At 40.6% G+C, this 71,295-nt stretch overlaps 3 protein-coding genes across 3 annotated transcripts; 2 read left to right on the plus strand and 1 right to left on the minus strand.

Moving 5' to 3' along the window:
• The first annotated feature begins 3,456 nt into the window (after window positions 1–3,456).
• SNRPF (small nuclear ribonucleoprotein polypeptide F) lies at window positions 3,457–9,774 on the plus strand. Its single transcript, XM_028105528.2, has 4 exons — window positions 3,457–3,588; window positions 5,448–5,573; window positions 8,996–9,060; window positions 9,647–9,774. The coding sequence occupies exons 1-4, from the start codon at window positions 3,586–3,588 to the stop codon at window positions 9,711–9,713; spliced, it is 261 nt and encodes an 86-aa protein (XP_027961329.1). The 5' UTR covers window positions 3,457–3,585; the 3' UTR covers window positions 9,714–9,774.
• A 646-nt stretch (window positions 9,775–10,420) lies between these two features.
• Window positions 10,421–45,013, minus strand: CCDC38 (coiled-coil domain containing 38). The gene is made up of 16 exons (XM_088025287.1): window positions 44,971–45,013; window positions 41,140–41,240; window positions 39,359–39,524; window positions 34,551–34,615; window positions 32,689–32,852; window positions 32,496–32,576; window positions 30,192–30,352; window positions 28,615–28,704; window positions 27,861–27,918; window positions 23,934–24,003; window positions 22,174–22,325; window positions 20,751–20,886; window positions 16,447–16,632; window positions 15,276–15,481; window positions 13,191–13,284; window positions 10,421–10,926 (listed from the first exon to the last, which is right to left on the minus strand). Exons 1-16 carry the CDS (start codon window positions 45,005–45,007, stop codon window positions 10,813–10,815), a joined length of 1,881 nt encoding a protein of 626 aa, XP_087881413.1. The 5' UTR covers window positions 45,008–45,013; the 3' UTR covers window positions 10,421–10,812.
• Window positions 45,014–51,168: 6,155 nt separating this feature from the next.
• AMDHD1 (amidohydrolase domain containing 1) lies at window positions 51,169–67,996 on the plus strand. The gene is made up of 9 exons (XM_028105520.2): window positions 51,169–51,354; window positions 52,618–52,724; window positions 54,181–54,245; window positions 56,550–56,827; window positions 59,460–59,685; window positions 62,030–62,154; window positions 65,299–65,392; window positions 65,944–66,104; window positions 66,980–67,996. The coding sequence occupies exons 1-9, from the start codon at window positions 51,218–51,220 to the stop codon at window positions 67,065–67,067; spliced, it is 1,281 nt and encodes a 426-aa protein (XP_027961321.2). The 5' UTR covers window positions 51,169–51,217; the 3' UTR covers window positions 67,068–67,996.
• The last annotated feature ends 3,299 nt before the right edge of the window (window positions 67,997–71,295 follow it).

Below are 71,295 nucleotides of genomic sequence, written 5' to 3' on the forward strand. Positions count from 1 at the left end.
GGTCATGATCCCAGAGTCCTGGGATCGAGGCCCACGTCGGGCTCCCTGCTTAACGGGGAGCCTGCTTCTGCCTCTGCCTCTGCTTCTGCTCTTTCCCCCGCTTGTGCTCTCTCTCTTTCTCTCTCAAATAAATAAAATCTTTAAGAAAAAATAAATTTAAAATTCAATGATTCATTAATACCAACTTAAGAATTGGAGCACCCTTGACTCCTAACCACAATACCAGGCTTCCCTTGAAGTATGATTCTCTCTCTCTGATGGTAGAAAGAATATGGGCTTTGCACCACCAAAAAGGCTTGGATTCTAATCTAAGTTTAGTAGTTATATGACCAAGGAAGTGAATATATTTTGAATTTTAATTTCTTCTCTAGGCAAAACACATCTTCCAAGTTTGACATAGTATGTGTAAAGCTTCTGAGGCACTCAGATCTTGCCTCCCTCCCTTCCCTCCCACTCTTTTCCCCTCACCCCTTTAAATCTACTTTGGCCATAACTGATTCTGACCATAATCATGGGAAAATAAAATGCTGAGATTATGGGAATAAAGAAAACAAAAGGAAGAGCTCATCGATTTCAAAACTAACTTTCTAAACCATCCCACTTCAGCTTGCATTTATGTTTATATTTCTATGTTTTCTATATATTTGATATATATATTTCTATGTATTTGATATAAATTGTACATATCTATAGTATTTGTACTCTACTCAAACACATTTTAGGGACAGGCAGCATTGTGTAAAGGAAAAATCTTAGGCTTTGTAGACATTTCACCTTCTATACAGCCTTTAGCAAAATACATAACCTTCCTGAATCCGTCTCCTCATCTCTAAAATGGGGCTAATACTACCTACCTGGAAGTGTTGTATTAAATAAATTATATGAAATATCCTAGCATAACATAGCAGGCACTAAATATGTATTGGTTCCCTTCTTCTCAAAGAGGTTTTCAAGTTCCGTGAGGGCAGAGATCACATGTTGATTTTATTCACCTCAATAAATATTTCCTGGTCATTTAACAAATTACTTTTTAGATGTTTGTTTACCACTGGAATTTCTGGGTTATATGCTGAGCAGTAAAACCCAGGCCTTACCAAACTGTTCACCCTAATTAATAATTAGGGACCGTTTGCTCAGGATGTGCTCAAAATGTATTCTAGCTCATCTCAAAAAATATAAACCTCGTGTTTCCATCATATTAGAGCCAATTATTCTGATGGGTATTCTGTTGAGCCATATGCTAACCTGGCAAATACATACTTTTAAAATAATTATGCCTTTTAGCCCAGAAAATTTACTTCTAAGGATTTACTGTAAAGAATTAGAGATATACTCAAAGACTCATGTTCAAAAGTATGTCCAAAACACATTGTTTATAATGGGGGAAATGGGAACAATAAAATGATTAATAAACTAGCACATATATATAATTCCAATTATGCAAAATAGACATTACACTACATTTTAGAAGAATATTTATATGAGAATTTGCTCAATATAAAGTGAAGAAAACAAGTTAAGAACTATATGTAGATATCTTTTTTTTTTTTTAAGTGCGTATGTTACAATAAATAGTACACCAAAAAAGTAAAGTCATTTTCTTTGGTGATACTAGTAATTTTTGTTTTAGAATTTCCTATATTTCCAAATTCTCACAAAATGTACATATGGTTTTTAAAATTTGAAAAACACCAATGACCTTATGCCCACTTTATTTTAAAAAAAGGTAAGATTAATATTTAACGCGAGGATAAAAACCAACTTTAGGGACGCCTGGGTGGCTCAGGCAGCTAAGTAAGCATCTGACTCTTGATCTTGGCTCAGGTCATGATCTCAGGGTTGTGAGTTCAAGTCCTGTATTGGGCGTGGAGCCTACTTAAAAAAAAAACTTTAAACACAGCTATGTTTACAAAGATTATGGTAATACTTTTTTTCACCTCATTGAGAAAACAATTTTTTTAAAAATCAGACTTTTAAAGCATATATTGAGCTTTTGAAAGGTAACTTTATGAAGTACAAAAAGCAAAGAGTTTTCAGAGTGAAAGCCAGCTGGGTAGCCCTGGTCAAGTTACCTGCTGAGCCATTTTCCTCATCTCTAAAACGGGAGCATAACACCCAAATCACGGGCTGTATAGTAAGATTTCCATTATAGCAATTGTGAAGGAGCCTGGCACATAGTAGGAACTCAGAGTCTATACAAAGTCTCAATGTTCATTAAATGATGGTCAGACTATAGGAAAACCCATTGAACTTCGGGGTAAATAATTCCAACTGTTCGGCATAAACTACACCAAAAATTACTGTATTTTGTCAGTATTCTCCACCATTTTCACGGACATTAAAATAACAGTAAACATTCACTGAACCCTTAAATCCCAACCTCTTTCACATTATTTAATTCTCGCAAACCCTAAGGATAGTACTGTTTTTTTTTTTATTTTTATCCTTTCTTTTTTTAAATTTTATTATGTTAGGCCATTTATAGCTGAGTAAACAAAGGTCTTTAGGAGGAGACAAAGGCCTTACGGGGTTAAGGAACTACCCACACCATCCCTAAGTGATGGACAAGAGGTTCTGAACTCAAGCTGCCTCCAAAGTCTTAGCCACTACCCACTAACCTACTACTCCATATGCAACATTCAAACTTCAATTCCAAATCCATTTTCTTAGGGCCGCAAAAACGAAACGGAAACAAAACCAAAATCCAGCACTTCCCAAAGTGCTTATTCTCCAAGAACTGCATTTAGCATTTCAGATCCAAGAGAGCTGAAAGTCTGCCCCCCCGGGGGGGGGGGGACGCGGAAATCAGTGAGATTCTGATCAATACCGTTACATCAGAAAGATTAAAGACTGCGCCGGGTCTCTGGTGGCAAAGCAAAAGCAACAGAGAAACAGGGAGACCACCACACCATATTCTAGAATCCATCTGACCTCATCTAACCATATTCTGTACTTGACTTTCTTTGGTAAGTTTCACCTCTTTTGTCTAGTCCTGCTTCTCCCACTTCCTTTAAAGTGGGCTGAAATAAGCGTTACAGAATAGAGAAGGGGACTGTGGTATAAAAGCCCCCAAATCACAGAATCTGTGGGAAAGTGAGTAAGAAACTCAAGAGCCAGTAATCCGTCCTCACAGGTGTAAAATGGCAAGAAACCTCCATTAGCCATGCTGGCGAGAAATCGTGTCCGATCTATAGGGTACACAGCCGAACCCTCGAGGCAGGTGAGCAAACGAGAAACCCGGACCCGCCTCCCTGCCTTTGCAGCCTCTCCCGGACCCTCTCGGGCCAGCGGCCCTAGTGAAGTTTCCCACAGGGCTGTGCGCCGCGCGGAAGTCTAGATCGCTCGCGGCACCGCTGGTTGCCAGGAGACACTGCCCAGCCACCTTCTCCAATCAGGACGCGTCTCTCTGTGCCCAATCACAGAAGCTGAGAGAGCTGCAGTCGGAGGTGAAAGGTCACGCTGCTGTTTGGCGGCCATTTCTCTGGAAGCTCCGCGATTCGCGCCCGCGGGAGTTACGCCAGTCACGAGGGACGGACTACACCTGGGTCGGCGGCGAGTTTCCTGCATCATTTGCTTGTAGTCGCGATGGTAAGGAGGAGGAAGGGAGAGCAAGGGAGAGCGGTCACCAGCCTCGCCGGGCTTGGTGGTTGATTCGCGCGTTTCCCATTCATCCGCGTGAGGAGCCGCGCACCGGGTCGCCAGCCCCTTTCTCCCTGCTTTGGGGATCTGAGGCGCGTGCTGTCCTTCCGATGCCTTTCCCTCCCCAGCAGTGCCCGGACCCCTTCCCCTCTTCGTGTGATTGTGAGCCTGAGTCATCCTTGCTGGCTGGGACCACAGGGTCGGGGTAAAGATGAAGCGGTTTTTATGTCTCACTTATCACGCCCAGAATCGGTTTTCTTTCATCATGTTGCGATTCTTAGCCCCGTGGCCCTCTAGAATACAGAGCCTAGGCATTGGAGCATTGATTTGTTCGTTGACCAAATATTTTTTGAGCTCATGCTACCTACCAGATGCTGTTCTAGGCGCCAGAATATAAGGTGAAAAGTACTAACGCGGACCCTGCTCGAGATTTACTCAGTCGGGTATGAGAGGCAGATTATATTAAATAACATCAACATGTAATTGCAAATAATGTGCAGTGCTAAAAAGAGAACAAACAAGATGCTATGAGGATGCGCGGTGGTACATTAGAAGAGTGGTCAGGGATGGCATCCCTGGTGGGAGGATTTAACCAGAAATCTAAATGATATGAAATAGGAAAGCCAGCCCCTTAAAGAGCAAGGGGAAGGGTGTACAAAGCACAGGGAACATGAGCATAGGCCGCAAGGCCGGAAAGAAAGCTTGACCAGTTGGAGGAATTTACAGAAAGCCACACAGCTTGCAAGAACAGTGGTTATGATACAAGGTCGGGAAGATCTCTTAGGTCATGTTAGGAGGTCTGGATTTTACTTAAAAGTGCAGTTGCAAGCCATCGAGGCATTTTAAGCAGAGATATCCCATGATAAATATACTTGCCCTGTGGTGAGTTGGAGAAAAGAGTAAAAACTGGAGACCCATTAGGAGGTTATTGCAGTAGCCCCTCTGTTCTTTGACATCACTCTGAATATGCTAATTATCTTAGAGAGCTTTAGTAGTCAAGTTTCTTGGTTATTTTCTTTGGACTGATGGGTGAGCAGATGAGGGAAGGAAAAGTGTGAATTCACTGGGGGTTACTACTACTGGCTTACTGAATAAACAAACATTAAGTGATTGCCCATTATGTATAGGCAGCTTTGCTAAATCAAGTAAGACCCACAAGACCTAGCTCCTGGAATTCAAGTGAAAGACTGTCAAATGCCATCTCTCCCTTCCTTCCTTCTGTATCTTGGTATTGGACTCTGACATCTCTGAATTGTGTGTCCTGAGATCGCCTTGTTGCTTTACTCTTCCCTCCTTTCCTCTACCTAGAACAGCCCCTTTTCCTTCTGGAAATACCTTTCGTCCTTTAAAATGGAGGCATTTCTTATTTTGGGCCACCTTTCCTTTTGACTCTGGATTGATTTGGTACCCTTATACAAAGCATATCTCCTCTTACAGTATAATGTCTATTTGTATGTGTTTTGCCTCTCTTCCTCCTACTTTGAGCTTGAGGACAAGGAGTGTAATCTGCTTTTTTTTTTTTCCCCACTGCTTTTACCTTGTTTCTTTGTAGCCTGGTACAATGGTAATGTACAGTAGGTGTTCATTGTGTAAGTGAATACTGAATGAAATTGCCTAACTGGGTATTTAAATTTCTCTTATGCTTTTCAACAAATAGAAGTGAAAATTATGTAGTAAAGTGAGAGTGAGTCAAGAACTTGCTTTATTTGGATACGATAAAATATTGGTGATTTGGTAGAGGGGAGTAGTAGGTAATGGAAACTGAGCTAAGGAAAAATAATTGAGTCCTGTTTTTGTTCTTTGTGCAGAGTTTGCCTCTCAATCCCAAACCTTTCCTGAATGGATTAACAGGAAAGCCAGTAATGGTGAAACTTAAGTGGGGAATGGAGTACAAAGGGTACCTGGTATCTGTAGATGGTTATATGAACATGCAGGTAAGCTAAAGAGATAAGAATCATTAAATTCTATTTATTTTGCTCTACCTTAACTCCTCAAAGGTTTAACTGTGATTTATAAGAATGAAATCAACCAAATTGACAAACATAAAACAAAATTCACAAATAAAGTCAAGTCAGGAAGGATATTGTAACTGTGATAAACTGTTATAAACCTGTAAAACCAAAATTCAGCCACAGAATGGACTTCTAGTGGTTAAAGTAAAAAGAACTCCGATATTTGAGTCATAGTGGCATAAGGAAAACACAAATGAGGTTTTTGTTTTTTTTTTTGTAGAAAAGGCAAAACTCTGCCAACATTTAGCTCTGAAAGAAATTTTTCTTTTTTTTTTTCCTGAAAGAAATTGTCAAGTGAATTTCTTAAGTCTTTTAATGAATGCTAAAGGCATAAAATCAAAGTAATTCAATAAAAGCATTTCTTGAGGGAGAAGACAGGCCAAACCAAAGGAACTGATGAACTGTGACTGAATGTTATGCTAGCTTCTGTAAATGTTTAGGACCAGGTGTTTTTAAAGATTTATTTATTTTAGAGAGAGAGTACCGGTGAGGGGGGGGAGGGATGGGAGAGAGAATCTTAAGCAGACTCCCCACTGAGCTTGGAGCCCAACACGCAGCTCCATCTCATGACCCTAAGATCATGACCTGAGCTGAAATCAAGAGTCAGATGCTTAACTGACTGAGCCACCCAGGCACCCCTTGTTTTGTTTTTGTAATTGTGGTAAAATGTATCTAACATAAAATTTACCACTTTGACCATTTTCCAGTGTAGAACTCAGTGGCATTAAGTGCATTCATGTTATTGTGCATCTATCACCATTACCCATTTCTGAAACTCTTATATCGTCCCCAACTGAAACTATACCCATTAAAAAATAACTCCCCTTTCCCTTGTCCCTTGGTAAATGTAATTCTTTCTGTCTCTGTTCTAGCTCATGTAAGTGGAATCCTATAGTATTTGTCCTTGTGTGTCTGGCTCATTTCATTTAGCATAATGTTTTTAAAATTCATCCATGTTGTGGCATGTATCAGAATTTCATTCCTTTTAATGACTGAAATAATATTCCATTGTATGTATATACCACATTTTAATCCATTTTTCTGTTGGTGTACATTTCAATTGTTTTCCACCTTCCAGCTGTTGTGAATAACACAATGACCATGGGTGTACAAATATCTGTTAGAGGTTCTCCTTTCACTTCTTTTGGATATATATCCGGAAGTGGAATTGCTGGAATTTTTTGAGGAACTGCCATACTGTTTTCTATAGCAGCCGTATCATTTTACTTTCCACCAGCAAAGCCTAAAGGTTCCAGTTTCCTCACATCCTCACCAATACTTGTTATTTTCAGTTTCTTTGATAATAGCCATCCTCATGAGTGTAAAATACCTCATGGTTTTGATTCGCATTTCCCCAGTGTTGAGTGATACTGCAATCTTTATGTGCTTATTGGCCATTTATGTATCTTTTTTGGAGAAATGCCTGTTCACGTCCTTTGCTCCTTTAAAAACTGGGGTGTTTTATTTCTTTGTTGCTTAATTGTAGTAGTTTCCAGCCAGGTTTTTGACGAAAGAGTTTGAAGTTATATTTTCCTGAAGTATAGGTATTTATGTGACTGATGAATGGCAGATGGATTTTAAAGGTTACTTAGATGGGTGGTCAGTCCAAGTATGAATCCCAAGTATTCCATACTGCTAGTACTTGTAGGAAGAGTACTAACAGGGGCACTTGTAGGCAAAAAGCTGAGATTTTCCTTAATTTAAGAGGTTACCACTTAAACAGATGATGCTTAGGTCCCCAAAGTTCTTATAGAGCATGGTTTTGGCCTGGAAAATTGCTCAAGCAGGAATCATTTACCAAGGCCATAGAAAAATCTGAAGAGTATACCATTCTGCTGAAAATGTTCTAGACTTTGATAGTGGTGGTGATTATACAATTTTATGAATATATTAAAAACCGCTGACTTGTACACTGTAAAAGTGAATTTTATGCTTTGGGAATTATATTGCAATAAACGAAAGAAATAAAGAATACCCACGGAATATTTGGTTTTAGAAATAATGTAGTTCCTGGTGAGCCTGCCAGAGTTGTGAAATGTATCTGAGTAGCCACATTAATGATGTTTTTTAATTTATTTATTCAGCAAATGTTTGTTAAGAGCCCATTATGTGCCTGGCTCTGTGTATACACCAATGAATAAAACTAAGTCACTACTTTCAAGGAGTTTGTGTTGTAGTGGGAGATGGTAATATAATGTGATATCAGGTAATGATAGATACTATGGAGAAAAAGAAAGCAGAAACGGGGTAGTGACAGCAGTTTGCAGTGTTAGATAGGATAGCCAGCGAAAGGTTCTCTGAGGAAGTAAATTGAAGCAGAGAAAAGATTGAGTGAGCAACTGAAGAGTGTATCAAAGAAGGAAGAGCATCTCAGTTTGAGGGAACAGAAGTACGTAGGCCTTGTGGCAGAAACTTGCTTGGTGTGTTGAAGGCACGGCAAGAAGGCCAAAGCAGAGGCACCTGGGTGGCTCAGTTGGTTAAGTGTCTGCTTTCAGATGAGGTTCAGATCATAATCCCAGGGATCTGGGATTGAGCCCTGTGCCCCGGGCTCCCTGCTCAGCGGGGAGCCGGCTTCTCCCTCTCCTCCCAGCTTTGTGCTCTGTTGCTATCTCTGTCTTTCTTAAATAAATAAAAATTTTTTAAAAAGGCCCAAAGCAGAATGATGTAGGGGAAGAATGATAAAAAGGTTGGAGTGGTAGTCATAGAGAGCCTTTTAAGTGATTGTGGTTTCTAAAAAGTAATAAAGTTTATTACCGTATGTGGAAGGAAACCTAAACATTTTCATGTAAAATTAGAGTTTCCTGAAATAACTATAAAGGTCACTCTGAATTGTTTAACTTTCTCTTAGGAACTTATTTTGCTCTCTTTGTTAGCACATAATTAAAAAAATTACTATTCAGTTCTTTGGTTTGGGTGTTCTAATATAAAAGTATTTGATAATTTAGCCATAGATTTTGTACTCTGAATTTTGTAACTTTTTTATAACTGAATTTTTGGAAAACTTTAAAATCACAACTTATTCACAAGTTAGAGACTGTTTTCCTCAACATATTGTTTTAATGTCTAATAGAAATGTTACATGACTAAGAGATTTAAAAAATTATGTTGAAACAAGCTTTATTACATACTCTACATCCATCAATGTTAACTTTACAGAATGTTTATATGAAACCCAAAAGTACTACAGTAGTAAAAGAAAGCTAATCTATTAATTATAGGTAATTGTTGGTATAGAAAGGTCTCAGTTAATAAGTTCTCTGACCAATATTACCTAATATTTTAGGTAGTGTTACACTATTTTCCTCCTGTGTTACTATACTAATATATTTTCTTTTGATTTAAAGCTTGCAAACACAGAAGAATACATAGATGGAGCATTGTCTGGACATTTGGGTGAAGTTTTAATAAGGTAACAAAACAGCAGTAGTATATATAAGGAGTGACTGGAGAGCATTAGAAATACCTGTTTAAACAGACTAGTGCCTCAATTTCAGAATCACTTTAAATCACAATTAGTTTAACATATTCTACAGTTAAAGAATTTTGAAATCCTTAAACTTGTCCAAGAAGATGGAAATTTTTTGGTTATTCATCCTTAAGATTTTTCTAGTGATGATAGTAAACTTTCTAGCTCGTAGCTGTAACCTTTTTCAGAGGTTTTAGTTGCAAGAGCTTGGTTTTGAATTTCAGTTGGATCTGGCTGCTGTTATGGATTTTTGTTCTATTCATTTTCTTGAACTAGAGTCACACTCAAATTTGAGTCATTCCTTTTGGAAGATCATAAAGATACTATTTTATAACATCCACTGGGTGGATAAGTGCCGTGTGCTTTTTAACAAACCAATGGTGAAAACATTTTTTAAAAAAGAAAGAAATGATACATTGTAAATTTAGCATTCAGTATTTTTATAATCAAAAATATCTAGCAATAGTAATTCAGATTTTAATGTGGTTTCCGGTTGGAACAACAAAATGGATTGTTTTTCTATTTACAGGTGTAATAATGTCCTTTATATCAGGGGTGTTGAAGAAGAAGAAGAAGATGGGGAAATGAGAGAATAGCATCTTTTGTGGGGAATCTTTTTTATATATATTTCTAGACAATAAACATTTTTTTTTTCAACTTGACTCATGAACTCTTCCTATTCAGATATTTAAATGTAGAGCTCAAATGTTGAAACAGTTGAAAGATTATTCGGAATTAATACTTTAAGAGCCATTCAGCTTCATTCAAGTTGGTTTTCTTTTGTAAGCTCAGTAATCTTTTTTTCTACGGGGGAAAATTATATGCTTCATAAACATTTATGAAAGTGAATTTCAGCCCTTGTAATTCTCTATTAACTGAGACCTTTTAAAAACAACTGTTTCTTTTAAAGTTATTTTTGAACAACTTTTGACATGTATTAAGTTAAATATTTTCTTAGAATTAACATATACTGTTTTATTTTACTTAGTAGCTAACAAATTACATGTTAATTCTCTGTCAGTGTAAGCTAAGTAATGTACATGTTATAGCTAAAATTGAAACATCACCTGAAAATTAAAATGATTGTGGATATAGAGCACAACAGAAATTATAAACTGATATTTAGGTTAAAAGCATTTGGTTTGTTCACTTAAGAGAATTAAGTGTTCTGAACAGAACTCCTTAATGTGAATTAAAAACCATCTCACAGTTAAATTCTGAGGATAGTACTAGTGGTTTTCATTTATGTTTTAAACTCCTCAAAACCATTTAGAGTTATACATTGTTAAAATGTATACTCCACAGTGATAAAATATATACTATGAACTGTGAACTGGTTGAAAACAAATGAGATCATTTAAAGTCCCATGTTGTCAGAGAATGCCATTATTGCACTTTAATGGTCATTCACCACACAGTTACACCAATAAAGTAGACTTTGGATGTGTATCCCCAACTGGGACAACTCAAAGATAAAAATGTTTAGCTGTATGGAATTTTACTTGGTATATGATAATAAAAGGCTTCAACAAAAGAAAAGAACTCCCATTCCCAATCCTATAACCACTAGAATAAGTGCTGTCTTCCTCAAATTACTCAGACCAGCATACGGGGCAGAATACTGCCGTTAATGGAAACCAGAATCTACAAAATACGCCTAAAAAATTCTGGTAATAAATGTCTTACTGCTTCTATTCAAGTGAAAAAATATTCATCCTCTAGTGATTTTGTTCTTGTATCCTTGACTAAAAGTAGTTCATGTTTGTTACCAGATGGCGGTTTTGAGCGATAGACAAGTCGTCTTCCCAGCTGAAACAAAAGAAGAATACTTAATATTTTTTAGCATAACTATGTTCTGTTGAAACATAAGTAAAATAATAACATTAACTTGATTTTTCCAAGGAATAACATGAGTCAAAATAGTAAATAATAAAGGGATTGATAACCTAATGGGTGTCCAACATGCTAGGCAGAGTTAAGTAACAAAGAGAGCACCATAGAATGCAGGAGACCGAGTGGTTAGGTTTTATGGGAAAGTCGGGAGATTCAGGTAGTCCTCGAAAAGCCTGTGTTTCAGATACAGTCGGCCTAGAAAAGCGCCATGTTTGAGGCCAACATTTCATTTCTCAGGGCCGTAGCAAGGTTCTCTTCCATTGGTTAGAAGAGATGAATTTCCTATGCTGAACACCAATGGACTGGCATTTAAAAATTCTATTAGATAAAAACTTGAGGAAACCACGTACATCATCTTAAACACTAGTAATCCTATTGGCTCTTAGATGTGTTCCCACCAGGAGAGGCTTAGGGAAAGCCCTTGATTTGTACCTATTCATTCTCTGGGGCATATACTCAAGTATATTATACTACTCATTATTTTTCTCTTTTAGTCTTTTTTCTCCTTACTTTATGTATTTATTTGATTTTGCTTCTGTATCTGAATTTGTATAAATGAAATGGATGAGAAAGCTGTTCTGTTGAAAATGAGATTTGATGGAATATCTCCACTGTGTCTCAGAAGAGGCACTATCACTATGTGAGACTGTCCCCTGCATTGCAGAATTTGACATTCCTGGCCCATGGGAATTAACAATGGCAGTCCTTCCCATCATTTTATCAACAAAAATGTCCTTAGGGACTGGAATCCCCAAATTCCTTTCTTAATATCATTTTTTTTTCTCTGTCAATGATCTTTTTCTAACCTTCGTTATCAATACTGTCTGAAAAAGTTGCCAGTGATGAAGTGCCTTGACTAGATAAGAACTTCTGTCAGAGGTCTTTGTACATTGTCAACTGATCAAATGGGCATTATTTTTTTTTTTCATTTTTCTTCCCATTTTAGTTTTCACTCTTAATTTTTAGTCTGCTAATTCAATAAGCATTGAGCATCCACTGTGTGCCAGGCACTGGGGACACAAAGTCATAAAAACTCAACTCATGGTCTAGAAGGAAAGATGGATCTATTAAAAATAATCATTTCGACTTGGTGAGCTTAGTGAATAGTAGTATGTATACGTGGAAGGGTGATGAATGGTTAATTCGCCTTTGGGAGAAAGAGGACAAGTCCAGTCTTCATAGGAAGAGCTGAACTAGACAAGTCAGACCCTTTTTAAGGTGAAATGCTTATTTAAATGAAATTAAGATAATCAACACTTTTTGACATACATATTAACAGTTACTGCATTTCAGAAGCTTTTTCAAGTACTTACCTCAAAAGGCTGGTTGTGAGGCACACAAGAGGCATTCACTGTAGGTTAGCTATTACTGTGGTAAGAATCACTGTCCATAGTAGCTTTGCAGATAACCATGAAATTAGCTTCCCCAAGTATATTTCAGACCTTAACCCAGAGGAAGGAGAGCGGCATATAGAAACACAAGGCCCTCCGTACCCAGTGGGAAGTCATGGACCACGTACTCAGTGACTGCCCAATCCCATACTTATTATTGGATAGGTAATCTTGCAATATAAAGAACCTTGACTTCTGGTCCTGGACCTGCTGCTAAATCTGAAGTGACTCTGGGTAAATCATTTTAACATCAACTATTAATCTCATTATATTTTATAAGGTGAGGATTGGAAGACCCTTCCAATTATATGTAGTTCTTTGGATTTGCTGTGTCCATTGTTGACTGAAAATAGCAAGGCTCATGTCTGTTATTTGTGAGAAGAAGATATACATAAAGACATAGACTATTTCCAGAAGGATGCAGATGAAACTTTAAGAGATTGCATCCAGGGAAGGGAACTAAGGATGACTTAATTTTCACTAAATACTCTTGTATCTTTTGAACTTTGAGCCGTATGCTTGTTATTATGTATTCAAAAAATTAAAGAAAAAATTACCTGGTTTCATGAACCTGGAGCTAAAGAAAAAGAGAGGGGAAAGGTTTCTTTTACTAAAAAGTGCGTCTAATGGAGAACTGTAGACCCAGAAATTTGAATTATCCTCAAAGTTAACAGGGAATGAGAGACCAATCAAAGCTGGATAAATTATATGAATTAGGTATTTTGTTTTTATACCACAGAAGCACTCACATATTGATGTAGCTGGACCTATTGGTAACAAAACACAAACCTTTTTCTTTGGTTGTGCTACTGCTCTTTCCAGAGCAGCTCTTAGCCTTTCCTCCTGGTGTTTTTGTTTTTCTTTCATTTTCTCTTCACGTAACCTGTCAAAAAAGGAAAACATTCTTGTAACTGTAAATCACAGAAAGTAAAAAAAGACCTACATTACTTTTGGGTAATAAACTGCCTAAATATTATAAGATCTCCCTAAGAGTTAAATTAAAATAATAATTCACCTCTCCCCATACTATGGCTTTTGAATATTCAGGTGGAATCTCAACAACAGATCCCTTTTGTGTTAAGATGGGAGAAAACTGCTTGTCACCATTTTGGAAGAATTAAAATCTACCCAGATCTTGGTCTAAAACAAGCACCTCAGCAAAGCCTTCTTGTCACTCTAATTACATTTTAGCACTTCACAGTTAATGTGTACAAGGCCTCTTGAATTAACAGCCAGACCCCCAGTAGCCTTTTTACTACAGTATAATGTGCAGAAAACGCACAAACCACAGTTTTTTATATATATATATATAACAACTATATACATATACATAGTTCATTGAGTTACCACAAAAGCGTACTTTTCCAGTTAACCTTTCTGAATGGTATCCTGAAATTAAGACCAAGAAATGCTATTTGTCTTGTTCTCTTTAGGGTTGTTGTGAGGATAAAATTAAATGAAATGACCTATGTAAACTGTCTAGGCCAATGCCTGGTGCAGAATAGACTCTCAATAAGTGATAGCTATTTTATGGACTTAAACAGTTATAATATTTACTGAACATTTTTTATGCAAAATTAGGTGTTAGGTACCTGGGAAAAAACAAAATTCTCTTTTTGATAAGAAGGATAAGCAATTGGAACTAGGTTCATACATCACTATTGAAAATAAGTTTCAATGAGAATATATTTCCGACTGTAGAAAAGATCCAAGTGCTGTTAATGTAATCAGTCATAGGTCATCGTACAGAAGGAGTGATTTTTTTTTTTTATAATTTAAAAAAAATTTTGCTTTAATGAAATCCCATCAGGATCACCTTAATGTATTCTGGACTTTGTTTTGATATGGAGGAAACTGTATCCCCCATATACCAGTAAGCCATAATAAAATATCTAACATTAACGCCTAATGTTTGAATACTTACTATGTGCCAAGCACAAACCCTATGAGATAAGTATCATCATTACTGCCATTTTACAGATAAACTGAGACTTAGGAGAGGTTATGTGCCCTACCTAAGGTCACAGAGATTGTAAATGGCAGAACCTGCATTGAAGCCAAGCAAATCAGCCATAGTGCTAGTCTCCCTCTTAACTTTTTTTGTTATTGTTATGACATGAACAGCATTCCACCTATGGGCATTCTCTACATGCCACATTATACTAGGGGTCATATATTTATAATCATTGCCTCAAAAGTAGTTATCCTTATTTAACTCGGTATGGAAGTTTGTAAATCAGTGCATTCTCCTGGAAAGGCAGGCAGGCAAGGATGTGGGTATGTCAGGGTGGGGAGGGGGTGCTGTTCCAGGGATGCTAATCCTCATGAAGTTGTCTTGAGGAATCAATGAGTTAATGTGTAGATGCTGTGTGTGTAAGTGTTGCCAGTTATGCACTAAGAAGAACCCTCATTGCATGGCTCTGACTTTCAAACAATTCCTTCATATATAGTCTCCTTGCAGTGAAGGGGTCCTAATTCTATGCCTTGGGCTTTCCACTACAAGTGCAACCTTTTCCACAAGATAGCTCTTAAAAAATAATAAGTAGTGAATATTCATTCTGAAAATCCATTTTTTTAGACTAAAATGACCCTTTACCCATCTCAAACTAGATCAGTTGTTGCCTCAGTGAACTCTTTCCTTCACAGTGCTCATTGCTTGGTAATGACACATTATTTCATAAGAATATTTGATGAATGTGTCTTCACATTAAATAATAGCTCTGAGAAGGGTAGGTCTGGGTTTGGGTCTACTACATCTTTATTGCAATCCTTGCCATGTAATAGGGGCTTGCTCAGGGTTTGTGGAATCCCAGCAAGAACAGTTTATCTCATTAAGTCATTCACTACACTTCTATCATAAGACATTGACTGTACTTTTGTCGCCGTTCTTTCTGTTTTATCCTCTCAATTGCCTCCACATTTTCTTTGGGAATGGATTCAATGAGATCACTCAATTCTACCAGGCGAGACTCTACTTTTACCAGCTTTTGAACTGGGTTGAGGCTGCCAACATCAGCATCTCCAATGCAGACTTTGTATACTTGATTAATTTTTTTACTAAGAGAGTCTATCAGTTTTTCCTGAGATTGAAAAGAAAAGGGGAGCAGAAAACATAACATCACTATTTTCTTGTTCATTCAATAAATCCATTTTACTACATTATAATGAAAAGGCTCTTATATGATACTACATATTTTTAAAAGAAAAACTTTAGGGGCGCCTGGGTGGCTTAGTCGGTTAAGTGCCTGACTTTGGCTCAGGTCATAATCTCAAGAGTCCTGGGATTGAGCCCGCATGCTGCTCAGCAAGGAGTCTATTGTCCCTCTCCTCCCTTTGCCCCTTCCCCCCCCCCCCCCGCTCATGCTTTCTCTCTCTCTAATAAATAATCTTTAAAATAAAAGAAAAACTTTAATATAACATAGAACGGTGAGAAAATGCAACAGTGATATATCATAATTTATAGTTAGATTATTACTCTAGTAACACCTTGGACTATTTCAAAAATAATTGCATTCTTATAAAAAGCAATTTTAATATGACAGTATCTTTTCTTGAGTGTTTTTGTGTACCTGATTCCCTGAGTATTCAAGTAGAGGCAATGTATATATACATTTTAAATCCCTTTTTTTTTTTGCCACCCCAGTGCATTTACTTGCAACACAGCTTGTGAGCTCCGTTTTTTTGTTTTGTTTGCACTTAACTACTTTTCATTGCTGACTACAATCATTCTGTATGAAAGCTATTTGCGTACATGCCTTATTTCCCCTTCTAGACTGTAAGCACCTGGAGGGCAGGAGTTATTTCTTATGTTTACACTTAACTAAAATATAAAATAGCACCTTGCACATAACTATGCACTTAATAAATGTTTGCTGAATAAATGACTGAATGCATTCTCTCAGAGGAAAAAAAAGTTAAAAGCAAACAGATTGCCAGGCTGACCTACAGTCTTTTAAGGAGTTTAATTTTCACTCTTGCAATTGGAAGCCATTGGAGTATTCTGGTCTAAGCAGAGACTTAGGCCAAACCTTGCTGATCCCTGTACCTGGCCACTGCGCCGTCTTAACTGTTGGTAGATATGCTCGAGCTTGTAGGTAACGTATTTCGGGACCAAATAACTCTCAGCCTCTTTCTCCACCGTGAACCTGGCATTCGCAGTTAAGAGGATCTCAATAAACTGCTGGGCAAAGTAAATCGTTCTCCAGGTAGCATCCTGCCCAAATTCCTGCTTCTGCTCAAGAAGATGAGAATCATCATGAAGCCAAGGACAAATAACACTCAAGACCGATGTGGTGCCAGGAACCATGGGAAACCCCTCCTGGAATCACAGACTCCTTACAGAGCCACCAACACTTAATTACAAGTCAAGATCTGTTACCAATAGTTAACTTCCAACAGCCTGTCTCTCCCACCTCCTGGTTTAACCACCTTTCTGATGTCCTGTTTACCACTAAGCACCCCTTTTTTTCTCTCACGCTTACTGTATTTCCTGTTATATTAAAAACATGCTCCTTTTTACACCTGAAACCTGATATAACTTTGTTTACTGGAATTAAAATTCACAACTTTTAAAAAAAATCCTCCTTTTAGAAAACTTGGAAAAGCACACAGAAATTAATATTAAAAAAGTAAAAGAAAAAAGCAAAAGGCCTATTTGCCATAAAGCTCTTTTTTGCTTTCCCTTTCTACATAACATTTATTATATTTCCTATTTATATCAGTGTATTCCTTTTAGAAAACTTTAGAAATACAGAAAGCTATAAAAGGGAAAATAAAAGCAATCCACCCATCAAGAAGTATATATTGGGTATGTAAAAACAATCTTGCTGCAGTGGGAGTCCTATTTTTAAAAAATATTTTGAACTCTGGTTCTGAGAAAAAGCAACTTTAATATGAGAATGGTTAGTAGTTGATGAAAATTTCTGAAGGAGAGCTCTCGAACACTTAAGAGTTTTAGAGGTGATAGGCAGTGGCCTTTCAGGATGTCTTTTCCAGAATGCCTTTTCTTTAAGTTCTCCTTGTCAAACAGGAAAGGTTAAGACAAGGAGAGATGTTTCCTTAAGATAAGATAAGAACAGCCTAAGAAATAGGATTAGGGAATGAGGTTAAGGAATAAATACTCCTGTATGAGAAAAAGATTAAGGGCCCGGCCCAACAGAGCAGAAGGGCGAAGGAAAAAGGGAGATCAAGGTCCAGGCCTACTGATGGTGGAGAAGTGAAGTGTCCAATCTCTGGAGCTGCCACCAGATGGCAGACCCAGCCCAGAGTCCTTCAGAGGAGGGGCTGCCCAGGAGGCTGCAAGGGATGGGAGGAGCTGTTGCTCTGAGAGGTAGAGTCGGCCAGAATTGTGGAAGACCAAAACTGTGATAAGTAAGGACTGGATGCCTTTCAACAGTGAATGAGAAGTGATCTGACCAGAGTAATGTTGAGGAGTAATTATATCAACATTGGATAGGGGAGCAGGAGATGTCTCGATGTCATTTAAAGGATTCTGTAATTCTAATCCATGTCACATTCTGCTGGGTGCTGACTGCAAGCAACTCCCAATTGAACTAGATCAGTCCCCTGTTTGAAAGAGTAAAACAAGAGATGAATACATCCTGCCGATTGCACAGTAGCTTACATTCCATTTCATGTTCAAGGAAAACAGGTAACTGCTACACAAAATAACGTGGATGAATCTCACAAACATAATTTTGAGAAAAAGAAGCCAGATAAGCCAGACACTACATGATTCCATTTATATAAAGTTCAAAACATGAAAGCTAATTGATGGTAAGAGAAGTCAGGATTGTGGTCACCTTTGAAGGATTGTAGAGACTGGAAAGGGGGTGTGAGGGAGGCTTCTCAGGGGGGTTATAATGGTCTATTCCCTAATCTGGGGGGGGGTCGTTTACATGGGTATGTTCACTTTGAGGAAATTTCATAAGAGAATTTATAATTACCTTATCATTTGTGTGCTTTTCAATATTACATTATACTTGAATTTTAAATTTTATTTTAAAAGTAAAATAGGGTATCTGGGGTGGCTCAGTCGGTTAAGTGTCTGCCTTTGGCTCGGCATGGTACCGGAGTCCCAGGATCAGAGTCCTACATCTGGATCCCGGCTCAGCGGGAGTCCACTTCTCCCTCTGACCCTCCCCTGTCTTGCGCTTTCTCTCTCACTCAGATAAATAAAATCTTTAAAAAAAAAAAATATTGAATCAGTAAGAAATGTTTTTAGGGATTAGATAGTGTGGAAGTTTAGAATAAAATACTGATTTTATAGTGACAAATCCAAAGTGATGATTTTTGAATATCAAAATTAGATAAAACTGTTTACTCATAAAGGATTATGTTTTGCCCATTTTGGGATCTGGAAGAATGGGAGTGATTCTAAGAATACTTTTCCCCTGTCAATTTTCCTGCTTTGTCCCCCCTTTTCACACTAGCCTTTCACATCTCTGGGAGTCACTATGAATTATTAGGCCCATTTACCCAGAGTGTGCAATATACTTGAATGCCAAAATTATACTTGTGACCAAAATTTATCTTTCAGATCAATTCTGCCTACTCTGTTTAGGGATCTGGTTGCCTCAAAATTTAAGAGTATTGAAAATGTTACTGTTGTAGGGCGCCTGGGTGGCTCAGTCGTTAAGCGTCTGCCTTCGGCTCAGGTCATGATCCCAGGGTCCTGGGATAGAGTCCCACATCAGGCTCCCTGCTCAGCAGGAGACCTGCTTCTCCCTCTCCCACTCCCCCTGCTTGTGTTCCTGCTCTCGCTGTGTCTCTGTCAAATAAATAAATAAAATCTTAAAAAAAAAAAAAAGAAAATGTTACTGTTTTATATAGCTGTCCTAAACCTGGATGAAAGGGGTTTGGTTGGGGGTGGGTGAAATATCGCTGATATTTATTTGACATTTTTTATGTCCGTCAGCTTCAGAATTATTTAAAACAATGAAGGGTGGAAGCACCCCAAATGTTCATCAACGGACAAATGGATAAACAGAATGTGGAATATAAATGCAATAGAATATTATTCAGCCATAAAAGGAATTAAATTCTGACACATGCTACAACGTGGATGAACCTTGAAAACATTATGCTAAGTGAAAGAAGCCAAAACGAAAGGATGATTATTGTATGATTCCATTTATGTGAAGTGCCTAAAAATAGGCAAATTTATGGTGACAGAAAGTAGGATAAAAGTTACCAGAGGCCAGGAAGATGGAGGAATGGAGAATTATTGTTGAATGGGTACAGAGTTTCTATTTGGGATGATGAAAAATTCTGTAAATAGATGGTTGTGATGGTTACACAATACTGCAAATATACCTAATGTCCCTTAATTGTACACTTAGAAAGGTTAAATGGTAAATTTTGTTACATATATTTTAACACACACACACACAAGGTTTATAAAAAGCCAACAAGGAAGAACTGAAAGGTGGCTGTCATCACACTTCCTGCTCTAACAGGGTATGACCCCATTCCCTCCTAACTCAGGACACTATAGCACCCTAGGAAATGTGTGTGTGTAAACGAGTCATAAATAACTTTTGCTTTTGTAACCTTGCCCATCCTATGGTTAGGGAGGACAGTCTTCTGAATGAGTTCCCCCAGATCTACCTCTGTTTGAAAATCAAGTTCATAACCATAAATGTGTTATTAGCCTCACATATGAGATTTGAGTTTTTATTTCATTTGAGATTTTTTACAAGGAAATCAATGCTAGTTGGAGTTTGTTGTGGGTCTAGAAACTAATCATTCATTCAACAAACATTTATTGAGCACCTACTTTATAGGGACACTTAACATATCTAACTAGGAAAGCTCATACAATCCCTGCCCTGGAGGGGTCTGCACCCAGCTGGGAGAGATGCGCAGGTAAATAGATAGTACATTAGTGTGTGTCACCAGGGGCTCCAATAATGGATCTATATATGCAAGAGAGGCCAAAATCTATTAGAGGCTCAGTGCTGGGCAGGTATTCCATTCAGTTTTGATTCAGTGCTTCCCCTGTTAATTACTTGCTCTTCAAATTACTACCAAATGATCATAAGTAATGAACTACTTCATGTATATACACTCTAAAAGAAATGTATCTATAGGGGGAAAAAAATCTCAGCATCACACCTTGTAATAATTAGAGCAACATTTTAAGAAAACCCCAATACTAATTTGAATACTTTCTACTATGTAAATTGACTATTGCATACTGACGTGATAATTCTAAGCTGGTTTTCTGCCTCTATCATCAACCCAGGATTTGTGTGCTTTAACTCCCCATTCCAATGCTTAGTGGACAGGGAATGCACATTATTATTAACATGAGACAAAATAAAATTACCAAAGGCAAAGCAGGATTACCTGAGTGTCGGATTTAAATTCTCCAAAACTAAATAGCCTGGACCTTAATTCCAGTTCTGCTGCTTTTTCCTCTTCTCTTACACAGCTAGCCTTAAGCATTTCCTTGTGCTCCAGAAGAAACTCTATGTTGCTATTTCTATTGCAAAAGAAGAAAGAGACCCTTGTCTGTAATTTGTGGTTTGGAAATAAATCATCAGTCAGGAATTTCAACACTTTCCATATCATGTGTCAACATCCTATATCTAGCAAGCCAAATACGAGTTTATAGTTTAAGACATTGTAAAGTACATTCAACTTTTCAGGTAAAATGAGAAGAGTAAATGCATAGATGCTGCTTTTAACTTGCACCAGGAAGCATGTTCTTCCTGTGGTTCCCCCAGAGTCCCCAAATAACAGCAGAGTTGATGTGTCAGGAAGCCAGGTTGTGGTGTGATCTAGAGATAGATTTTGTTCTGACATAGATCCCCTTTTCCTGCCCAACCATACTCACCTCGTCCCCAAAACTCATACTGTAGGGTTGGGGCACCATATGCTGTAAGGATTGTGAGAGAGGAGACAAGGATGAAAAGGGTACATTAGTGGTCCTGGGTGGCTGTGACATTGTGATTTGTAGGGTCTTAACTTTTGAGTAAGTTAATTTGTTCAAAGTTCAGTGTAGTTTGACCTACTGTGTGAAAAGATTGCCATCTTTTGGCCCAGAAAACTCTTCCCAAAAAGACTTTACACATTTTTATAATGGGTAGATAAACAGATTTATCCTCTGCAGTTTGACGCTATTTGCCAATAGCGTCCAATATTACTTCCAATTATATAAAATTTTACAGAAGGAATTTTGTGAGTCATCAAATCCGGCCTCCTTCCCCTTACAGAAATTCCTTTTATGAGAGCCCTGCTATATCTACATATGTATGTTATAAAATGCTCTAATATTTAAGTCACATAACTTTGCTGAAAGTCACGGCCAAGGAAAATGCATTGATTAGCATTATCATCCAAAGCCTGATTTGATTAGCCGGATGGTAGAGTGAAAACTGCACCAGACAAAACTTAATGAGTTGTGGAATCACTATGCTGTATACCTGAAACTAATGTAACACATATGTCAACTATACTTCAATAAAAAAAAAATTAAGGCAGTACATTTAATTCTTTATAATCTTTCAAACTGCCTTTTATTATTGCTAGCTAGGAAAATATTCTGACAAATGTAAGGAAGTAGAAACTAAAACTAAAGTCAGTCTACTCTGTGTAAATATAACTTCTACATTTTACACCCTACAATGTCAATTATTATTAATAATAATCCCACCCTAAAACCAGAGAGACCCTGACCCTGAGGAAGGTTCACACAGGCATAAGTTGGATTCTGTCTCTGGTCAGAGACTGCTTAAGAGAATAAATCTACTTGTTCTTAATAACTTACATCTTATCCTGTATAAGTTTTTCTCTTTTATTTACATCTTCAAGATTTTCATCTACATCTTGGGAATACTGTACCAAAGTTAGATTCTGCTCTTCCAGCTCTGTGAGGACTTGAAGTAACTCTTCTGGTTCTTTGAAATAAAGCTCTGGTTCCTAATCAATCAGTAATGAATATAATTCACTTAAAAATATGCTACTTTTGCACATATGACTTATCTAGAAAAATACACTGGGGGAAAAGGAATGCCATTCTGATTATGAGGAGCATGGGCAGAGAATGGCAAAGGAGCCTATTTCCATAAGAGCTGGCCTTCAGGAAGAGGACATTTATGGTCCTTGGGGAGATGAAAGGTATTATAGAAGGGGAAAGGAAGGTAAGGAAAACAGAAGGGATGGAGCAGAAGAGGAGGCCAAGGCAGGAAAAAAGGAAAGATGGTTCTAGGGAAAGGCAGGAAAGGGAATAGAAGAAAGAAAAAGGAGGCTAAGTGAAGGTCATTTTCTCTCCCCATTTTACTTTATATTTTTCAAAAACTTCATAAATATATGTATTACTTTAACTAAATTTAATTTTTAAAAAGATGACTTGAGTATTTGCACACCATGTTCATCATATTTACTAGAGCCAAAAGGTGGAAGCAACCTAAAGGTCCATTGATGGATGCATGGATAAAGAAAATGTGGTATATCCATACAATGGGATATTATTCAGCCTTAAAAAGGAAGGAAATCCTGGCATACACTACCACATGAGTGAACCTGGAGGACATTAGGTTCTGTGAAATAAGCCAAGTTACAGAGAGAAAAAACTGCATGAGTCCACTTTTATGAGGTATCTAAAGTAATCAAACTCTTAGAAAGTAGAACCGTGGTTGCCTGGGCTACAGAGAGGGAGAATAGGGGAGTTCGGTGGGTGCAGGTTTCCATTTTGCAAGATGAAAATTTCTAGAGATCTGTTGCACAACAAGTGCATATAGTTAACTATACTGTACATTTAAATTTAAAAACGGTTAGGACGGGGCGCCTGGGTGGCTCAGTCGTTAAGCGTCTGCCTTTGGCTCAGGTCATGATCCCAGGGTCCTGGGATCAGGCCCCACATCGGGCTCCCTGCTCCGCGGGAAGCCTGCTTCTCCCTCTCCCACTCCCCCTGCTTGTGGTCCCTCTCTCGCTGCATCTCTCTCTGTCAAATAAATAAATAAATAAATAAATAAATAAATAAATAAATAATCTTAAAAAAATAAAAATGGTTAGGACGATAGAGTCTATGTTACTTTTTTTACTATAATTAAAAAAAGATCACTTGTATAAGATGTGTTATATGTAATAATGGATGGTGTTTTGAAATGTTTTTTGTTCCTTGTGAGTTTCAGTGGTTATATTCACGATGGGGTTAGCTCAAAGTCAGTCTTGTAAAATAGAGGGCTGTTTTGCTGAAGGTTGATTTATCTTACAGTACAGCTACACAGCATATCTCAAGCTCCAGTAAAATGACAAGCAATCAGGAAGTGACTATTTTATTCTCAGCAGGATGACTGTAGAGAATATATGTATCTCCTAAATTATTACCTTCTTATAAACATTTTTCATAAAATGATGACAAAGATGAACTATAGATGCAACTGGGAAACAGTGTCAAAGTCATAGTTTCTTCTGGAAAGTTGTGGAATATTTGGAATAGGAAATTTTAATTTTAAAAGAAAAAAATGAGCATTTATACTTTTCATCAAACACAATATTTAAATCTAAAAAAGATAATCTGGTTACCAGATCATAGTTCGTATCGTTGTCTAAAAAGAATTCCAAGCTGTCTTCTGAACTGATACTCTCAGCGTGGCTGTAAAAGAAAGAAAATGTCTGATTTCTAAGCCATTTTCAGTCAACAGATTTGCTTCATTTCTAAATTGTCTTTGGAACCTAACTATAACATAGTCCTTTTCAATAGCCTTTTTAGCCTTTTAGGGAACTGCTGTTTGCAGGAATCAGGATTCCACACATATGCAAAAGAAAATCAGATTCCATCCGGACAAGGGTGAAACAAGTGAGACCACAAGGAAAGGCCAAACCATATGGTACCAATTATTTGAGGTGCATTTATAAGAAATCTTTTTAAAGAAACACATGACAAGCTACATTGCTGCATCTGTTTTGTTCCTTTTAACGCAGGCTTGACAAACTAAAGATGTGCTCTAGTGTTCAACACAAAGCTTGTTCCCGGAGTAATACAATATTTGTCTTCTGAAGAGCGGATTTTACTTTTTTAAAATATCTTCTGATCAGGTTGGTTGCGGGGATGGGGGAACGAGGTACACTCAAAGAATAATTATGTGGTTTGCGTAGCAGCTCTGGAAAAATCCTTTAAGAAGGATAAATTGAAAATGATTGGAAAATTGAAGAGGCAGAGACTAGGGAAAGTAAGGTGGCTGTTGGTGTGATCTAGGTAATTAACACGTTCAAGTAGAGGGTAGTGATGAAGGGAAGAGTGAGTAAATAGGTTGGGGAAGGGAGGAGAATCTAGAGATACATGAAAGAACGAAATCATGGGAACCAAGAGTAGAAAGAGCTACTGGAGCCAAAAGAGAAGAGACAAAGATGATTCTAACATCTGTAGTCTGTGAGCCTGGAATAATGGAAGTAGTCCTAACAAGATGGAGGACAGTTTAAGGATGAGCTAAGAAAAAAGTTAATATTTGTGTTGAGTTTGAGGGAACAAAATACCTATATGGAGCTGCCCTTTAAGCCATGGGAAATAAGGTGTGGGAACATGGAGAAAGAGCCGTAAAAGTAAGTGAGTATTTAGGAAACATTCCCTGAGAAAGCATTTGATAACTACTGTCCACCCCGCTCTTCTCTCGATCCAGTGGTAGCACTTTCTAATCAGTCTTCTCCCACCTCTCTGACATTCTTGTTACCTTTTTGGTTTCCTTTTTGACATAAATGTCTGTGGTTCCTCAGCCTTCTTCCCCTTTAATTGTACCCACTCTTTGGGGGTTATTTCATCCTCTTTCATAGATTCTATCACAGCTAATATACTAATGGCTCCCACATATCTATCTCTTTCTCTTGAGCTCTAGACTTCAATGTCCAATTTCCACCTGGACATCAATGTCTACTTGGCTGTCCTACAAGGAGCTAAAAGTAGATCCAAAATCACACTCCTTATTTTCCTCTTCAGGCCTGCTCCCCTTACAGTGTTCCCGGTATTATTGAATGCCAATGCCATACAGCCAGTTACCCACACAGAAATTTGGGAGATATCTTTGATGAAATTTGTGAGTTATTTTTGACCACTCTCTTTTCCTCACACTTCCCCCAATCTTTATGTCAGCCTTTCAAAGCCTATCAATGCCACTTCTCTGAGGTGTCTCACAGCCTTTCCTTCTTTGTTCCCACTGTCACTCTGTAGTTGAGACAGTTCATTATCTCTCCCCTGACTTGTGACAGCAGGCTCCTAACTGGCCCCTCTTACCTCTAGATTTGTCTCCCTCCATTTCATTCCCTAAAATACTCCCACGTCCAATTTTCTAAAATGTAAATCTGATTGAGTCTCTGTTACACTCTTGCTTAAAACCCTCCGTGGCTCCCCAGGGCCCTTGGGACAAAGCACAGACTCCTTAGGATGGCACCACTGCTTACCTGCTCACGATACAATAACTATTCACCCCTTAAGCTTCTCACTCTCACCTTGTGGCCCAGCCATTTTGAGGGGGTGGGGGATGGGCACAATGTGAAGGGGAGTGGGAGATACAGGGTTCCAGTTATGGAATGAATAAGTCACAAGAATAAAAGGCACAGCATAAGGAATATAGTCAATGATGTCATAATAGTGTTGCATGGTAGCTACACTTGTGATGAGCATAGCGTTGTATCACAATGTTGTACACCCCAAACTAATGTAACATTGTATGTCCACTATACTCAAATAAAAAAATAAAAAATAAAGTAGCCAGAATAAACTTTTTTTAAAAAAAAGCACAATACGATATATACATCTATCAGAAGAGCTAAAATTAAAACAAATAATGAAAACAGTAAATGCTGATGAGAATGTAGAGAAACTGGATCCCTTGTTCCATTGCTGGTGGGATGGAACAAGGTGGGATGTAAAATGGTGTGGCCACTCTGGGAAACAAATTGGCAGTTTCTTTAAAAACTAAGTATGTACCTACCATCCAACTCAGCATTTGCACTCTAGGCATTTATTCCAGAGAAATGGAAATGATGTGCACACAAAAAATTGCACAAATATATTTATAGCAATTTTCTTTATAGCCCCAAATTGGAAACCATCTGGATGTCGTTCAATGACTGAATAGTTAATTTGTAGTGTGTCCATATATACTTGACTCTGTAACAATATGGGGGTTGGGGTACCAACCCTCTATGCCGTCAGAAATCTGCATGTAACTTTTGACTCCCTCAAAACTTAACCACTAACAGCCTACTGTTGACCTGAATCCTTACCAATAAGTTAAACAGTCAACCTATTTTGTATGTTATATATATTATATACTATATTCATAGAACAAAGTAGGCTAAATAAAAGAAAATAACAAAATCATAAGGAAGAGAAAATACATTTACAGTACTATACCATGCTTATAAAAAAAAATTTCACATATAAGGGAAACTGCACAGTTCAAACCCATGTTGTTCAAGGGTTAACTGTAACACTACTCAACAATAAAAGGGAGCCAACTATTGATAGACCCAACAGCTTGAATGAACCTTCAGAGAATTATGTTCCGTAAAACATCCAATCCCAAAAGGTTACATACTGTATGATTCCATTTATATAACATTCTTGAAATGATAAAAATCAAAGTGATCAAGAACAGATCAGTGGTTTCCAGGAGTTAAGGGGAGGGAGGAGAGAGGGAAGTGGCTGTACTACAAAGGGGCAACATGAAGAATCCTCAGGATGGTGTTCTGTATTTGATTGTATCTTGACTGTGCCAATGCCAGTATCTTGGTTGCGATATTGTACTACAATTTTGCAAGATGTTACCATTGGGGGGAACTGGGTAAAGAGTACACGGATCTCTCTGTATTATTTCTTGCAACTATATGTGAATCTACAACTATCTCAAAATAAAAACATTAAGAGCAAAATAAAACATTGACCCTTAAATGCCACAGAAGTGGAGTGACCTCAGGGTCCCTGGAATTTAGAGTACAGTGTCTGTGTTGACTTTTGTCATGTGTGATTGTCATGGATACTGTGATGCTGGTCCTCTCCTGGGGGCCAGTGTACCCATCCTGGACATCAATATATTTTCTTAAATAGCCAGGGTTGAGAACTAGCAATTTATGAAATAATGAGTATGAATGAGTCAACAATCAAGTAAGGGACAAAACAAAAAAGCTTTATGGTTGGATTGCAGCAATTTTGAATGACATGGTAAAACTGCAAACACAGGGGTCAGCAGAGTAGCTTTGTAAACAATTGGGCAGTGGCTCTGAGAGAGGGCAGGCAGTTTCTGCAAACAGCAGTGGCAGGCACTCACCAAAGAATGCGCAGAGGCCTCTGGGAGTTTAGCCACCTCAGGAGCACCCGGAAATGGCAACCACTACCTCCAGTATCTGTTAGGACGGGTGTGCGTATGTGGTATCTATGTTGAAGAAAGGCTAAAAGGAATATTTTCTGAAAAACACTCACAGTTTCCAAGAGAGTTAATCAAGTAGGTACCGTACCTTGATAAGGATGATTTCTTATTCTCTACGGTGAGAGTGGGCTTCTTGTGTGGTTTTCCTGTTCAAAATGTCCAGGCGAAGTCCACATCATTCGTGATGGTGGAGGTGAAAAGAAATAATGTGGAATTAGAAATGAGTCCTTGTTATTTGGTGCAAGATAGTCATTTCTTCTGCATGGATATGCCCCTTCTTTTTATTATTATTAGAATGATAATCATAGAAAGTGGAGTGAGCTCCTCTCTTCTACTGAAATTGGGTTCCAAGCCTAAGAATAAAATCAAAGGCACTGGTTGTGGGGGGTGGGGGCTGCGGTGCAGGGTACATATTGTCAAAAACATGATAAAACTATTGATAGTCCCAAATCAGGGGCATAAATTGTGAAATATAATATAATATAATCATGGTTCTTTTTTTACCTAACCATATATATTTCATATGTAATCACAGATTTTTAAAAATCAAGGCAAAAAATAAAAAGGATGGACATTTGAATTGTTACATCTTGTGGAGGGGATGACTTGTGCCAGGTTCTCTGCCTCTGAGTTCTGTGCCCGTCCTGTCCATTCATCTTCTCCAAGTCTTGTAATCATGTCAGAGAGAAAGAGATGGAACTCCTAGCTCCCAAGGATTATGGGTGATGTGGACATCACCTTTTGTTTTCCAGGTTAGCTCATAGGTCCCAGATTTCCAATTTGAGATGGGCACCTTCTCTGGTTTTACTTTTGTGAATGAAGTCCCAAATCTCTGGTGTTACCTTGGCGACGTCTTTCCATGTAATAGTCATCTGAAAATGATATCTTCCTGGCATCCTCATTACTACCCTCTGTTTTCGTTGTATGTAATTCTAGAAATGAAAAACAAAAGGGAGAGAGATGGGGGGAGAACACTTCTGAGAATGAGAGGTTTGTCTCATGGTGAAGGTAGAGTTACTGTGAGAACTTACAAGGACAGAAATATAGGATGGGGACATTGTAACAAGCAAATGTATGATGCCGACGGCAAGGACTGGTCTCTGGACCAGGCAAAATGCAGGGGAACTGACCCGCAGGGCATGAGGAGGTCTCTATTTCCTGCATCAGTCAACAGCCTGAAAACTTCTATAATCCCCTTGTCAGCCCTTCACTCCTCCGGACTGAGGGACTCATTGCCTTCTGAGCATCCTCTAGTTAAAGGACAAGTCTAGGGGCATTGAATTTTAAGCTGCTAAATGGAATTACTTCCTGATTTTCCTTTCTATAGGTTTTCTGTCTTGTCAGTGTATTGAGTTTAACCAAGTGCCATCATTGTGCTCAGTACCCAATACAATCACATACAAATGATCTAATTCAGTCACAGCAAAGTGAGCTGTGACAGCCATCGCTACTGTGCTGGTAACTGTTTAACTATCAGCTCTCCAGAAGAGTTCTCCCTGGTTTGTAAAAGTTTACTGGCTTCTATGGGGTAAATGCTCTTACCCCAGAGTCTCAGGATCACCTCTCAGCTGAAGACTCTGCAGAGAACTCTCTGTGTAGCTCGCTCTTCTCCAGTACTCTGCTCTGGGAACCCCAGCCTCCCTACACCCTTAGCTCTGTCCTTGCACTTCATGGGGACTGCTGGGCTCCTCCTCCCTCTGCTGCATCCTGGAAATGCTCCCCAGGCACTATGCTGAGGCCATCATTTGGCTCATCTCATTTGTCTCTCCTCTCTCACGGATCGTTCTGCTTCTCTTCTTGGCACCTGATGCCTGAAACCTGTTGCTTCATATATTTTTCAGATTTTTTTAGGCAGGAGGGTAAGTCTGGTCCATGTTACCCCAATGTTGCTAGAAGTGGTAGTTTTCCTCTTTGATTTGTAACCCCATTTAATCATTTATTCAATTCTTATATATAATAGATCTATTTTTGGTCCATTGAGCTGACTTCCTAATACCAGTACCATGCGGTGTTAATTTCTGAGACTCTGATAATATACCATATAATACTTTAAAAGATTAGTAATACTGGGGCGCCTGGGTGGCTCAGTGTGCTAAGCAACTGACTCTTGATTTTCGCTCAGGTTATGACCTCAGTCAGGGTCCTGAGATGGAGCCCCACGTTGGACTCCATGCTCAGCAAGGAGCCTACTTGCGATTCTCTCCCTCTGCCCCTCCCGCTCCCGCGCACACTCACACTCTCTCTAAATTAATTAATTAATTAAATCTTAAAAAAATAGTATCAGAGATAGTGGGAATCCTTGTTCAGGTTCTGCGTAAAATAGGAATTCTGACTGTTTAATAAATAACAAGCAAATATTGAAACAATATTTGAGAATTAGAGCTATTTATTTAATTAAAATTAAGAATATGTGACTCACTTGTTAGTACTGGAAGACTGACATTCATACTCTCTTTATTCTTTGTCATCTGCGCCCTTTTCAGTGCTTGTTGGATTTGCCAGTGTTTTGGAGACAATTTCAGCAGAAAAAATCCATATTTCATGTATTCTCTAAGGAGGAATTCTGTTTTTGCTATCTCACTGCTCAAAAGAAATGAAGATATCATTAGAAATATCCATGTGAAAGCATGTTCATAAAAAAAGGTTTCACAAAATTTATTCCCTTGATTATGTATTTGAATAGTAATTTACATAACAAAAATTATTAAGTAGGGTCATAAAAATATGGGCATCAATAAGATAAGATGAGAAGAAAAAAACCCATAGGAGTCCTATTTGAATAAAACATGCCAAGGATATACACACATGGAATAGACTGATGATAGTTTTACTCATTTATTCCTGAGGGAAATGTCGTATTAAATTTTAGACATAGGAACAAATTAGAAGGTAGCAGAAGATGGTACTTTTGTGAGAAGAATAAAGAAAACACCCACGAGCACCTACTATGGACGCACGACAGAGTACCATTTCATTCTCTGTACAGCACTTTACAGTCAGTATAATCCCCATCTTTTGGAAGAAGAAATTAATGACTTGCAAAGTCATCTGTCTACTAAATGGCAGATCCAGCACTCAACCCCGGGTCTGGCTGACTCAGATGCCCAAGCTTTCGCCACCAATATCCAGGGCCTTGGCCTGAAAGCCTCTCCCCAGCCTCACAGTGCTTTCCCATAATCGTGTTACAAAGTGGACCTTGAAGGAATGTTTACAAAAACAATGAAGTCCCTTGTGAAAGGATGCTCCACCCATATCCTTCCAGGCTTCCTTAATCATACCGTCTTCAATACCCTTATCGATATTACTCCTACACCAGTATCTTCAGCTCCGGTACTTTTTTCAGGCAGTGCCTTCCTTCAGCCCTGATGTGAGCGTGAGATTCAAGAGTCAGTAATCAGCTGGCTCACGTATCACACTGAAGGATGTGGGAGCCCCTCATTCTACTACCACTTTGTTATTAGATTGAAAGCCTCCCAGGGGTGTTACAAGAACAGGGTTAAAATGGCTAGCATTGGACAGCTTCCAAGCAAAAGCTTCAGAACAAGCTCCCTTTCCCTTTGTAAACAGATTTCCAGCCCTACCTGCAGTGGACGACCTTCCTGGGCCATCTCAAGCCCAAAAGATAGAAAGAAAAAGGAAATAAATAGCAGGCACCTGTATCCTTTGTGCTGTTTCCTAGCTTGTTTTTCATGACCTTTGCACCTTTCTAGGATGAGGAGACACATATACACTAAGCAAGTTCTTTTCAGCAAGGCTGTTTACTGGGTGGCCATTGTGCATAAATATAATACTCTCTGCAAGCCTCGAGGCTGCTGCTCTTGTTCTACAGATAGAACAGAATCTTCTAATTACATGATGGAGTGAAGGAAGGAAGGTTCTCCACCTTGGAATGCCTTCAACTTTAGGCTCCTACAAGAGAAGAGGCTCTGTAGCCAGAATGTGTTTGGAAAACACACATTCTGTTAGTAACAATCGGTTTCAAGGAAACTACCATCCCATTCATTTGCTGTATTTTAGACAAGCTGTTGTCCTCTTCTCTTGGTTTTAGAGGAAAGGTAAGTATCAAATCCTCAGAAAGAAAAAACAAAACAAGTTTTTGTCATGAAATTCCTGTCCAAGAATGATGATAGAAGGATGCTTCTTTAGATACTTAAAATTAGACCAAGTGAGATACACTTGACCACAGAAGAAAACATCCAGGCTTGAAAAAGAAAAAAAAAAAAAGAGTGGTGGGTGATATAATAATTTTATCCCAACTCTCCTTCCTGAAATTTTTGTCACTATAAATCCTGGTTTTTAATATCAATTCTAGGTTCAACTAAGTGGAAGTGCCAATTATAGTTGAGAGATAGTTGTAAAAATGAATCCCAATTTCAGAGATGTTAAAATGTGGAAAGAAATATGCCTTCAAATGAATGAAAGAGGACACTTAGAAAATAATTTATGGTTTACTTTCAACATTGGCTTGCTTCTTTTCAACCAATTTCTAGGCTTCTACACTGACAAGTTACAGAAATTTTTCAGCCAGAGTTCACTGTACTCTGATAACCAGGCAGAGACAGACAGAAGGACCTTGATCAACAGATTACTTATTTAAAAATGAGGTTATACTTAGGAAGTCATCAACTAATAAGGAATATTCCCGCGTAGGTCTGGCTAGGCACATGTAGGTTTCACCAGGGCTGGGACATTCGAGAAGGAAAAGATGGTGCCCTGGGCTCACCTTTTCACCGCCTGTACCTCCATACTGGCTTTCTTTAGTTCTGCTGTCATTTGGAGTTTGTTTATAGTTTCCTGTGCTGCACTGAAAAGTAACGGGGATTTGTTAGTTTGTTTTATGTTGTGTTGTATTCCGAGAAACTAAAAAGAAAGAGGGAGGGAAAAAGGCAATTTGGCCAGAGTGGAAAAAAACGAACATTTTAAGAGCATCTACAGATCTCTGGTCATTTTCTCGAAGGAACTCTTCAAAGGCCATTGCATCTTCTTGGAGCTTTTTTTCGGCTCTTGTGAGTTGCCGTTCCTTCGCCACCATGTGTTTTTCAAACTTTTTAATTGTATTTCTTTTGGTTGACAGGGCATACTAGGAATATTGAAAACAGAAGTGCACATTATGGCACATTTCCAGCTCATTGCTAGTACATTTCAACAGTCTCATAATAAAGGGAAAATAACTTGCATAGTAAGAGATCACATGTATTAGAAATAATAGCATGCCAGGTCTTGAGACGATAGCCTTTATTTTACGAAGGAATTTATTTGGGGATCGTTAGAAGGGAGACTAATTCCTCTCTTTCACTTTTATGAAGAGGCTCAATATTGTTCCAACATGGCTTTGTCCCACAAATCAAAAGTAGCTACATTTCCCCTCAGGCTCTATCCTAAAAAAATAAAAGTAGAAAACCAAAACAAAAAACTACATATCTCTCCAAAGAGGAGGTCTACCTGGTATTATCCACAATATCCCTCCAGCATTTCTGGGCATTGGGAAATTGGGCTGTCTGCAGTGACAAAGCCTCCTCCGTTAGGAAGGAGCACCTGAGAATGAGGTTTTCACCCTGCTATACCTATGATACATTCCTCCAAGCTGCCCAAGGGTAGGGGTGTTTAACCAGGCTTTAAGAACCCTGGGTAAATCCCCAAATACAACTTTGATATCTAGCTTTTATTTATTTATTTTTTTAGTTACAGAATATAAGAGTTCACTATGGTTTTTAATGCCATGTATGAACAAGGAATTATAAATAAAGTCATACATTATAATATACATGAATTTAAAATATGTAAATGAGATCATTTTAAAGAAATAACAACCCGGGAGCCAGGGGCCAGATAAAGTCACCAGAGGTCTTCAGTAGAGGAGGGGCACGTGTGGAGAACAGACTGAGTGTAGGGAGCAAAAGTGGAGTCAGACCAGTGTTCAGAAGTTATAACAATAACTCATGCAGGTGATACCGGTGACATGGATTACAGTGGCAGCAGGCGAAGTCATGAAAAGTAGTGTGAGTATGGATGTATGGGGAAAAAATACGTTTGAAAGTATATTTGGATGTGGGTTGTAGGTAGGAGAGTTGAAGATAGCTCCAATGTTTTTGGCCTAAGCAACTGGAAAAATGAAATCACTACTCACTGCGATGGGGGCACTCCACGAGATGCAGCTTTGCAGGGGTAATGAAGACTGAGGTGCCTACTGGGCATCTAAGTGGACATGTTAAGGACTACAATTGCCTTTGTGAGTCTGGAGTTCAGGGAAGATGATCAGGGTAGAGAAATAAGTTTGGAAGTTGTTAATGGGGAAAGTGGAATTTAGAGCCATGGGCCTGGAGGAGGGTAGATAGAGCACAGGGCGAGGAGTGAGTCCGAGGGCGTTCCAACATTTGGAGGTCAGGGAGAAGAAGAAGAAAAGAAAACTGTGAGGAAGCTAGCAGCCAGTGATGAGGAAGAACCTAGAGACTGTGGGTCCTGGAAACCAGCTGAAGAAGACATTTCAAGAAAGAGGAAGTGACCGAATGAGCTAACTGTTGCGGAAGGGGAAGGAAAAGGAAGATCGTGAGGTGACGATTTGAACTTGGCAATGGGAATGTCACTGAGAACCTTGACAAAAGCAGTTTTGGTGGAATGATGAGGACGAAAGCCCAACTGAAGTTGTTTAGGAAAGGATCAGAGGCGCAATAGATCTGGAGCATGTAATGAAAAAATAAACTGTCAAGGTGAAAATTTGGCAATGCTCTGCCGGCGGTCTTCTGTTTGACTAATGGGAGAAAGAAATTATTTTTACTACCTCCAGCAGAAACCGGTCTCTCTGGTCATTAATAAATTCATGAATAGTCCTTTTTGTGTCCACACCTTCAAAGAAAATTGAAATAGACTTAGATTTAGTTCATTATTCCTCAAGAGTTTCTATAAAATAAAAGCTATGTAATTAAATTACTGTATATGGCATGTATCTGACTTAAAAAACCACTATCTCTTCAAGTAAACTTTTTTCCTAATCACTAAAAAACTAATTTCATAATAGTAATTACCATTTATTTTGTGTCCATCAAATTCCAAGAACGTTATTGGACACTTTAAATAAATCATTTTATTTGATCCTAACAATAACCCCAATGAGGTACATATTTCTGTACCCATCCTGTATGTGAGCTCAGAGATGTCAAGATGCTTGCCCAAGATAATGGAGCTAACACATGGCAGAAGGGACATATGATTCCTAAGCCTGTGCTGAAGGAGACCGAGCTGTTTTAAATCTTAGTGTTTTGGCCAATCTGGATATAAAACCGAAGTCCTTTAGCAAAATGCATGTGGGGATCACAAACCAAATTTACAGCATGAAAGAAAAAGATGACAACTAGCTTTACCATCTAGCAATAAAAAAAGACCAAAGTTTCCTTTCAAGATTTCTTCATTCTGGAAAAATTACACATAGGCTGCATCACTGTTAGCTTCATGAAAAACCAACAGAATGTGGTATAGAACAAAGTCTCTTGATTAAAACGTAGATAGAAGTAGAAATAAAACAGTGTTTCCCAAATACCAGTGAGCCCGCGCTGCACTGGGGAGCCCACAGTCTCCTTGGGTCATATTCCGCCTCCGCCTCTTACTAGCCATGAGGATGTGAGTAAATTACTCACCCTCTCCAAGCCTCAGTTTCCTTGTCTGTAAAAATGAGGATCCTAATAGTAGTAGATTGTATTATTGTTCCAAACTATTTTCTGCCCCTCTCTGGAAGAAGATTCTCTCTCCCTCTCTTCGCTGGTATTGGGATTGACCATTGACTTGATTTGGCTCACTGAATGCCAGTGGAAGTGACCTGTGTGGCTTCCAAGCAGAAGTTTTAAGAACCACCACTGGTTCTCTCTTCCTCCCTCTGCCATAACTCCAGCAACATACCAGTCAGGGGTTGTTCCTTCAGTGCAGGACACATTGAAGAGCACCAATGTTGAAAGGTGAATGGCAAATAAACTTACGTTGTTGCAAGCCACTGAAATTTAGGAATCGTTTATGAGCACAGCACAAATTAGTCTAAGTGGGTCATTGCTATTATCTCTACCTCATAGTGGTATTGTGAGAAGGAAGTGAAGCAACATGCTATAAAACACATAATAACTTCTTTTTTTTTAGACAAAGAGAGATTGAGAGAGAGTGTGTGAGCAGGGAGGGGCACAGGGAGAGGGAGAGAGAGAATCTTAGGCAGGTTGCACACCCAATGTGTCAAGAGTAGACGCTTAACTGACTGAGCCACCTGAGTACCCCAACACATAATAACTTCTTAACAATTGTTAGCTATTATTAAAAATACAATTGGAATGAGTAATCACAATTTTTCCAGGTCAATAATAATAGCAGCAATAAAGTGATTATTTTAATCATTAAAAAATAGTTCTGTGTTTATGGGTAACAACAAGACTTGGAGTCAGACAGGCATTGGTTTGAATTCTGCATCCACCTAGTGACCTTTAATTAGTGATTCAATCTCACTGAGCCATTTTCATCAGAGGAGAAGAGACAGAAATATCTTATAGCATTTTGTTGAGGATTAGATAAAATAATATATGTGAAAGTAATAAGCACCTAGTTATAATGGTTTTCTTTTTAACACATAAAAGCTTTTTATTATAGAAATCCTCAACATTCATAAAATGAACTGTCTGTATCTCTCACCTACTTCAGCACGATCAACATCTTACCTCTCGTTTCATCTCTTGTCACCCCTCACTGCAATATTTTAAAGCAAATCCAAGCCATCGTTATCATTTAACCCATAAATACTTCAGTATTTATTTATCAGATAAAAAAGTTTTAAAACATAGCCATAATACAACTATCATCCCAAACAAAATGAACAATTCCTTAGTATCATCTTATACCTAGTCTGGGTTCAAACTTCCCCAGTGGTCTCACAAATAACTTTTTAGAATTAAAAAAATTAAAATCTAAACAAAGATCAATTTGGTTGGTATAACTCCTAAAGTTAATTTTTTACCTATAACTGCCATCCCTTACCTCCTCCCAAACACTACCATTTTTCCATGCCATTTATTGGTTTAAGGAACCCAATCAGGGGCTCCTGGGTGGTCAGTCGGTCAAGAGTCTGACCTTTGATTTCGGCTCAGGTCATGACCTCAGGGTCATGAGATCGAGCCCCACACTGGGCTCTGCACTGGGTTTGGAGTCTGCTTAGCATTCTCTCTCTCTCCCCCTCTCCCTCTGCCCCAACCCTACCCCCTCTCTCCCTCTCTTAAAAACCAAAAACAAAAGCCAGACCAATTTCCCTGTAGAATTTCCTGTATAATGGATCTGGCAGATTGCATCCTGGTGGTATTATTTAACATGTGCTCAATCTCCCATGTTTGCTTGATCAGATTCAGGTTCAATTTACTTAAAAATATTTTTCGTAGAAAAGAAGCATGAAAGTGCTTACTGTAGCTTTCATTTGGTTACTTATGATGGGTCACATGAATTGGAATACATCTCAATATAAAAAATCCTATACTGTCCATTTGCTAAATATTATAGTCATGCTTACCATTTCAGGCTACTTTAACATGATACTATCTGGCTGAGTTGATGTGATTTTATTCTTCGAGTCTAAATAGACTGGTTATAGTGGGTTTCCCATTTGGGCTCTTCTAGCTGTCCGGAAGGTTTTTTAACAAAGAGACTGTGTATGACAAAATCATCTTCCAAACACTAGTGTTCCTCAACACCAGAGTACCTCACCACTCACTGGGGATGTGATCCAGAAGTGTTGCTCTTTGAGAGTAAAACCACAGTTAAGCTGCTGGCTGCCTGGAGGGGGCACGTCTACTTTGCAGCCTAACCCATCTATCTGTGACAGTCGTCTGTGTAATTTCTTTGAGGTGATCTGGTAGTTGCCTTCTACTGCATACACAAAAATAAAATGACTGGGCTCCCAAAGTAGGGGTCACTTGCCCATTTCACATCACGTAGGCTTGTCTTTTATCAGAATTCAGGCAGGAAATGTAAGGTTGGGAAATGGGGGTTTCAACCAAATTAACTCACAATTGGAAAGAGTCTGAGGGGGATTTCTTTATTTTCAATGAAAATGTCTAAATTGCTTCTCTGTGTAATCAACAGAAACTGACAACCTGACTTCCATTGCTGACAGAGCCCAAATTGTCTTGGATAATACCAAAAAATCTTACCATTTCCTTTTTAAGAGTCTACTGTATGTCATTTACTGTTAAGAGACCAGTAACCCCTCTGTCACCCAGCCTGGTGTCGAGTAGGGTCATCTGCAAAGCCATATTTGCTAGTTCTCTCGGAAGTGGTAGTGTGGCAAGGATTTTTGAAGGTAGCCACTTTGTGTAGAACTCTAAAACATGTCATGTATTTTAAGAGCTCTTGATGACTTAGGGTTCACCATTCTACAGAGGTGAACTATGAGACACAAGACTGAACCTAGCTACATCCTATCCGTGGTATAGTCACTGATACTACCATGTTGCTGACATTTGCACTTCTTTGTACAACTATAGTGCAGAATATGCACCTCCAAGACCTAAAAGAGTTAACATGGCTTCCCTCTCCTACACTAATTATTGACTCCAAAGTTCTTTCCCAGGTGTTTCTTTTTTGTTGTTGTTCTCTGAAGATTTTTTTTTTTAATCACAGTTTGGCAAAGTTACCACAGCAAATCCTGGGCACTCGATGTATCTTTCTTCCTCCCTTCTTCCCTTCCTTTCTTCCTTACTTTTTAATTTTAACTTAAAAATTTAGACAAGACTCATCTTGGGGGAAGATTTTATGACCCCATCATCCTAGCATTAATCACTTCAACCTCACTTCAAACTGCTTTCTGTCTCATTTGTAAGCATTTCTTGATCTGATAAGTAAGAAAAGTCCATGACATTTTGATTAACATATTGTTCCTTTTCATAGAGCAATAATGAACATCCTGTAATATTTTATCATGTTGCTCTCAAATGCCATTAAAACAGGTTGTGTTTTTGCAACAACAGGAAAACTTATTTAATTCTATAAGCTTCCTGATTCTGGATATATGAGTTGTATGGCATGGAAAATAAACACTTGTCTTTAGAAAGTTTCTATATATTTCTACATTTATTTTTTTTTTAAAGATTTTATTTATTTATTTGAGAGAGAGAATGAGAGATAGAGAGCACGGGAGGGAAGAGGGTCAGAGGGAGAAGCAGACTCCCTGCTTGGCAGGAGGCCCGATGTGGGACTCGATCCCGGGACTCCAGGATCATGACCTGAGCCGAAGGCAGTTGCTTAACCAACTGAGCCACCCAGGCGCCCATATTTTTACATTTAGAAATGAGTTTAAATGGCCTTAGCCATAACCTTTAATACTATATCATTTTGGCAATGACTTTCTTCCTTAGAGCCATGAAAATGAGTAACAATCTATTTCTTGGAAAAGTATGTTTTCTTATTTAAAATAGATTTTGTCCCCACTCTCAGTTTCCATTTATAGAGAACCTCCCCCCAACCATAGTATGAGACAGCATACTTTTTTTTTTTACCTCCAGGAGAGCCCCTAAACCTGACATTAACAGTAAATATTCAAAATAATATTCTTAAACAGTAATCTAGACTTACCTTCTGTTAATCTTAGAATAAAAGTGGGATCTAGCCCAAATTTTTCGAATGAGCCCCCAGCTGTGTCAGAGTAGAATGCTACTTGGCCCAGGTGTGAACGACTCTTCATTCGAGATGAAAAAGTAGACTTCTGGTAGACTTTCATGCTGCGGTTTATAAATTTTTCCTGCCCAAGTGCAAAAGTTTAAAAGAATTTCTAATATAACAAAATAATGTTGTCTTTAAAAATAGTAATCAGATATAAAAATATCATTTACAATAAGTCTTTCTCTCATTACTGGTAAATTTCTCATTACTAATACATTAAACAAGCGACTTTGAGTTCTTATCTCTGAAGGCCCGGGTATAGTTTGCAATTCCTTCTCTTATGAAGCTGAGCACAAATATAAAGACATTCAATATTTACTAAACATGTACATCATAAATACAAGCCTGAAAAGTGTTCTGGCTTTATTTTCATTTTCATTTTTATTTTTTAATCCTTGTCTTGCCCAACTGCAGGTAACTTGGAAATTCCACTGATTTGAAAGGACTGGTTCTGGGCGCCTGGGTGGCTCAGTTGGTTAAGCGACTGCCTTCGGCTCAGGTCATGATCCTGGAGTCCCAGGATCGAGTCCCGCATCGGGCTCCCTGCTCAGCAGGGAGTCCGCTTCTCCCTCTGACCCTCTTCTCTCTCGTGCTCTCTGTCTCTCATTCTCTCTCTCTCAAATAAATAAATAAAATCTTAAAAAAAAAAAAGAAAGGACTGGTTCTGTGGAATTGAATTGAAAACTTGAGAGGAAATGGACCTCCCCAGTAGACATAAATAAATCAGCCTTTTTTAAATTCATGAATCTTTGCTCAATTTAATTTTGGACACCTTCAATAAAACTATATAACACAAGCATAAAACCTTCACCTTACAGATGAATCTGTTATTGAGCATTTTTAGTTTCTTCATTCTAAATAGGATTTTTTTTTTTTAATCCTATAATTAGTCTTTACCTCTAGAAATAAGGAAAGCAAACCTCTTGAAATTCAAATCGTGTAATAAATGGTATAATAATATAAGTAGTGAGATTAACTGCACAGCACAGCTTTGTTAGCCTCATCTCTGGTTTAGCTTCATACCAAATAATTCTAAAATGACTCCCTCCTCCACTTCTGTTCCTATTTTCTTCTCTGCCCCTCTTCCCTAATACATACATATACATTCTCTTATCTGTATCTGGCTGGCAAATTTTAACTTACTCTTAACAATTCAGCTCTGGCTATCTCTTCAGTTAAGTCTTTGTGTGCGTGCGTGCACAGAGACAACCACACACACATACACACCACCACCACCATTATCCTTCTCTCCAACAAAGGTGGTCACTCCTTTCTCTACATGTTCTTTGTTACTGTATTTTATCAACTCTAAGATACCATTTATTGTAGGTGCACTATTGTTTTGTGCACTGCTAATTATGCATGGCAATCCATCTATATAAGCTGGATCCCAATTTCAGGAATGAGAAAATGTGAAAAAATTATGAGCATTAGAATCAATGAAGTGGGATCTACCATACTTGTCATACGTGATGGTCACGGTGTGTCTGTCTTCCCCCAGTGGGCAGTGATCATTAGGTCCTTACCGTGGGCTGGATGTTGTTCCTGTTGTACGTGCTTACACCCCAGCATAGCATGCGATGCATACACCCACACCTGACCCCTTGTCTTAACCCAGCAAAGTTCATAAAAGTGATGGATAAGAGGATAAATTTCTAACATTAATTTGGATTGGGCTTTTAATCAAACTTTACCTTCTTCTTTGCTGCCATTTCATTTTCTTTGTAAAGAAACAGATCTTTGAAAAAGATCTTATATGGCTTGTCCTTTTTGACTGAGTCATCTTTTCCTTTATCTGTTAAAAAAAAAAAAAAGAAAAGAAAAAGAAAAACATCTGTCATCCCTGCTCTTCTGACCAGTAGGGCGAGGCTTCCACCAGCCAGAATGGAGCAGCTGGATAGGTGGGTCCCTGGGAGGAGGACAAGGCAGCCTTTGCGTCTCCAACTGAGGCAGAGATTCAGGGCCTGCAACTCAAGGGCCAAAGACACGGCTCATCTGTTTGTTTTCCATGGCACCGAGCACAGGGCTTAATACTTCAGGGGGAATGTTATTTGTTATGTGAATAGATAGGGGGGCCTATTACAGGATAGTGGGATCATATTTTGAGGCATTAAGATTTTGCTTCTTCCCGTCACTACAAATATCTGTACTATTACCCTTACACTGCCATTGCTGCCGTACCCTTAGGGACATCCTTGGTCCAGACTAGAGAGTCATCCAAAAAAAAAAAAAAAACACACACACACACACACAAAAAAAAAAACAAAACAAAGATAATGACAATATTGGCAAGGGTGTGGAGGAATTGGAATCTTAACCTTCTGCTAATGGGAATGCAAAATAATGCAGCCACTTTGGAAAACAGCCTCAAAAAGTTAAGCATATATTTGCCATGTGACCCAGCCATTCCACTCCTAGAAATGAAAACATATGTCCATATGAAAACTTGTACATGAATATTTATAGCAGTATTATACATAATAGTCAACAGATAGAAACAACCCAAATATCCATCAACTGATGAATGGATAAACAAAATGTGGTATAGCCATACAATGGAATATTAATCAGCCATACAAAGGATACATATTCTGACTGATGAAACTTGGAAATATTATATTAAGTGAAAGAAGCCACATGAAGTCCCTACATTATAAGATTCCATTATATTCCATGAAATGTCTAGAATAGGCACACCCATGGAGCCAAAATGTAGATCAGTGGTTGCTTAGGGCTGGAGGGGAGTTAGGGGGTTATGGCTAAGGGGTGCAGGGTTTCTTTCTGAGATGATAAAAATGTTCTAAAATGGTCTGTGGTGATGGTGGCACATATCTGTGAGTACAAACCATGGACTTGTATACTTAATAAAAGAGAAGCCTGGCCATAAGGGGACGGGTGATGAAAAGGGAGAGGAAGGTCCACTAAATTTCTGAATGGATTTTTTGTTTTTATTTATAAAATCTCAAATGATAAAAGGTCTTTCTCTTTTTCTTTCTTTCTGGCTTTTTAATGCTTGGGGGTGGAAATTTTGGCTTCAGAGACCAAGAGCCAAAAGCAGGAATTCTGGAGCTTAGAACTGACAACTTAAGTCAGAGAAAGGGAAAGGATAACTGAAAACACATCCCCCATCCTGCCTCAGCCCCTGCACCCACTTTCACCTCCCAAAATACCAGAGTATTTTGAAAGTGGCCCTCATCTCTAAGTGGCTGAAAGATACAACAGGCATAGGAGTTATTGGTCTGGAGCTTAAAGGCTGCCTGAGAATTGGCTGTTTGCCCAGGGATTCAGTTGGGAAAGTGGGGGATGTCTGGGATAGAAACCTCAGGCAGGTTCATCTGTAGGTAATGGGTTAGGAAGAAAGAAAATTGCAGAGTGGAAGCTTTGAGCTCAACAGTGAGTGTGTGGTGTTCTGATCACCTCCGATTCACCTTGTGGGTAAAGGAAGGATCCCTTCCCCAAATAGTACGAGATGACCAAACATATGACACTCTACACTGGACTAATGAGATAGATAGCAGTTTATTAGTCACTTATACTCATAGCCCTGGGGAGGAGGGCACCACCTGCCATGCAGGGCCATGTCAGGAGCAGAGTGAAACAGAGGGATGGCAGGAGGCAGGCTTTGTAGTAACAAGAGGGTGAGGTGCCCCCTGCTTCCCTCAAGAGGATGTAATTGACTTGTGGAACCCATCAGGATGAAAACCAGTAGAGTATAACTGGTCCAGCTGATGAGGAAATTGCTGGGTTGGGAACGTGTCTCACTGCGTGGAAGTCAAATCTGGCAAGAACAGGAAGACTTACAGTTAGGTCTTTGTGGCTCTGTGAGGCTCAAAGATGCCAAGGCAATACATGAAATCTTAGGCCTTATAATACATGAGCAAAGACAGGTGAGGGTGGGTCCAGGCAGCTGGGCTTGGAGACAAGCAGGAGTATGGAAGGGCATAGCCAACAGGCTAAGGCCCAAGAGGAGGCAACAGAAGTCAAAGACCAAAAGGGACTTGGGGTTGAGAGGCATACAGAGTTCATGACCTGTACCCAATACCACCACTCTCAGGCCAGAGCTAGACCCGACATCCCAGGATGGGACCACTGATGCCATCCAAAGGGTGATCATTGGTAGGCTGGACATCTCTCCCTCAACCAACCCTCTCTCCTCCCAAGATAAACCTCACAAACTTACTGTCCACCCCACCCTAGGTGGCTTAAAATCTTGAATCCTGTCCGACCAAGTTTCAGTGTCCTGGAATGACAAGATATTTTTTTCCCCTCCAAGTCCAAAGCCAAGTTCCTTTTGGTTATAAAGAAATAGAAAAAACTAAACTCTAAACACCAAGTATATTAGTTTCCTATGGCTGCTATAATAAACTATAAATTTGGCAGCTTAAGACAACAGAACTTTATTCTCTCACAGTCCTGGAGTTCAGGAGTCCATAATCAAGGTGTCAGCAAGACCATTCTCCCTCCAAAGGCTCTGTGGGGGAACCTTCCTTATCTCTTTGAGCTTCTGGTGGCTTCAGGCATTCATTGGCCATGTAACTCCAATCTTTGCTTCTGTGTTCACAGGGACTTCTTTTTTTCCCAAAGACACTTGTCATTTAGGATTTAGGACCCACCGTAAGTCCAGGATGATCTCGTCTTGAGGTCCTTACCTCAATTACATTTAAAAGACCCTTTTGCCAAATAAGGTCATATTGCAGGGGTTAGGACACGGAGGGCTACCATTTTGGAGGGACCACTTTCAACCCATTCTAACAAGTTTTTGTTATAAAATTGTTATAAACTGAATGAGTGAATTATAAACTCACTGTAAGCACTGGCCCTTAGCCAACCCTTCTCCCCACCTGAATCACTTCCTAGTCTCACAGAAATGGGGCTGCTATAACAAATCACCACAAAAGGAGGGCCTTAAAACTGCAGACATTGATGCTCTCACAGTCCTGAAAGCCAGAAGTCTAAGATGAAGGTGTTGGTTTGGTTCCTTTTGGAGTTTCTCTGGGAGAATCCATGGCATGACTTTCCCCGAGCCCATGGAGAGTGCCTACAGACTGCCTGTTACCTATAACACACTCATGGTGTTATCCAATGTTCAAAGCTTTGTCAAATTTGTAAGTGACAAAGAAGTTATTCTTCTATACCAATAAATATGAATTCCTTGTATACTTGTACAGAATCAGGAGGAGGAGAGAAAGGCTGGAAAAGGAAAGGAGAGGACAGAGTCTGATAAAATGTAGTTATTCATGTCCTTTATTATGACAAATAATTGAATTAATTGTCGTATGCTATGAAATTCCCTAGCAATCTAGCTAAATATGACCATTTATTGCCTCTCTGATGTGAAGATTTTTCTTTGCAGAATTAAAAAGTGGAAGAGAACCTTCTCAGCAGGCTATTCATAAACTCTACGTAGAAAGGCCATGTCTGAAGCTTGTCGTTTGGTATTTTCCTTTTCTACGTTCCCTGATCTACTGGGGAGACCGACCGTACCAGGCACAAAGTAAGAGCTCATTGACAGATTTCCTCTTTACCTTCAGAAGCCAGTGATATCGGCAAAAAATAGGACATTTTGTCTCCTGGCCCTGTCCAAAGAAAAGGAAAGACATTAAAAATAAATTCTGTAAACCTGAGCATCGGGTGATGTATCACTAAATGGTACACCTGAAACTAAGAGAACATTGCATGTTAACTAACTGGAATTGAAATAAAAATTAAAAAAAAAATAAATTCTGTAAACCTTGAGTAAAGGGGCAAATTCACCAGCCAGTGATTCCAAGTAGCCTTCATTGCTTTTAAAAGCACAACCTCTTTGGCCCAGCAATTCCAAATCTGGGAACTTATCCCAAGAAAATAATCGGGTAAGTGGGCAAAAATAATAATTTTATGTACAATAATGTTTGTTGACGTGTTATTTAATAAACAGGGAGTTGATTAAATTAACTCTGGTATACCCATAACACGGATTGCCCCGTGGCCCCTCAAAATAGTTCTGTAGGCACTATTCCCTCTGTTAACTATATATTAAAAGTGAAAAACAAAATATTTCAAAAAGGTGGGAGTAGCGTGGATAAAAAAACACCTGCCAAATCAGATGTTTTGAAAAGTTGTTCACCCAACATTAATAGGGGTTGTCTTTGATTTGGAGCAACCTCTCCTTGCATTTCTATCAGGTTTGGGATTAGGGTTAGGTGCAAAATTCAAGGAAGTGGCCCCCAAAACTCAGTTATCAAAATAAATAAAATGTTAATGCAATTTTTTAAAAATTCCAAGTCAGTGCAGGAAAAAAATCCATGGTGAACAAAATATCAAGACCTTAAATACAGACAGGATCTGACTGTGTGCCCCATGACCCGGAGAGCAAGCCCCTCCCTTGCCACACCTTCGTCCGGGCCCACAGATCTCGCCTTTATGTACTTTTTTGACATTTTGTTCATCATGGAATTTTTTGCATTAACTTTTATTTTTAAAAGTAGTGAATTAAAATGTTGTTTGTGTTTGCCCTCCCCTTTAGGTTTTGCACCAAAGGTAAATGTTTCCGTTGCTTTACCCTAATCCTTGTCTTGAATTTTTACACTTTTTTAATATTAATTATTTCTCAATGAGTTTGCACAATTTTTACAATAAAAAAAGTAACAATGCTATTTTCATTGGGGGAAGAAAAAGGATATTCAGGAATTTATATAAAAAGGTGTGCCCACACCAGGAACAACGGGACAAACAGCCTGTTTCAGGTTGCCTGTTTAAATTTATGCCTCAGTTCTCTCAAAGAGCCACGTTGAAGAGACTCCCAGAGGCATTTGTAGAAGATGATTAAAGATCCAGACTTTGGAACAGAGAAGCCTGTTGGTTTGATATTTACAGATGTGTGAGCAAGATCATTTAACATTCAAAAAATATTTATTGAGTATCTGCTGTGTGCAGGCATTGTTCTGGATGCCAGAAACAGGATAATTTAAAAGTGATGACAACAATAACAAAAGACAAAAAAAAAAAAAAACACCACACACTTTCTTTGTGGGGCCTACATTTTAATTACTTAGCAGCTCTGAGCCTCAGGTTCCTATTCCATAAAATGGGAATATAATCTCACCTCTTAAAGCTTTTTAAAGGATGCGATGACATAATGTGTATAAACAACCAAGCAGGGCACCCCTAACACCCAGAGCAAACTCAGTAAGTGGGAGAAATTTTGTGCTAATATTGACCAAGGAGAATGTGATTTTACTTCCAGTGATTATAAAAACAAAAATGAAAAAGAGAAAAGAAATTATGTTAAAGCTTGTAAAAGAAAAAGATTAACAAAAACCTACGTCATTGATATTATACTTTTTCAGATTACTGAAGATTTTTTTCCCACAGGCATTGAGTTCATTCTGACAGTGGAAAAGAAGGGTCGGTGAAAAACTGATGACAATCTGTTGGGTTGATGTATTTGGAATATGGATGGCCAATATTAGGAGGTTTTTGTATATTTACACACGCTGTACTCATCTAAATCCCTAAGATTCTGCTCACCTCTTTCTTGACATACTTTTAATCTTTCAATTCTCTTATCTATCTAAATTCACCCCCCATCCATCCCTACTTTCATTCACTTTATCCTAAGTCTATCTGCAACAAAAATCTTTATCCATGGCTTCTGGCACCTTTTCCCTCCTAGAAAGACCAGAATTTTTCATTCTTCTAAACCAACTGCTAGAGCTCTGATTCCAGCTCTCCAATAATTCAGAGAACATGTTGAATGGAACCAGTAATCTCTAGAAGTTGTTATACTTCTATACTTATGTACCTTTAATCTCCCTATTGATTAATGAAGGGTTGGTGAAGAACAGAAGAGAGAAGAAGAGAGCTAGCTATTCCTAGAAGGGATTATAAGTTTCTCTGAACTAAACCAATATGATGTGCCAATCAGGAAAAGAAAGTCAAAGTCAGTGAATGTCTTTGTTGTACAAAATAAAAATAGCATGACTAAACAAAAGCTCCGTACTGAAATAGAGGGAAAATGTCATTGGATTGCATAGCAAATGCCTGCAAATTCACATCTAAAATATATGTTTAAAAATATATATATGTTCAAATCCAACTTCTGACAGATGAAAAAGATGAAGAGCTCAGAAAAATGAGGGCTTTAAAATGGTGATGTGTGACTTCAAGCCATTGTTTTCAGAGGTGGCAGAGGCTAGTGGTGAAGAGCATGGACTGTCATTATGCTCCTTAATCCCCACGCTTCAATTTCCCCATCTTTCAAAAGGGCGGATAAGAATAGCATCTACCTCATGTGATGGTTAGGTGAGTTAACATGTGTCCCTCACTTTGCACAGCATCAGGTGCTCAGTGAGCACCATAGCAGTGTAAGCCCATGGGGAAAGCATTCTAAAGAGGAAGGATGCCTGGTATATTTGAGGAACAGCAAGGAGATTCGTGGAACTTAAGCATAGTGAACAAAGCACGGAGTGATAGATGAGCTCAGAGAGATCTCGAGGGCCCTGTGGGTCATTTCCTCAGTGAAATGAGAATCTGGAATGGACCACTCTGTCTGCTGAGCTGGGAAGAGACTGTACATGAGGGTGAGGGTGGAGTAAGGCCACCTGTTGGGAGGCTACAGTCATTGGGAGGCAAGAGATAATGGAAGTGGTGAGAGGTGGTCAGATTCTAGATACATTTGGAAAGTAGAGCCTACAGGACTGGCTGATGGTTTGGGTGTGGGGTATGAGATAAAGAGCCCAGGAAAGAAAGAATGGAGTTGTGATCGATAGAGACAGAGCGGCTGTGGGGGAAGGGGCAACTGGGAAGATCAAAGGTTCAGCTGGGAACATGTTACATTTGAGATATGTTAGACATCTATTAAAGGGATGTGGGTGTAAAATATACTGTTCTCCCAAGTGAACACCATACCGGTTGATTTAATTAATGCTAGCATTCTTCTAACATTATGAAATTATATGTGGCCTCTGAGTCAGATTTTTGATACGTATCATCACAGGGGTAGCATGGATGACCCTATGGAAAGACCTTGGCCTTGACGGCAGACAGGTTTGAATCCTGCCTCTGGCTCTTATCAGCTCTTTCTCTTAGGCCTATCCAATGAAACTCAGTGCAACTTAGGTTCTTCTATCTGGTATGGATACTAATATCTTCCTTAACAGGCTTGTTGCAATTTTCAAACACAGGCAATGCATGCAATGTGCCCACTCACGATAGGCTGATAGGGAAATAATTGCCTATAATTTCTTCAAGGCAGATATCCAGATCTGTCTTCTCCCTAGTCTGCTGTGTCTTGTGAATAACCACCAGCATTTGAAAAGGAGGGGTAACTGACAACCAGCTTTCCTAAGAAACCCTGAACTCAAATTCTCAAAACCAGTTCATTGGAGAGGAATCTACCAGCAATATCAGTGCAAACGTGGGGAACCTGACCCATCTTCGTGCACATTCTTAACATTCCAAGCTTCATGGAAGTGGAAAAAGAGGAATGGGGTTTTATAATGCCCAATCCCAAAGTCCAAGACCATTTCCAAATACAATGAACAATAACAGTATCTACCAGATATTATTCGAAGCAGTTTCTGCTTGACTTTCTCAACAACTCTCTCTGCAACTCAGTGAAAATGGATTTCCAGTCTCTCAGTAGGAGATAAAAAGCTTTGTTTATCTCCCATATGCAAACAAAGATTTAGACAGATTCAGACCTAAAGCCTTTCTGTTTTTGCCCACCTCCTTCCCACCCACTTGGACAAATACTAGGAGAAAGGGCTGTAAACTGTGTCCTTGGATGGTGTAGGGAGACCAGAGCTAGCAATTTTTTGTTTACCTGAGAGCCAGGAGCCACTAGGTCCTTGGCCTGCTCAACGACCTGCCTCTTTTGATTGGGTCAGAAGCAGAGCACGGGGATGAGGAAATTACCTTCAGCTCGACCTTTAAGGCCCTGTGTGGACTTTCCTGTTGACATTTCTGACTGCCCCTTTTGCAAAATGAAAACAAAACAAAAAAAGCAAAAAACACCTGGGGGCCAAGAGGAAGGAGGAGAACAGGAGAAGACAGCCAATGTAAGATGATGTAAAAAGTACTGCGTGAACTGAGAAGTGCTATGGGGGTGTTGGTTATCACTGAGGAAATTATCTAAACTATGTATTTTAAAATGACCAAGGGGGAGAGAAGCCCACTCTTGTCCTTGCTTCTGCAAACTTCTTGTTTGCAGGGGCTTTTCAGGCCATGTTGGATATCTGGACTGTCATCAACGCACTCCGTTCACCCACAACTCAACAGCCCCGTGAATAGAATGACCATTTCCTTTTGACTTCACCAAAACTTGAAAGCTTTCAGTTCATGGTACATTCTGTGAACTGCTGGCTGAGATCTCTTGAATTTAACTGACCAAGGGGAGAAATAACAGGATGAAAATAAACCAGCAGCAGCGGCCGCAGTAGTAATAGTATAATAATAATAATAATTACACCTATTATTTAGAGCTAGGCACTGGGCAAAGTGTTTTCCATTTCATCTTCTCTAAAGCTCAAACAAGTCCATAAAATAGAAAGAAACAATTACCCCATGAGAAGATGGATGAGAAAACTGCGGTTTGGGAAAATTAAGGACATTTCCCAAGGTCAAATAGCTCATAAGTAACAGAGTGGGGTTAAGACCAGTTTATGGAACCCAAAGCCTTCTATATTTTTATAATGTCACCCCTTCCTTTACCCCTACAACTTCATAAATCTGCACATATGCCTGTAATTGCAAAATGGAACAGATTCAAGTCTAATAAAAGTGTATAAAAAAATAAAATAATTAAGACGTAAAACCCAGTGCCTGCCAATGTTTTCACAGCAGTTGAGAGGTGAGAAGAGATGTGGGTGAGAATTACAGACCATCTTCCTTAAATAAACTTGATTCCGTCTCCAACCTTGGCGGCAAATTGAGAGTAGGCGCCCCCAGATACAGCTGGGGTGAGGGGGGGGGCGGACACGGGGCTGAAACCACGTTTACCTGCAAGAGTTTGGATCCAGGAGCCGGTCCAAACCTATCCTTCAGGAAGGCGTTAGCGGACGCTGGGCAGAGGCACCAATGGTTTCTCTAGTCTCGGCTCTATCCTCCCCCGCCAGGATCCCCCTTCATCTCGGGGACCTTCTGGTAGGGGATCCCGGAGCGGAGCTGGCCAACCGAAAATTGTGCGCGGCACCCGCCACCCTGCTCCACGGCCGCGCGGACCCAGGAGCAACTCACCGACCGCACCCCCTTCCTCCTCACCCTCGGGTTCCCTCTGCCGGCCGCCCGTCGCGTCCCAGCCCGCTGGGCAGGGGCTCCCCGACGCTGCCCCTCCCGGGTCTCTATGCTCGGTTGCCGCCCCGGCCCCTGGGGAGAGGTTTGCCCCACTCAGCCCCATCTGGGCTCCCTGGCCCTTCGGGGACCCCCCTTCCGCCTGGCCCTGTAGTCAACGGAGCCCGGTAACCCAGCTTCAGTTTCCTAATCTAGAAATTAGGGACAGTGGTCTCCACGACATTTACCCAGAACATTGGGCGACCAAAAAAGAGATTCCATGATCGCGATTATTACTAATCCTCACTCGGGTTATTGGCACCCGCGCTGCCGCGGCGCCGGCCTGGGGGAGGCGCGCTCTCCGGGGCATCTGGGCAGGGCGGCGGCGGCGAGCGCCCGCCCCGGCTCCACCCTCCCTGCCCCGCGGCGCCGCCCGCCGACCCGCGCCCTCCTCCGCCCGCCCGCCCGCCTGCCCCGCGCTCGGGCCCGGCGGCCTCCCGGACACCCGCGGCGCGCGGCGACATGGCCGGCGGCCACCGCCTCCTGCTGGAGAACGCGCGGCAAGTGGTGATGGTGTGCGGCCGCGGCGAGCGCTTCCTGGCGCGGGACGCGCTGCGCAGCCTGGCCGTGCTGGAGGGCGCCAGCCTCGTGGTGGGCACGTAAGTGGCCGCGTGCTGGGGGCACCGGGCAGCCGAGGCCAGGCCTGGCCCCCTTTCCCTAACTTGGGCGCTGTGGAGGGAAGCGGGTAAAAGCTTTCCCGCATCCAGGGAGCCACCGCGGGCCTGTCTTTCAGGCACCTGTTGCTACCTACCTTGTGTGACAGCTTCGGGTAGTCATTCGGTGAAAAAAAAAAAACAAACGCTCTCAGGCTGAACCCCCGTCCCTCTTCCCCTCTACCCCCAGGTCTTTGGAATCAGCATCTCTGGGGTGGAGTTCTGGGACTTTGAATTTTTACAGAACACCCTCCAGCCCAACCCCCTTTGTATACTAAATTTGAGAACCACGGAAGACGTTCAGATCGTGATGGTTTGGGGCTGATAAGAAATTCAGAAAAAGAGGACACTTTCAGTTGTTTTTTCATTTAACCCTCTGTGCTTCCTGCTAGATGTGACTAAAAGAACAGCCAAAGTTTGGGAGGGGGAACCTGCAGTGGGAGTGGGGTTCCGATGCCGATTTGAATTGGAGAGCCCCGCCGCACCGCGGTCGCGCAAGACAGCCTCAGCCCTTATCTGAGGCTGCTTAGGGTTGTGCAAGAGTCCAGCTTTTAGGGACCGTGTGTTTTTAATTAACAAAGGGATAAAAACATTCCCAGTGTTACTGTTAAAAATTTGTTAAAAACCAGTTAACTGGGGAGAGGTTTGCCCCACTCAGCCCCATCTGTGCACAGAAGTGCACAGAGGTAGGAATCCAGGGCTAATTGATGGCCATACTCTATGGAGTTCTGAGGCCCTACTATGTTCCTCTGCTCTGCACAACCCTTTCTCACTCCGTCATCCAAGATGGCTACTCCACCTCTCCTTATGGCGTCTACCTTCCAGACAGTGGAAAATAGGGCGAGAAAACAGACCTATTGGTAAGAATTTAGTCACATGGCGGCACCTGGATGACGGGAAACCCAGAAATGTAGGCTTTATTCTGGGTGTTCATGTGTTCAGCTAAAATTTAGGAATCTAGCACTGTGGGGAAAAGGGAACATTGATCTTGGGGAACAACTAGCCATCTCTAAATATACATATGATTTGACTCTTTGGCTTCCATGCGGCTGCAGTCATTTTATTTTCTTCAAAGACACAGATGCAAGAAGGAAATAGAATATATGTTGACTGATACCAAAAGACATGGGCAACATATTTTAAATCCTTAGTCAGCTTTTCCACAGTATTTCCCCAAACTTTGGTAATTATTTCTTGATTTTTCTTCAGGGATGGGCTTATAAAAGCCATTGGTCCTGCTGATGCGATCCAAAAAATGTTTTCCGAAGAAACGTTCGAAGAAAGAATTGACTGTTCTGGGAAATGCATCTTGCCAGGTATTAACCTTTTTTTTCAGTAAAGCCCTGCAACTAGTTTTAGTAATGTAAAGAGGAAGAGTGGCAGCTTCTTTTAAATAGGGTCTCAAAATAATATTAAAATATAATAATAGCTACCATGCATTGAATTTCTACTACTGAATGTCTAGGTGCTTTGCAAACATGTTTTCACCTTGAATCCTTCTAACTGCCCTGTAAGGTAAGTATCCTTATCTACATGTTACGGATTAGAATACTCCAGTTTAGGGATGAAATATCTTACCCAAGATTGCTGGACAGGGAAAGGGCAAGCTGGGAATCAAACCCACTCCTTATGTCACTTTGTCCCACTCACATGCTGAAGAGAAACCGGTTGTGTTGTGTTTAGGTTCAAAAGCTGTTGGAAGAACTTTACTAATCTACTTCATATGGGATGCAGAGAGGGCAAGCTGCTGCTTCTAATACTAGAATAGATTCTAAATTTACATGGAGTGTGAAACAACACATCTCTAGGCCAAAAAGTAGGGGAGGAGGGAATCCCTAGAGATTTCACTGAAGTTTATTTATATCTTAATGATTGACAACAAAATCGGTTTGTTAACCATCATCTCCCACATTATGTTTTCTGGCTTCATGAAATCCTCTGAAATGAGTTTCACAAATTTTGAGTCCTACACAAAACATAGAAGCTAAGATTTATATTTTTAAAATGTCTACTATGCGTATCTGATAGAGCTTCTATTTTCCAACTCTTGGGAGTCAGGAAATAAAGTCAGAGTGCAAGCTTATGAAAAAGAGCAGAAAATACTAGAAAGCGATCTGAGTAGAGATTCTTGATTTTTCGTCCAATCAGAACCACTAATGAGACATTTAATCCACTTAATCCAGGTATTTTAATATTATGGATTTAATCCATTTAATCCAGGTATTTTAAATATTATGGAAAGCCACACTTCACTTGAGTTGTGAACCGTTTGGATAAACAAACGGTTCACACGATTGCTTTATAGTTTCTCTTCAATTAAACTACATTTCTTTTTTGAAGGAAGATTCATATTTCTGATTTCATATTTTTCCTTCTCAAAGTTGGGAGAGATTGTATTCTGTTTTCACACCCAGATTATTCCTTGGTGATATAGTCCGTGGTTTTGCTCAACTAATAGATACGACATCCTGTTTGAAAAGCTTGCTTGGTGAGCGTGGACTTAGTGGGCAAAAGGAGCTGTATTTCTTTAATGGATATTCTCATCATGCCAAGTCACCCTCTTCCATTAAAGCCTTCTAGACCAACCATGCCGAGAGTCTTCTTGTCTCCTGTCTGTGGAGGGAACCTACAGACAAATTCCTCGTCCCCCACCCTCCTCCAAGATGGCTGACCATCATCTTGTTTTCCCAAGAGTGGTACGGGATAGTCTGCCTGCTATCTAAGGGCTTTCTGTTTCTCAGCTTTAAAGATGATTTGATTTATTGATTACAGGTTTGGTGGATGCACACACACATCCAGTATGGGCTGGTGAAAGAGTTCACGAGTTTGCAATGAAGGTAACTGCAGTAAATGATGACAAATCAAAATAAGGCACAAATACAGACAGGTCTTTTTCTAAAGAGTTGATAGGCTATCAGGCTTTGCAACATATGCCTAACATTTCTTTTTCATGGATATTTTTACTGGCCTGGACTATGGAAAATAAATTGCAAAAAAAACTAACTTATAACTGTCCAAATACTTTGCACAGGCCCAGCAATCATTATAATAGTTTTCAAAGATTTTTAGCTGTAGAATCCTTACGTATGTATGTATGTGTGTTTTAGAATCCTCCCTTTAAAAAAATGCTGAGCTGCCTTGGGGCGCCTGGGTGGCTCAGTTGGTTAAGCGTCTGACTTCGGTTCAGGTCCTGATGTCAGGCTCCTGGGATCGAGCCCCCGGTTGGCCTCAGCACTTGGCGGGGAGTCTGCTTGTCCCTTTCCCTCTTCCTCTGCCCCTCCCCGCCTCACTCTCTCTCTCTCAAATAAATAAATAAAATCTTACCAAAAAACCCCTAAGACCCAAACACAGAGCTGACCTGCCTTGCTCACTAGTTCCTCCTCTCTTTCCCTTCTCCCATTTCACTTCTCCACCCCTGGGGGGTCTTTGAAGGGGCTCCAGGATACAGTTTGAAACTCACCATTCATTGGTTCAAACTTGGAAAAATATATTGCTAATCATAAAAATAAATTAAGTCTTGTATTTTTCCCCCCAAAATGAGACTTATTAAGAAACATAAAGTGTAGTCTATGTCACAAGTCATTAATTAGCCAGGGCCAACCCTCAAATCTATGGTTGGAGCCATTTTCACATTGTTTCTTTCTAATAGATTTTATTTTTTAGAGCAGTTTTAGGTTCCTAGCCAAGTTGAGTGAGAGGTACAAAGATTTCCCACATACCTGCCCCCACACATGGACAGCCCCCCGCTATGATCAACATCCCCCACCAGAGCAGTACCTTTGTTACAGCTGATGAGCCTACATTGACACATCACTGTTATCCAGAGTCCATAGTTCTTACTGGTGTTTTCTCTTGGTGCTGCACATTTTGTGGGTTTGGACAAATGTATAATGACACATATCCACCATTATAGTATCATATAGTATGGTTGAACTGCCCTAAAATTCCTGTGTGCTCTGCCTATTCATCCGTCCCTCCCTGAACCCTGATAACCACTGACCTTTTCACTGTTTCTTTCTTTCTTTTTTTTTTAGATTTATTTATTTTAGAGATGGGGGGTAGGGGCAGAGGGAGAGAGAGAATCCCAAGCAGACTCCGCGCTGAGCCCAGAGCCTGATGTGGAGCTTGATCTCACGACCTGAGATCATGATCTGAGCCGAAACCAAGAGTCAGATGTTCAATTGACTGTGACACCCAGGCGCCCCTCACTGTCTATTGTACTGCCTTTTCCAGAACATCATCTGGTTAGATTCATACAGTATATAGCCTTTCAGATAGGCTTCTTTGATTTAGCAGTATGCATTTAAGGTTTCTCCGTGTCTTTTCTTCGCATTGTTTTTTTTTTTTCAAGTGTATACCCTAACAGCTAAGAATTTTCTTCAGAGGGTACCTTCTTCAACAAACTAGAGCTGTTTTTAAGACTTCTTTATTAAAGCACACAATTGCAGAGCCAAAAAGCAACCCTAGAGATTTGCAGTCCAAGCATCTCATTACATAGATGGGGAACGTGAGGTCCAGAGAAGGGAAGGGTGCGGGGTGAGTTCTCCAGCTCACCTTGGCAGAACCCAGATGACAACTCTGGCTGGGAGACCCCGGGCTGGTATACTTTGTTTGTGCCACACTCCTTGCTGCCCAGAGTAACTGGAGCCCAGTGGGATCCCAGGAAGAGCTTCTTTGCTTGAGTGACAGAGGTCAGACCCCAAACTCTAGTGGCCAGACACAGAGAGGTGGAAACCCCCCGGGGCTCTTTGGTGGATATTTGGAATAACTGTAGTGGGGTTCCCGAATTGCCTAAGCTTTGTTTTCTCATAGGAGCTAGGGTTAGACAGAGACTTAGCTGGTGCACACTGGAGCCAGCTGGGTTGTTAAAATACTGAAATACTTCCGGGCTGGTTGGTAAATTGCCGCTGCTGCGTGAGACCCTAAGTGCTCCCCACCTGACCTTTCCCATTTCTGCCCTCCCCAGTCCTTCCTAAGATGCCCTGGCAGGGTGGGGGCTTCATGGCCATGTACCCCAGCATCCTTTCTGATCGGCTGGTGTCCCTGATATATCATTTTGAACATCACTCCGGGTGGAGGTTCTGTGGAGCTGCCTGCAACCTCCCGCCCTTGCCCAACCTGAGGGGGAGCCCTGTGTTCAGTTGGCAGGAGCCACGTACATGGATATTCACCGGGCTGGAGGAGGGATCAACTTCACTGTGGAGCACACTCGCCAAGCCTCGGAGGAGGAGCTGTTCTGCTCCTTCCAGGAGCGGCTGCAGCGCATGATGAGGGCAGGGACCACGCTGGTGGAGTGCAAGAGCGGATATGGCCTCAACCTGGAGACAGAGCTCAAGATGCTGCGCGTGATTGAGCGTGCCCGGCGGCAGCTGCCCATAGGCATTTCAGCCACCTACTGCGGGGCTCACTCGGTGCCAAAGTAACCTCAGCTTGCGCACTTGATTTGGGGCATTGAGGGGGCATTGAAAACAAGGAAGGGGTCAGCTGGTACCTAAGTGGGGATGTGTTGCGGTGGGGGGGGGCGGTGGGAAGTGGAGGTGCATCCATACTTTAGTTCTTGCAGAGAGAGCTCAGTAGAAGCCGTTAGAAAGGTGTTCTGATTGTAATAGTCATCTCGTAAGAGTGGTTTTTTTTTTTTGGAGATTTTATTTATTTATTTGAGAGAGAGAGCACAAGCAGGGGGGGAGGGCAGAGGTAGAGGGAGAAGCAGGCTCCCTGCAGAGGAGGGGGAGCACAATGCGGGACTCGATCCCAGCACCCTGAGATCATGACCTGAGCTGAAGGCAGACGCTTAACCAACCCACTCAGGTGCCCCTCGCAAGGGTAGTTTTAGGAAGGTGATCCCCACCAGACCCATCCATTTGCTAGTCCCTTAATGATGAAGGAGGAAGAGGAGATGTTCAAAATCCTTTCGGTTAACAGAAAGCGATGCCGCCTACTAGATCCTTTAAAATAACAGATATTACTTTATTTTTTTTAAAGATTTATTTATTTATTTTGAGAGAGTGAGAATGAGAGAGAGAGTACATGAGAACGGGGAGGGTTAGAGGGAGAAGCAGGCCCCTCGCGGAGCAGGGAGCCCGATGCGGGACTCGATCCCGGGACTCCAGGATCATGACCTGAGCCGAAGGCAGTCGTTTAACCAACTGAGCCACCCAGGCACCCCAGATATTTATTACTTTAAATAGTTGCCCATGACCACATAATCGCACTTTAGAGATTAAAAGTAACACTCTGTAGGAGATAGATCAAATCTTTAAGTCAAGATGACGCAGAATAGTTTTTATTTTCATTCATCTGTTTAGCAGCAGACATGTTCATTTTCTTGTAAATGTTTTTTAGATTTCCTTTTATTTAAAGTTTCTCCTATATAGCTTTCTTGTAGAGAATTCTGTCCTTTCTGCATCTGCATCTGCATCTTATCTGTCCTGGAATTTCTAGAGCCAAAGGCCCACAGTTCCAGAACTAAAAGGTTCAAAAGAAATCTAGGACTTGGGGGCACCTGGGTGGCTCAGTTGGTTAAGTGCCTGCCTTTGGCTCAGGTCATGATCCCAGCATCCTGGGATCTAACCCCTAATCTGGCTCCCTGCTCAGCAGGGAATCTGCTTCTCCCTCCCCTTGCTCTTATTTTCTCTCTCTCTCTCTCAAATAAATAAATAAAATCTTAAAAAAAAAATCCAGGACTTGAAAATTAACAGGGCAAAGTCTTAGCGCTGTTTTGAGTTTTGGTAACTTAGATACATAAGTGCTACAGGCTTACAGAAATTATTTGAAAGTTTCATAACATTTTTACATTTATTTAGTTTTGTGCAATTTGAAAAATAAGTTTAATGTTAACTTTTTGTTTACCATTTTCAATCAGAGAAAATAAAAAATTAACAAATTTGTTATTAAAAATTCACAAAATTAATTAAGTAGAAAAGAAACAAATACTTAATATTTCCAATGATGTTTTTATACATTTTTAGCATTTGTACTTCTGAAATTATTAAAACTTAAAACTGCACTGAGACTTTTGGGATATCCATCTATAGAAAACATTTTTTTTTTTTCAAACAGAACATAAGGTGGATGATAGCCGTGTAACATGGTAGAGAAGTCTTAGGCTTTGGAGCCATACCAGATCTGGGTTTGAATCCAGCTTTGCTACTTTCCCACTGCATGATTTTGAGGGCATCACTCAACTTTTTTGAACATCTGTAAAATAGCTAAAGAACACATAATTCTATATGATTGTTTTGAGAATTAGGAACAACATATGTGAGCGCCTGTCTCCTTACGGTTAACTTCTGTCTTCCCACCAAAATGGCTTTTGCTGAGCAAGAGACTTCTGTGTGCCAAATATAGGACTAAAGTTTTACAGAAATTTTCTCCCATCTGCCAATGAGTCTCTGAGGTCTGTGTCTTGATCCCCAGCGATACAGTCTGCAGCTCAGAGGATGCCAAATGATGGCTACATGATGTGTCCAAAGTTACATAGCCAGCAAATAGTAGAGCTCTGTGTCTATTTGAATTCAAAAGCCCAGCCCTTTCTGATCTATAACTACCGCAGAATCTGAGAGAGAATTTCAGGGCCTCCCACAATCCTCTTTCCCCGTGGTTCCAAATGGTAAGACAAGAAGCCTTAGGCAGATGCTTCTAGAAACAGTGTAGAAGAAAAAGGCAGAGTGATCACAAGGGCCCAGCTAAGAAGCATACAGTTGTGTTGTTAGGGAAGCATCCAGGATGCCCTCTAAGTGTCCTTGGCAAGCAGATTCAGTTTTTCAGCCGGCTGGCCTTGCTGACATTCTCGAAGGCAACACGGCTGGGGCAGAAATGGATGAGCCCTTTGAGTCTCTGTGTACAGAGTCAGTGCCTACAGAGGTCTTGCCAACATCTCTGCTGTGTCCTCATTGTTAAGACTCTTGAGTTATTGCTTTGATTATTTCTCTACCTTTTTGAGGCTTGAGGTCATTTGCCTATAGTTTGTGAGATTCTTCGAGTGCCGGAAAACCCTTTCTTTAATTAAAAAAAAAGAAGAACCCCCATGTAATCTCATTTTCTTCCCCCAGAGGAAAGACTGCTCCGGAGGCTGCTGATGAAATCATCAATAGCCACCTCCCGAAGCTGAAGGAGCTTGGCAGAAGTGGGGAAATCCATGTGGACAATATAGATGTGTTCTGTGAGAAGGGCGTCTTTGATCTCAGCTCCACCAGAAGGATTCTTCAAAGTGGAAAAGAGATGGGATTACAGATTAACTTCCATGGGGATGAGCTGCACCCGATGAAGGCTGCCGAGGTGTGGTTGATCTTTTGCTTTTCCTTTGTTAACACTCATGCTATGGAAAACTTAATTAGTTTTCTCAGAGGTGGGAGGAGCCTTCTGAAAAGACAGAGAATGGGGAAATCTGTCTGAACAATGTGTGGATTGGTCCGGTAGAGCCTTGAAATCCCAGACCTCTGTTAGAAATTTACTTTTTTGCTGCTCATTTACTTGTATGATCGCCGGCTGGTGGGATTAGTAGAAAAAGAAGCACTTTTGTGATCTTGTTTAGCAAATCCATACCCTATTTTGGTTGGCACACAAAGCCACACTGGCAGAGTCGACCGATTGCACATGTAGCTGCTAGGGTCTGTCTGTGGCAGCATCCAGGTGAACGTTGCTAGAGCACACCATTAATAGTCACAGGATGCTCTTCTGATCTCTGTGTCTTGCTCAGATTCATTTATTCATGCTTTCGACAAACACTGGAGTGTCTGCTATGTGCCAGGCACTGAGAATTCAGCAGTGAGTAAGACAGACACAGTCCCCGCAGTTGTGAGTCGAGATGTCTCTCTAAGCCCTAGAGTGAAATAAACAACTGCCCTTGGGGCATAAATACAGATGTGGACACTCCGCACGTGTCTCCACCACAACACGTCCAATGTGACCTCTTAATATCGCTTCCAGATCTGGTCCTGTGTTTCCTGTCCAGTGAATGACCCCATTATGTACAGATTGCCTAAGCGAAAAACTTGGATGTCACTTGGTCTCCTCTCCCCCTTGCCTGTCACATTTTCGGTTAACCAGCAAGACCTCCAGGTTTGCCTGCTGAGGATGTCTAGGTCCACTTCTCTCCCCACCCACCGCCTAGTTCAGACCACCATCAGCGGCTCTCAGCTGGACTCCTGCAATAGCTCTTCTCCCTGTGTCCAAGCTTGCCCGCACTTTAATCTGTTCCTTTAATCCCTGCCCTCCGTGCATCTTCTCTTCCTCTCTGGTGCTGGAAAGCACTGAAAGGCTCACCCAAGCTGGCAGGACAAATTTCAAACTCCACAGCCATAGGCTTCCCTGGATCTAGCTCTTGCTTGCCTCCCATCTTCCTCTTTCTCTCCTCCCCCCTCCCTTCCCCTGCCCTCTTGACCATGGGCAGCCACCATAAATAGTGTTAGGACACCCGATATCCCACGCCTCTGGACGTGCCTTCTCTCATCTGAACACCCCTTGCCTGGCTAACTCTAACTCCGCTCTGTGTTTCCTCTTAGCTACCACTTCTCTGGCATCCTTCCCAAACCTCTCCAAGAATGAGTTACAGTCCCTCCCTCTGCCTGTCCCACCGTGTTCAAATTGTCTCTGAGATCCCTCCTGGACTGTCCCTGTGCCTTCACAGCCCTATCCCTGGAGGTTAGCACAGTGCCTGGTAGACAGGTGGCCTTTCCTGAGTAAATATTTGTGGAATGTTTGTTGAATGAATGTGAGCTAGGTGGTCAACAAGATACTTGGGTTGTAGAGAGTGAACTGGTGAATTAAACAGAGGTCAATACCCAGGATGACCAAATCGAGTTTGGGAAAGTGAAGATGATTCCAAGGTTAGAAGGAAGCTCGCCTGGGGAGCAGAGTCTGTGGAGCATCCGACTCCCCAGAGCACCAAACCAGAATGCTCTTAGACCCGAGCTAGCTGCTGACGAGGGGCCGGCTCCCTCCTGCCCTGGCATGGGCATCGCTGCCTCCCTGGGCCACGGGGTAAGATCGACAATGAGTCTCCTTTCTCTTTCCTTGGAATGCTTAACATAATCACCTTTCAGCCTGGGGCACTGTGTGTGTGTGTGTGTGTGTAAATGTGTCACGCTGAGAAGAAACCCACTTTAATGCCATGTTCTCATTATCATCATAGCGTTACCTCCTCCTGGTTTTCTTCTAACAGCTGAGCCCAGACTTTTTTTCTTTTTTTTCTTAAGATCTTTAAAAATTTATTTATTTCACAGAGAGAGAGAGATAGCAAGAGCAGGAACACAAGCAGGGGGCGTGGGAGAGGGAGAAGCAGGCCTCCCGCCGAGCAGGGAGCCCAATGTGGTTCTCGATCCCAGGACACTGGGATTATGACCTGAGCCAAAGGCAGATGCTTAACGACTGAGCCACCCAGGCGCCCCAGTAAGCACTTGGATTTAAGGATAGTTTTTGAAGTAGCACACTAGCTAATTTTCAAATGAATGTCCATCATAAACCTTTTACCCCTCTGGGGGCTTGTGCTTGGCAGAGGCAGTTGCCAACACATTTTAATGACAAACAGTGCTGTTTAGTTTTGCAGGGAAACCAATGTTCTGGCCCTCTGTTGATTGTTGTTGCTGTTGGTGAAACCTTTCTCTCTGCCCGTTCCGCTTAGCTCGGGGCTGAGCTGGGAGCCCAGGCGATCAGTCACCTGGAAGAAGTGAGTGATGAGGGCATCGTTGCCATGGCAGTGGCCAGGTGCTCGGCCGTCCTTCTGCCCACCACGGCCTACATGCTGAGGTGAGCTACCCTGGTGGGTGACAGCTGCGAGGACACAGACCCAGAGGCCTAAGTCTTATTTCATTGCCCTTCCACATTCCTTAAAAATGCAGATCAGGAAAACTGAGCTCATGGAAGATGCCAGTTCTGGAGTGAGGTCCAGGAAAGCGCTTAGACCCAAATGTCCGTTGAGTGGTGAGATTGTTGGAAAGAGTGGAGCTTTCTCTTTTTTTTTCCCCTCATTTTTGGAATTTTCTAATTAAAAAATCAATATGCATTACTTTTATGACTAGAAATAATGAAATAGGCTTTCTACTTTAAAAAACATGCATCAGATGTTAGGGATATCAAGCAGTGTTCAGAATCTGAAGGAGCTGTTTTTTACTAAGAGGATGCAAGTGGGCCCCACAGTCCTCATAAATCCCCGGGGGTGGGAGGAAGGAGGAAGGAGGAGACATCTAAGTATGTTTTGTGAAATCTTTCCAGGAATTTTGCTGTTTGCCCTCTATGGATTGAATACACCCAGTCCATAGCCCATCTTTATGACTGCGGTTTGGTTGTCACCACTAGAGGGCGCTACTGGCATCTAGTAGGTAGAGGCTCGAGCTGCTAAAGGTCCCACAGCGCACAGAACCACCTCCCACCATAAAGAATTATCCTGCCTAAGAATTATCCAACCACAATTATGAACTGTGCCAAGGTTGAGACACTCTGCCTCAGGGATGGAAAAGCCAGGCTACAAGTAACTTTTATTTATTTATTTATTTATTTATTTATTTAATTTTTGAGAGGGAGTGAGGGCACTCCCAAGTTTGCTTGAGCTGGGGGCAGAGGGAGAGGGAGAGAGAGAATATCTAAAGATTGTTCACGTCCAGCGCGGAGCCTGACAGGGGGCTCGATCTCACCACCATGAGATCATGACCTGAGCCGAAATCAAGAGTGGATGCTTACTGACTGAGCCACCCAGGCCCCTTCAAGTAACTTTTATAAGGGAGAAGAGAGGAATATTGCAGTACTTTTCTCAAATATATTATGATGTTATACACATAGGGGTCATATTATACATTTCTCTTATTATTACTGTTCTCTTAAAGAGTAGACATAATGTAGATTGCAACCAGGAAATACCAATCAATAACCGTTCTTGGTATCTTGGCATTTCTAGCAAGTCTCAGTAGTCATCAATTAAGTCATCAATCAATACTTAATCTGGTTAATTTTCCATCACCTGAGGAATAACGTTTGACAAAAAAAGGGTTCCTTTACCTCCCCTTGAATCTCTTAAAGATGGAGCAAAAATCTGAGACTTGCACCGTGAAGGGCGGCTCAGCAGTAAAAGCCCGAACTTTGTCCCTACGCCAGAGGCAGCGGCCATCTGTGCTCACCGCAGGATGGGTTGACCATACAATTTGGACAACAGGAAACATTGCAGAGAAGGCCGCACTTTTCTCTCTGGCTTCTCTGTTCCGGTATTTTTCTGAGCTCTCCAACAAGAGCAACCTGCAGGGCTCCCTGCTGGGCCCTGAATTCTCTTGACTCTCATTTCTGGAATAACAGTGGCCTTATGCCACTTCCTTTAATCATTATTATATGCATCTTTGTGTGGTACTGTTTAAATTTATTCAGGATACATTTACCTCAGTTTTTCTGGAACTCCCTTGATACGTCTACAGCCTCACTTTTTTTTTTCCTCCTTAAACATCTCTGGAAGGGGAAGGGAGGCCGTCAGAATGAACTGTGGGAGGGAGGGGCGCCTGGGTGGCTCAGTGGGTTAAGCGTCTGCCTTCAGCTCAGGTCATGATCTCGGGGTTCTGGGATTGGGCCTTACGATGGGCCTTCTTCTCCCTCTCTTCCCCTCTCATGCTCTCTCTCAAATAAATAAAGAAAATCTTAAAAAAAAAAAAAGAATGAACTGTGGGGAAATTTTAAGTTCTACCTTTCCTCACTCTTATCCCTGCTTCACCCAACTCCTCTCATACATTGTCCTGGTTGAGGAACATTATCTTAGGTAGTCCTGGCGATTGTCAGTCATCGACCGTGAATGTTTCAAGAAGCTCCATCTTGGCCTATAAACCTGTAGACTCTCAGACAACTGCTTTCATCTATCCCCCTCCCCCCAACACTGTGAGCCTTGAATAAACACTAGCATAGTTTCTGAAAGCTCAGGGCTGTCTGCCTAGGATGACCCAGGCCCCCTTACAATGCCTGCCTGAGAAAGCCCAGCCTGCCAGGGGAATTTACTGTTTGTTCCAGCAAAACCCGCTGATTGGCAGATAGGCCCCTCTTAGAGCAGTTACTTTACAAATTGCAGTTGTAATTGCAATTATAAATCCTTTCTCTGCTCCTTTAAGATATAAATCTTCTACCACCCAGGATTGTCTTCTCAAGGACCCGCCCCTTTTTCCTCCCGACTTCCTCTTTCTGTCTTTAAAATGCCCAGTTACTGCAAATCAAAATTGAGTCCAGACCACACACTGGACCCTTTCCCATTTGCAGTAGTTATTACTGAATACAGTCTGTCTTCACCCATTTAGCTAGTGTTTGGCTTTGTTTATCCCTGACATAACTTTTGAGTCATGTCCTAAAGAACAATATTTTGCTAAGGAGATTAAGGAGACACGCAACCCAGGAAGAAGCACAGACATTTTATGTATTAGATTCTTGGGCCTTCAAGACTTTAAAGGGCCTACCAAAAATGTTTGAGACCTTTCCCCACCCCCAAGGAGGGGGAGAGAGAGGAATAAAAAAAATTGCAAAATGGAAGTTAATAAAAATAGCATTATTTTAACCTCATTGTTTATATTTGGGAGTCAAAAAAAGTGTGTTACATTTGAAAAAAAAAAAACTAAGTTATATTTTTCTTCCTTAGCAAGAATCTCTGAAAGTATATAAAGATTGCTAAAATAAAAAAATAAATGCTAAAATAAATGCTCCCAAATTAAAGAAATTAATCATAGGCAAGTCATTTCAAAAGCAGAGATAAAAATCAGGCGTCCCGGGGTTCCACCTGACTTCACCACTCTTCATTTAAACTTGAGTGTCTCTTTCTTCTTCCAGAACACAGAGGGGTTGGGTATCTTAAGTTGGCTTCCATTCTGAATATCTAATCTGCAGAAACTCTGCTTCCAGAGACTGACATCTTCCTTTCTTTTCCCCTCCTCTTAGACTAAAGCAGCCTCGCGCTAGGAAGATGTTGGATGAAGGGGTAATTGTTGCTCTGGGCAGCGATTTCAACCCGAATGCATATTGCTTTTCAATGGTAATTATTTTTAATGTGACTTTCTAAGGAGAGAAACCATCTTCCACCACATGTATGAATAACTTAAAAATAGTTCACTAACTGTTAAAACGATTTTCTTGTGAACAGGAAAAACAGTGTAGACAGCAGGGTCATTGGATAGTTCTGTACCACATAGAATGCCTCTAGGAGAGAAAGTTCTATCTGCATAATCTTTTTGATTCAGCCTTGGGCGTTGTGGTTTGATGATAACTTACTCCGTCTTGGAGGATAACATAAGCTCAAAGTTTTAGTAAATAAGCATGGAGGTGGGCTTTCATCTTACATAGCCAGTGGTCTTGAAAAGTTGTAAATAAATACTCAATACCCGGGGGTGGGGGAGGTAATCTCTCTAATAAAGGAATCTTTTCCAAAGCATAAGAATCTTTACATGTAAATTAAAATGTTCTCATACCAGTTTAGCCAGTTCCTCCCAGACATTTAATTTCCATTATTGGTTGTGCTGTGTTGAGAAATGTCCTAGGTAGCAGTTACCATTTTCTTTCCTCTAATACCATTCTTCCCTGCCTTAGCCAGTGGTCATGCACCTAGCCTGTGTGAACATGAGAATGTCCATGCCTGAAGCTTTGGCCGCTGCCACCATCAACGCAGCTTATGCCCTGGGAAAATCTGACACACATGGATCTCTGGAAGTTGGCAAACAGGGAGATCTCATTATCATCAATTCGTCCAGGCGAGTGTTCTTCCAACGGAGCTATTTTATTTTGTGCCTCTTGTAATATAGGCTGGGTTTAAATGGCTTTTCAGCTCAATATTAGCATCTGGCTCTGTGTAGGCCCAGAAGCTCCCCAATCTCCTTTATCATCACCCCTTTCTAACCAGCAAGCCTCCCTACAAGTCCTAAACCACACAGGGTAGACAGACCAGCTTGTCCGGTCTCTTCATCTGTCTTCTATCTGTCATAGATCTCCAGGTTTCTGTTCTGTTTACCCAGACTTTGGACTTGTGCCCCCTGGCTTGTGTTCTTGTTTTTCTGCTGGAGTTCTGACCTACAGCTGGTGCTGGGCCGTGCATGTCCCAACTCCGGCTGGTCACCCCGCGTCTGATTCATTACCTCTCTGGCTTCTCACTCCTACCAGACCCCAAAAGCCTTGTTTCCGTTTTCCTGCTCCTGGGTTCGTATTACTCACACACAGTTGGCTGCCAACTGCATCTCCGATGTAACAATTTGAGTCTTATTTTTCTAAATCTGAAAGTCATAAATCCTTGACCCTAGCAGGTCTATTGCATTCTTTGGTCCTCAAGCTCAACCGAAGAAAGCGACTCTGTAATTCTACTCTTCACTCTATTGAAAATAATGCTGATGTCACCTTTTGTATATCGCTTAATCGGATCAAATAGTTTAAGGTCAAATACTTCAACAATACCATTAAACAATATTTAAGTCATAGGCTAGTTATCATAGTAATCTACTATTTTTTTAAAAAGCCTGAATATCAGTGAAAGGGTATAAAGAAATTTTTGGAGAATGTATTTCTAAATTAGCATTTATTGACAAAGTGATCATTTTGGCTTGTATGCATTAAAGTATGTTTGATTTCTTTCTAGATGGGAACATTTGATTTACCAGTTTGGAGGCCATCATGAATTAATTGAATATGTTGTAGCTAAAGGAAAAGTCATCTACAAAAAATGAAAGATCTGAAAGGAAAGAGAAGACCTTTCGACTATATAAGTCAATGCAGTTGCAGTAAAAGTTAAAATACCATAGTAATTTACCAGAGTGATGTCACTTAAATATATTTCAGTGCTTTGTTAATCCACTTGAAAAAAACCAAGTCATTAATTTCTTTTAATTTAACATGTGCACGTGGACATATAAGCAGGTAAATCAATTGGATCATAATCTCATAACATTAAATCATTTCACAGAGATTTATTACAAATATTTTGAAGATTAATATGGTAGAGTATCATCAGAATGCCTTCGTGGGGAAAAGCAACTGGCAGTTAGGTAGACATGGTTTGAAATTCCCATTTTGTTTGTGCTTTTCAAGTTTCCGTTTTTAAACTATGGGATGGTGAGAAATCCAAGTGATATGCCCCAAATTAAGCAAATGTAGCCTTCTATTATAAGCAGCTAGTTTGTCCTTTTCCCCACATAGTTTGCCTTTCTAGAAGCTCTTCAAATGCATGAGTGTCCCCTGAGGGAGGGTGTCCTTCTATTTCTAATTTCTTCTTGACTCTAAGAGTAGCACTTCACAGCAGAGTTCAAGACTCGTCATTTTATACATGGGGACGGGGGCCTTCCTAGAATGGGTGCATTTGGACCAAATCTGATAATGTAATTTTTAAAAATCATTTTTAAGAGTTTGATTATTCACATTACAAATGTATAACAAAATTTTTATAGCTCTCAATAAATATGTGTTGTCACTATTATTGTTGTTTCCAGGCCCGGAAGTAGATTGGTGGTATTACCTTCTACAGCTTTTTAGGAAATGAACAAATTATATAATTACACATAAAGAAATTGTGGATGACGGTATAAATAGGTGTTTCTAAAGCCATAGAAATGTTTTTCAATGTTTAATCATCCTTATAATCACAATGGTATTTTTCAACTTTGTCCTGTTTATGAATAAATGATTTGAGAAGTAAAGATTAACCAAATTATCACCCATTTCATGTTAAAAATGGCTGAATCAATGAGGCTTTACTGTATTCCATTTAAATCAAATCAAATTCTCCTTGTTGAGAGGTTATGGGTAACAGTGCACGTTGCTGTCACTGTCTAGTAACATGGGGTCATCAGAGCTTTGTCCCTCATATGCTTGGTTAAGGAGTCTTGAGGGGGGTGTGGGAGGTGCATGGGTGCTGTGGGTGATGCCTCCCCTATGACCAAGCACCTACTCAATTGTAGGAGTTTGGGATGCAGGCGACAGATATAAAGGCCTAAACTAAATATGAGGTCCGTTCAAACACAGAAGTCTATCTTTATACCCATGGAATAAGAAGGTGAAATGCATCCTATTCTCCCTCTAGGAGACATTCACTTTAAACAAATAGCATTAATGTCTTTTTCAAATGAAAGAAGATACCCACCCAGAACTGCCTTAGTCTTCCCAGGCCAGTGTCCTGTAAGCCCTTGCAACTTGAGAGCTTGCTAGAAATGAGAACCTCGGCCCCACCCCAGACCTGCTGAATCAGAATCTGTGTCTTAACCAGCGGCCAGGTTATTTGTACACCTGTTAAAGTCTGAGAAGTGCTGGAGTCTGCGGTCTAGACCCTAGCCACACTGGCTTTCACACTGTGCCTCAAAACACTGTTTGCTTTTGCTGTCCCAGGCTTTGCAGCACTGTTCCCTCTACCTGGACTGCTTTCCCGCTCTTCTCTATCTGGGAAATCAGAGCTAGTCCCTCCCCTACCGTGTGCCCATCCTTCATGGCACTGTGACTTAACTCTCTTTCCCTTTAGAATGTAAGTTAGTCGAGGGCAGGGCCCTCCTCATGCCCCAGGATCTAATGTGTTGACTGGTTCATAGCAGGTGATCAGTAAATGAATTCATGAATGCACAAACATACTGGTAGTCACAGTGAAAATTATTTAATTAAAACACACTAAGTAGGCCAACCCAGGAAGGCAGTGTTAAGGAAAACACTTGTTTTGTGGATTGAAAAGAGCATATGAATTTCTTAATATAATGCCAAAGGATGATGCTCATGGGGGAGTACATTGGAAAAGTACAACCAAAGAAACAGTTCCATGGTTGAGTGGAGAGGTGGGCTGCCTTCTTAGCTTTGGGGGTTGGAAGGATTTTGATGAGAGAGAAAGGCTCCAGGATGAAACAATATGAAGTGTTCAGAAGATCATCAATGAACCCTCCTAGCTCCTTGGGGAGCTAGGGCTGGGTCAGATTTCACAGGGCTTTGAATTTCAGCCTCAGTAGTAGGAACCTCATTCTTCAAGTCAGGAAAAGCCACTGAAAATTTCTGAACAAGTTAGGACCAGGACAAGAGTATTGTAGAAAAAATTAATCTGGTTTTAGTGTACACAGTAGGCACTCAAACATGTGTTATATGAGTGGACTCTGGCAAGATACCTCGAACCACTCCTTTGGTGGAGAGAGTAGGAGGTATCGGGTGCTAGAAGTCCAGGAGGAAAAATCTCACAAAGGGCAGTAAGTGAGATGTGAAGACCCTTGCTGTGTGCTCCCCATTGGGCTAGATCAGTGTTTCTTTTCTCAACCTTTTTAAGTTATCAGGCCACACCCCTACGGGAGAAAACTTAATTTCTCCCTAAGGAATAAGATTTTATCAGATAGGGTTGAACTTTGGAAAAAGACCACAAACCATCATAATATGCAAGTTTTCTGCATCCCAAGAACCAATTTTTGCCTCACTGTGTGCAATATCACCCCCACTGAATTGAGGGTGCACACGCCAGATGCCATGGGAGAAAGGTGAGGCAACGTGGCATCCTGGAAGAAACACCCATCTGGGGCTTGACATCTGGCCTTTGATTTCTTCTTGAACTCTTTATCTGTAGAGGCTGGATTCCCTCCATCTCTGAAATTCTGGTGCTAGACTGGGTTCTGCCTTCGGGGAATTTACAATCCAGTTAGGGCGGTAAGACTGACTTTCCAAAAGTAGAGTCAAAGCCAGGGCGTATTAAAAGCAGGTTCTCCTGAAAGGAACTCTGGTGAAACACAGTACTTTTAAAATTTAGATTGTTTTTGCCAGATCTCCCCCCAAGCATGAGCATCTTGGTCTTTATTATAGTAAACAGTTAAAGGATAAAGTCAATGCCAGCCCCTTAGATTTTTATCCGGTGGAAAGTTATTCCAAAATATGAAGGTACATCTTTTCCAAGTGGTTCTATTACAGCAGCTGCAGGCATCAGGAACCTGGCACCCAGAGTGCAGAAACCACCAATTAGCCATGGCAACCCGTCCTGGCTCACCCACCCTCGAGATCTGAGGCGTGCTGTGCTGGTAGAGCTTTGTTTCCCCTACTGTACCATTAGCATGAATTCTCATGCTCTTGCTGATGATCTGGCCTCTACTTACCTCCCAATCTTCCCATCTTCCTCCTTGCACATTGCTATTGTTTGTTTAATCCTCTGGCCCTACTCCCTACCTAAGCTATAAGCTGTGAGGGCAAAGACCAGGGCCATCTTGGTCACCATTTATTTAATGATAGAAATGGACAAATGGAGAATTGGTTTCCTGGCACAGATGTCTTCTGACATTGACATTTAGCTTACATTTCTCCTTCTTCCTCCCTTCTCTCTCTGACTGCCAACACTCAAAACCCAGCTCAGTCACCTCTTCCAGGAAGCCTCCCTGATGATCCAAAGGTGCTGTGGTTATATGGTGCTTTCCTCTAGGACACACGCTTGGCACAGTAATGGCCATTTCACGTTCCCAACTAGATGAAGTCTTTGAATACAGGACTACACGGGATATTGATGTACCAGTACAGCACCTCAGAAACAGCTGAGGTAGGGAAGATGCCAACAGTTACAGGTTTCAAAATCTGACTAAAATCGGCTTGTAGAAATAAGGAAGTATATTAGCTCATCCTTGGGACATTCACCAGAAGGACAGGCTTCAGGACGGGTTTTTCCAGTAGCTCAATAATGCTGAAGATTCAGATTCCCTCCTTCCCTCTGCTTTGTCATCCAGTGTTGGCATCCCCCAAGGCCAGATTCCCCAGTGGGTTGGGCTGGCTGTCAACAGCCCTAGGTACTCTATACCTCCTCCTCATTCACCTCAAATAGGTAGATGAGAAAGCCTGGCTACTGTGGCTCTCAGGAGAGAAAACATTTTCTCAAAGCCTCCAGTAAAAGTCGTCTCTGTCTCATTGGCACTAATCACTAAGCAAAGGGAATGAGACACCTTGTGACTAACCAGGCCTATGCTG

The sequence above is a fragment of the Eumetopias jubatus genome, unplaced genomic scaffold (assembly GCF_037043125.1).
Source record: "Eumetopias jubatus isolate StellerSeaLion01/CBP00866 unplaced genomic scaffold, mEumJub1_p1.0 scaffold_8, whole genome shotgun sequence".
Lineage (NCBI taxonomy): Eukaryota > Metazoa > Chordata > Mammalia > Carnivora > Otariidae > Eumetopias > Eumetopias jubatus.

What these genes read in the sequence shown, in the direction of transcription:
- AMDHD1 (XM_028105520.2), top strand. Translation starts at nt 51,218, where the DNA reads ATGGCCGGCGGCCACCGCCTCCTGCTGGAGAACGCGCGGCAAGTGGTG. An exon ending in TTCACGAGTTTGCAATGAAG is followed by an intron (nt 54,246 to 56,549) that starts GTAACTGCAGTA and finishes CCCTGTGTTCAG; the next exon opens with TTGGCAGGAGCCACGTACAT. An exon ending in ATTATCATCAATTCGTCCAG is followed by an intron (nt 66,105 to 66,979) that starts GCGAGTGTTCTT and finishes ATTTCTTTCTAG; the next exon opens with ATGGGAACATTTGATTTACC.
- SNRPF (XM_028105528.2), top strand. An exon ending in ATGGTTATATGAACATGCAG is followed by an intron (nt 5,574 to 8,995) that starts GTAAGCTAAAGA and finishes TTTGATTTAAAG; the next exon opens with CTTGCAAACACAGAAGAATA. An exon ending in TTGGGTGAAGTTTTAATAAG is followed by an intron (nt 9,061 to 9,646) that starts GTAACAAAACAG and finishes TTCTATTTACAG; the next exon opens with GTGTAATAATGTCCTTTATA.
- CCDC38 (XM_088025287.1), bottom strand. Translation starts at nt 45,007, where the DNA reads ATGTCCTATTTTTTGCCGATATCACTGGCTTCTGAAG. An exon ending in GAGACCGGTTTCTGCTGGAG is followed by an intron (nt 32,853 to 34,550) that starts GTAGTAAAAATA and finishes CAATATTCCTAG; the next exon opens with TATGCCCTGTCAACCAAAAG. An exon ending in TAAGACGGCGCAGTGGCCAG is followed by an intron (nt 15,482 to 16,446) that starts GTACAGGGATCA and finishes TTTCAATCTCAG; the next exon opens with GAAAAACTGATAGACTCTCT.